The sequence below is a fragment of the Salvelinus fontinalis genome, chromosome 21 (assembly GCF_029448725.1).
Source record: "Salvelinus fontinalis isolate EN_2023a chromosome 21, ASM2944872v1, whole genome shotgun sequence".
In the NCBI taxonomy this organism is placed as follows: domain Eukaryota; kingdom Metazoa; phylum Chordata; class Actinopteri; order Salmoniformes; family Salmonidae; genus Salvelinus; species Salvelinus fontinalis.
In genome coordinates this window covers 39,163,189-39,235,277 of record NC_074685.1, presented here as the reverse complement: position 1 = coordinate 39,235,277, position 72,089 = coordinate 39,163,189, and the positions used below count along the sequence as shown (strand labels likewise).

The window sequence follows — 72,089 nt, the reverse complement described above, 5'->3', positions numbered from 1 at the left end:
CCCACGTTCCAAGACCCTTTATATGGCCTCAGATCTGCCTAGCAACACCATTCCAATTCTCACTGCTTACTGACATCTAGGGGAAATCGTATGCAGTGCATGTCGACTCATAGATTACATGCAAATTAATAAACTGACCCTGGAACAGAGTGCCTGATTTCAGATTTCTCACTTCCTGACAGGAATTTAGCTGCAACTTGAGTTCTTTTTTACTCACAGATATAATTCAAACGGTTTTAGAAACTAGAGAGTGTTTTCTATCCAATAGTAATAATAATATGCATATTGTACGAGCAAGAATTGAGTACGAGGCAGTTTAATTTGGGAACTAATTTTTACAAAGTGAAAACAGCGCCCCAATATTGACAAGAAGTCTCCTGCCACTAGGAGCGCCGCTTCTGGGTGAGCGGTTTCCTGTTTGCTTATTTCCTTATACAGCTGACTGAGTGTGGTCTTAGTGCCAGCATCCGTCTGTGGTGGTAAATAAGCAGCCACGAAAAGTATAGCTGAAAACTCTCTGGGCAAATAGTGTGGTCTGAATTTTATCACAAGATACTCTAGTTCAGGGGAGCAAAATCTAGAGACTTCCTTAGATTTCGTGCACCAGCTGTTGTTTACAAATATGCACAGACCCCCCCCCCCCCCCCCCCCCCTCTCGTCTTACTGGAGTCTGCTGTTCTATCTTGCCAGTGCAGCGTATATCCCGCTAGCTAAATATCCATGTTATCATTCAGCCATGATTCCATGAAACATAGGATATTACAGTTTTTGATGTCCCTTTGGTAGGATATTCGTGATCGTACCTCGTCTAATTTATTGTCCAATGATTGCACGTTGGCGAGTAATATTGACGATAACGGCAGCTTTCCCACTCGCCTTCTGCGAATCCTCACGAGGCACCCCGCTCGGTGTCCTCTGTACCTGCGTCTTTTCCTCTTGCCAATAATTGGGATGTTGGCCTTGTCAGGTTTTCGGAGAATTGTTCGAAGAAAAAATCTTTGTCTAATCCGAGGTGAGTGATTGCTGTCCTGATATCTAGAAGCTCTTTTTTGCCGTAAGATAGGGTTGCAGAAACATTATGTACAAAATAAGTTACAAATAACGCGAAAAAAAACACATAATAGCACAATTGGTTGGATGCCAATAAAACTGCTGCCATTTCTTCTGGTGACATTTTAAGGTCCAACCCAGGGGTTTACTCTATCTTTTTCTCCATATACACATGTGAGTCATTATGGCATATACGAGATGGAAAGACAAGGAAAGGCAAGTACACACAAACAGACTTGGACATCATCCTGTTCACGCCATGTCATCATATCTACGGGAAGTAGGGGTACTGGAGGTGCTGAGCGCACCCCCTGATTAAAAACATTGGTTTCACTAACCGATCACTAAACCTGGTTCCATGAATATCTTTGCAATAGAAAACAATGTGTTTTCATAGGACACAAATCACAACTTCTTGGACTCAGTAGAGGTGTACCTCAAGGCTCAGTATTGGGCCCCCTTCTTTTCTCTATATTCATAAATGAATTGCCTCTAATTTGTCAGAATACACACGTTCACATATACGCTGATGATACAGTGCTCTATATATCAGGTTCAAAAATGTAGCAAGCAAATAATAGAAACATCACCATGTAAAGATAGTTGTACATACAGTATATCACAAAAGTGAGTACACCCCTCACATTTTTGTAAATATTTGAGTATATCTTTTCATGTGACAACACTGAAGAAATGACACTTTGCTACAATGTAAAGTAGTGAGTGTACAGCTTGTATAACAGTGTAAATTTGCTGTCCCCTCAAAATAACTCAACACACAGCCATTAATGTCTAAACTGCTGGCAACAAAAGTGAGTACACCCCTAAGTGAAAATGTCCAAATTGGGCCCAATTAGCCATTTTCCCTCCCCGGTGTCATGTGACTCGTTAGTGTTACAAGGTCTCAGGTGTGAATGGGGAGCAGGTATGTTAAATTGGTTAAAAATGTTAAAAACACGTTTTTTGAATATTTTTTGAATATTTTGCAAATGTATAAAACCCCCCTCCCTCTGGAAATATCACATTTACATAAGTATTCAAACCCTTCACTCAGTACTTTGTTGAAGCACCTTTGGCAGCGATTACAGCCTTGAGTCTTCTTGGGTATGACGCTACGATCTTGGCACACCTGTATTTGGGGAGTTTCTCCCATTATTCTCTGCAAAGCCTCTCAAGCTCTGTCAGGTTGGATGGGGAGCGTTGCTGCACAGCTATTTTCAGGTTGCTCCAGAAATGTTTGATTGGGTTCAAGTCTGGGCTCTGGCTTGGCCACTGAAAGACATTCAGAGACTTGTCTCGAAGCCTCTCCTGCGTTGTCTTGGCTGTGTGCTTAGTGTCGTTGACCTGTTGGAAGGTGAAGCTTCGCCCCAGTCTGAGGTCCTGAGTGCTCTGGAGCAGGTTTTCATCAAGGATCTCTCTGTACTTTGCTCCATTCTTCTTTCCCTTGATCCTGACTAGTCTCCCAGTTCTTGCCACTGAAAAACATCCCTACAGCATGATGCTGCCACTACCATGCTTCACCGAAGGGATGTGCAAGGTTTACTCCAGACGTGACGCTTGGCATTCAGGCCGAAGAATCCAATCTTGGTTTCATCAGATCAGAGCATCTTGCTTCTCATGGTCTGAGAGTTTTTACGTGCTTTTTTGGCAAACTCCAAGCGGGCTGTCATGTGCATTTTACTGAGGAGTGGCTTTTGTCTGGCCACTACCATAAAGGCCTGATTGTTGGAGTGCTGCAGAGATGGGTGTCCTTCTGGAAGGTTCCCCCATCTCCACAGAGGAACTCTGGAGCTCTATCAGAGTGACCATCAGGTTCTTGGTCACCTCCCTGAACAAGGCCCTTCTCCCCCGATTGTTCAGTTTGGCCTGGCGTCCAGCTCTAGGAAGAGTCTTGGGGGTTCCAGATTTCTTCCATTTAAGAATGATTGAGGCCACTGTGTTCTTGGGGACCTTCAATGCTGCAGAAATGTTTTGGTACCCTTCCCCAGATCTTTGCCTCGATACAATCCTGTCTCGGAGCTCTAAGGACAATTCCTTCGACCTTATGGCTTGGTTTTTGCTCTGACATGCACTGTCAACTGTGGGACCTTATATAGACAGGCTTTCCTAATCATGTCCAATCAATTGAATTTACCACAGGTGGACTCCAATCAAGTTGTAGAAACATCTCAAACATGATCAATGGAAACACGATGCACCTGAGCTCAATTTCGAGTCGCATAGCAAAGGTTCTGAGTACCTATATGTAAATAAGGTATTTCTGTTTTTCTTTTTTTAATGAATTTGTAAACATTTCTAAAAAACAGTTTTTGCTTTTCCATTATGGGGTATTTTTTGTAGATTGATGAGGAAAAATTGTATTGAATCTCTTTTAGAATAAGGCTGTACCGTAACAAAATGTGGAAGAAGTCAAAGGGTCTGAATACTTTCCGAATGCACCCTATATTGTTTGCATTCAAGACCAGGTCGTTTTTACTGCTCTCCGTTTGTCACTGTCAGAGTAGCCACTCATTTTGGTCATTTCAGTACTATTAAAAAAATATTATGCTAATGTACTCTGTCATATATCACATGGAATTGCGTGAAATGCATTTATAAAATGCTTCTTTATAAAACCCTGCTTAAAATGTTTTCAGACGTGTAGAAACCTAAAAACTCATATCCCCCCCCCCCCCCATCCTCCCACGGCTATGCATGCCATGACTGTATGGCACCCAGTACCATGCCCAAGAAGTCTAACCTGCAACGTACAACTACGTCAAAATTACAGTGACGCTTGGTAGACAGCTGTTTGTCCTGTTTTGATCACACACACTTTGGCGAAAGGTGCCCTGCTGTACCATCAGCCCTATCACTGGTGATTAATTGCTGGGTTGGTTGTGCTGTCTGACGGTGTTGTCTGGACATGACTTAGAGGCACTGTGTGTTGATGAATCATTACACTGACTAGCTGTCAATCATGCTGATGAGGTATGTGATTTTGGTGTTAACAGGTGCAAAAACAAGGAGAGAACAAGGATCTGAACACCTGATAGACATAAATGACTGGAGTAAACAACGTAATAGCCTAGTTGTGCTTGTGCACACAGGCAGTGTGCTAAAATGAAAGCCACAAAATATTTTGGGCTACACTCTTAGAAAAAAGGGTTCCAAAAGGGTTATTCGGCTATCCCCATAGGAGAACCCTTTTTGGTTCCAGGTGGAACCCTTTTGGGGTTTAATATAGAACAGGGTTTTGCCAAACTCTGACCTGGGCCTCCCCCCTTTGGGTGCATGTTTTGGTTATTGCCCTAGCACTACACAGCTGATTCGAATAATCAATGCTTGATGATGAAGAGTTGGTTATTTGAGTCAGCTGTGTAGTGCTAGGGCAAAAACCAAAGCATGCACCCAGGTGGGCCCCAGGACTGAGTTTGGGAAATCCTAATGTAGAACCCTTTGTGGAAAGGGTTCTACATGGAACGCAAAAGGGTTCTACCTGGAAACAACTAGAAGTTTTCAAAGGGTTCTCAGTAGAGTGGCCTCTAAGTAGAGTGCACAGTATATGAGAACCCTTTGAAAACCCCATTTTCGGTTCCAGGTTGAACCCTTTTGCGTTCCATGTAGAACCCGTATGATTCTTCCTGACTAGAAGACTTTTCTCTGACTCAGAACAAAACCTACCATGGTAGCTGAGATGCTTCGGACAAGCATATTGTGCCCAGGTAAAAGAGACAAGACATACGTAAGAGAGACAATACCTGGAAGTTTCACCAGATCTTTCTGTCAAGACACGTTGCCCTGAGTTTTCCACAGATAACATGTACATCTTTGTCTGGCCTGCAGGGTTGGCTGGTGTACTGTACGATAGGCATAACCTCTCTCTACCTGTCTTCCCTCTCTTTAACATGGGAGATACAACAGAAAACTATGCCCTTCAAGGGAAGAAAACTGCAAAGAGCAGTCTCGTAAAACTGTCATAAATCATTTATAGAAGAGGAAGATAAGGCGAGCAGCTCCTGCCAACCCTAGAGCTGGTGTGTGTGTGTGTGTGTGTGTGTGTGTGTGTGTGTGTGTGTGTGTGTGTGTGTGTGTGTGTGTGTGTGTGTGTGTGTGTGTGTGTGTGTGTGTGTGTGTGTGTGTGTGTGTGTGTGTGTGTGTGTGTGTGTAGGGCAAGCTGGCTTATGATGTTAGATGAGGGGTTACTTGTTTAATTTTGCCAATTTAAGTCAGAAGAGGAAGGTATTTGTCTGGGAGACAGACAGGGGTGAGAGAGTACAGTACAGTCAGCATAGGATTTTTACATTCCAATAGAGACCATGTCTGATAAGTAAAACATAACAAGGACAGCATCCGAATGGCACCCTATTCCCTGTACAGTGCACTACCTTTGACCCTCTACCAATAGGACTCTGGTCAAAAGTAGTGCACTCTATAGGAAATAGGGTGCCATTTGTGATGCAGTGAAAGGGGAAGAAGGAGCTCTGTTCATGCCCAGTCAGGCTTGCCATGGTGGGGTTGTTACGTAACGGACTCAGCCTCAAAGAGAGGAGTACAGGAGAGCGAGAGAGAAGAGGAGTACAGGATGTCTCGCTAGTCTATTGTCAGCTCAGCTGCAGCTCGACCTTTACAGAAAGCTGCTGTGGGAAGGGAACCAAGAACACCTTGTTCTTACACATGAATTGTCAAAATGTGTTAAAGGAGAATTTCTTTTTTAGAACCAAATCTAAATGTGTTATGTAAAATGGCAGAGGTGTGGGCTCTAGTCACATGACTTGGACTCGAGTCTGACTCGAGTCACAAATTTGATGACTTGAGACTCGACTTGATAGAAAATAAAATAACTTGAAGACATGACTTGGACTTGGAGCCTCAAGACTTGAGACTGATGATACTAGCATAGGCCTACTGGTCTTTTGGTATGTCAAAATTGCTTGACATTTTACGTCAAGTGTCCACGTGCAGTGGTGTCATTAGGCCTGTGGCGTTTTTCTTTTCTTTACTTGACTTGTGACTCAGCTCGACTTGACTTGCACTTAGAATGCACAACTTGGACTCGAATCGAGACTCGCCCCGCTCTACTTGGGACTCGACTTGAGACATGGACCTTATGACTTGAGACATGCTTGTGGCTTAAAAAATATGCAACTTGGTCCCACCTCTTGTGGCATGTTAGAGAAGGGTCCAGACACCTTTTGTGTGAATTCACGTTTTTGAAAAACGTACCCCAAACAGCAAATCCCTTCCTCATCCTCATTGTGTAGTACGAGGGCCCAGAAAACATGAACACAGGTTCCAAAAACACCCAAATACGTCCTCTCAGTGGCGTAATTAAGCACAGAGTAATGAGTAGGATTCTGTGTTTTCACATGCAAAAGTGATTGCTTTTGATTTTTTTTTAAAAGGCTTCCCAATGAAAACCAGTTTGAAAATTCTAACAAATATATTATGTTTCTGGACAATGCACCATGTTGACAACATGACAGAGCGGCGCAGATTACTGTTCGATTTGAAAAGAACGCTTCTCCCTCACCGCTTTTGCCCGCTCACGTCACGGGTCATAAACCGGTGCCCAGCGGCTCAACATAATCGAATCCGCCAATTGAAATCATGTGGTGCTTCCACACAACAAGTTTGGGTGTTTTTTGAGTCTTGTTTTGTCTTGGCCCCCATACTACACAAGGATATAACATTCTATATAACATTGAGGGCCATTGAGGACCAGCGCAGTGGAAGTGTTGTTCCCTACCTTCAGCACCTGGGGGCGGCCCGTTAGGAAGTCCAGGACCCAGTTGCACAGGGCGGGGTTCAGACTCAAACCCAGAGCCCCGAGCTTAATGATGAGCTTGGAGGGTATTATGATGTTGAAGGCTAAACATTCAGTGAAATGTTTTCAAAATACTAGATTTTCTTACATACATAAGAAAGGCCTGAGGGCAAAATACAGTATGGTCTCTGAAAAGATGGAATGCACAAATCGCTACAGTATACAGTAGCTGTTAAAACGTATCCTAGTGTCTTTGCCTGAGCCTGGGGCCGCCAGGTGCATAGGACCATAAAGAAACTCCATTCTCTTAACTCGATGGAGAAACTACAATATCTACAAACAAAGGGAAGTTGGAAGTTGAGTAGTTTTAACCTCAGATATTCTCGCCATCTCAAATGGCACCCTATTGCGTTTATAGTTCACTCCTCTTGACCAGAACTCAATACTTTTAACCAGAGCTCGGGTCAAAAGTAGTGCACTAAGGAATAGGGTGCCGTTTGTCGTTAACAGAATCAACTGTTGTGTACTTAGTTAGACTCTGTTCCGATAAGGAAGGAGGTCGGGAAACCCTGAGTTAGCGGACGGAAAGACGCCGGATCAGGATCAGGGCCGGGGGGAAGACGACTCGGATGACTCCCATGGGGGCAATAGAATACTCAAGGCTACATATAAACTGTCATGTTCAGGTAGCCTGGCATGTAGCCTAGCAGGTAGCCTAGCAGGTAGCCTAGCAGGTAGCCTAGCAGGTAGCCTAGCAGTTAGCCTAGCAGGTAGCCTAGCAGGTAGCTTAGCAGTTAGAGCATTAGAGTCTTTGTTCCTGTTTTTTCATTCCTGTTTTCTTCGGGTAGCTGGCTCGAGTAACCGAGCCAACAAGGTTAAAAATCTGTTGATGTGCCCTTGAGCACTTAACCTGAATTTGCTCCAGGGGCAAAGTACCACTATGGCTGATCCTGTAAAACAACACATTTCGCTGCATCTATCCAGTGTATGTGACCATAATATTCAAAAAGGAGAAATGAATGGTAAGGCCTTTAGGCCAACATACTTGGTTTCTAAAAACACACATCGCACTCTATTTAACTCGTACACTTGGAGGGAAATACACTGAATAAAAATATGAACGCAGCATGCAACAATTTCAAAGATTTCACTAAGTTACAGTTCATACAAGGGAATCTGTCAATTGAAATCATTTCAATAGGGCCTAACCTATGGATTTCACATGACTGGGAATACAGATATGCATCTGTTGGTCACAGATACCTTATAAAAAGATAGGGGCGTGGATCAGAAAACCAGTCAGTATCTGGTGTGACCACCATTTGCCTCATGCAGCGCGACACATCTCCTTTGCATAGAGTTGTTGATTGTGGCGCGTGGAATGTTGTCCCACTCCTCTTCAATGGCTGTGCGAAGTTGCTGAATATTGGCGGGAACTGGAACATGCTGTCGTAAATGTCGTTCCAGAGTATCCCAAACATGCGTAATCGGTGACATGTCTGGTGGGTATGAAGGCCAGGGAAGACCTGGGACATTTTCAGCTTCCAAGAATTGTGTACAGATCCTTGCGACATGGGGCTGTGCATTATCATGCTGAAACATGAGGTGATGGCGGCAGAGAAATGGCACAACAATGGGCCTCGGGATCTCGTCACGGTATCTCTGTGCATTCAAATTGCCATCAATGAAGTGGAATTGTGTTTGTTGTCCGTAGCTTATGCCTGCCCATACCATAACCCCACCGCCACCATGGGGCACTTTGTTCACAATGCTGACATCCGCAAACCGCTCGTCCACACGATGTCATACATGCTGTCTGCCATCTGCCTGGTACAATTGAAACCGTGATTCATCTGTGAAGAGCACACTTCACCGCCACACTTCACATTCAATTCTCTGGCAACAGCTCTGGTGGACATCGCTGCAGTCAGCATGCCAATTGCACCCTCCCTCGAAACTTGAGACATCTGTGGCATTGTGTTGTATGACAAAACTGCACATTTTAGAGTGGTCTGTTATTGACCCAAACACAAGCTGCACCTGTGCAACAATCATTGTGTTTAATCAGCTTCTTGATATGCCACACTTGTCAGGTGGATGAAATATGTTGGCAAATGAGAAATGCTCACTAACAGGGATGTAAACATTATTATTTTTTATTTTTTTGAGGAATAAGCTTTTTGTGCGTATGGAGCATTTCTGGTATCTGTTATTTTAGCTAGGGCTGTTGCGGTAACGGTATTACCACCACACTGGTGGTCACAAGTCATGAGGGCAGTCATATTCCACGTGGCCATTTAGTCAAGGTGATTAGGATTCTCCAAGCTCTGATGTAGCTGATGGTCATCAGTAGCCTTCCAAACTTGCTACGTGCCTGGTACTCAGCACTCTATCGTCCCTCTAGTCACTGACATCAACGCAAATGTAATCGGAAATCTAATCTTCATGAGAGCCCATGAGCTCATGTTGTGCAACATTTCTATAGGCTATGCGTGAGAAAACAGAGTGATGGCCTCTATTAAAAAGAAGAGGATCCCATCAGCTTTCTACAGGCTAGACCTACTATATTTATTTCTCAACTTTTCTAACTTTTCTCAACTTTCTTCTTTACGACAGGATTATAGCCTACCTGGCTGGCATGAAAATGAATCACGGGAAAAGAGTCCTCCATTTGCTATTTAAGTGCATAGATTATGTTTTTTTCCCTTCTCTTGTTTCAAGACAGGTGCATGATAATTGTCACATTCGTGCTTATAGCCTACTGCCGTGTGCCCATTGCTGCATTTATAGGTTGGTCAACATTTAAGCTAAATGTTCTGATCTGTTCCATCAGCCACATTGCATTAAAAAAAAATGTCAATGCTAGAGGTTGTATTAATTTGAGATCTATCGCATCCAACAACTGTCCCAGTGTCACGCCTGCTCCCGCTCTTCCCCCCTGGCACTCGGAGGGTGCCAGGCTCCCCAGCAATGCGCACTCCTGCGATCATCATTACGCACAACTGCCTTCCCCCGTCACGCGCATCAGCGATTATTGGACTCACCTGGACTCAATCACCTCTGTCATTACCTTCCCTATATCTGTCTGGTTTCCCGCTCTGTTCCCTGCTTCAGCATTAATTGTCATTTGTCTTTGTTTACTCGTGTGCTGCCGCTGCTCCTGTTCTGTTACCTGTCTGTTCCTGAGTAAATGTTTGACTCCACGTACCTGCTTCTCATCTCCGGCATCGGTCGTTACACCCAGACTATGTTTGGAGTATTTATTTCTCGCACAGAATAGAATAGGTCAACTTTTGTTCTATGGGGGATAATAGATTGACATAGGCTAGTGCTTTTGCTGTTCATTAGGCCTACTCATCTTGTTGGCTGACAAATAGTAAATGTGGACAGTTCTTCCAATATCTTCAATACGCACCTCGGAATTGGATAAGGATGCACGCAGTTACGTCCCCGATGTGTCTGTCTTCACTTGTAGCCTGTGAGAAAGATCTGATCACGTGATGAGAGCCATGTGAGTGAGAGGTGCTTCAGGGCACGCAGCGCTCAGGGAGAAGGGCACAACGCAGCACTCTGGGCCAAGAGCACGATGGCCACTGGCTGCAAAAGACATGGATTTTTTTAGGGTGCCTTACCGCCACATAAAGGGGATGCCGCAGGAAAATTCCAAGCATTATCAAGTGCTTGTCGAAATTGTGAGTGAGAGACTGATGTAGTGTGTACAGCCTGCGCAAAAAAAACAAAGCAGAGCTCATGCCTTCAAGCAATTTTATTCAAATCATCATTAGAGTCGCATCATGCAATGAATTAAAAATCCAAACATATAGCCCAACATTTGAAGAACAACTAAAGTTAAATTAATAATAACTCTAAATTAAGCATATACCATAGGAGTAGCTATCTTTGCTAACCACTCAACACAGAATAGCAGCATGTCCACACTCGCTCAAATCCTTTGGAAAAAATATCCTTTCTATTTAATTCAGTTATGTTCAATTGTATTCTTCATACTTTAAAATAATATAAAGTAATGCCACGGAATTCCAAGGAAATCTTGTCTGCTAAATGAACTAGTGCAGCCCACAGCCATATTGCATAGACAGATCAGAACCTAACTGTAGGACAACTCAGAATATGCTATTCTGTTCTTCTGAAATAGATTACATTTTCTTCATATCACGTTTCTTTAGACCTCTCTAAAATAAATAATAATTTATTGTTCTTTTTGTCAGCTATATTACATGGATTTATTAGACTATTTAAAATGTAGATGTTCCAAAGGTCTGCATCAGTGGCTTGGGGAAGCCAGGAGATGCTAAATGTGTTTATGTAAATGAACGGTCAATTACCGTGAGACGGACAGTTATTTGCTTGACAATCACCGGCTGATGACATTTCGTGACCGCCACAGCCCCAATTTCATCTCATGAAACATGGGACCGACACTTTAGATATTGCGTTCATATTTCTGTTCAATGTAGTTGCATACAAGAAGTAGTGCTACTGCATATCCAGCTTTTCCAACTTACCCTTAAGCCCACAATTGTTCCCCCCTTCCTTACCATACCACCCTGCCCGTGTCTGACGCGAGCCCCATCCGCCTCTCAAGCACTCAAGGATTTAGACAATGGAAATTAAGAGGTGTCATCAGGATATCTCATTTCCTACCAACAGTCAGAGCTAGGCGGAACTGAGAACCGGCCCAGAGTAAAGTAACGTCTCTCGCTTCTAATTGCCCGCAGGAAGGAAGTGGATAAAGGACAGGGAGGGCAGAGCCTGCTGTATGAATGGCAGGAAGGGGAGAAAGAGCCATTTGAGCCGTGTTTTAATGAAGAGGCCCTCAACACTGACCCGTCACTGCTCTCCACGCCCGAGGGTCATCTGCATTAGGCACCAAATGGAAGGAAACAGACTCAAACAGGGACGGACGACCTGAACTTGGCCAATAAGAAATGCTGTTTTTCACGTTCCATTGCAAAACGTTTTTCTACGGTATGCTTTAATGAATATGAACCAGGGCCTTTGTTCCTAACACAGGAACAGGAATATGTGGGTTGCATTTCTCTTAGCAACGCTGATAAACTCAGGTCAGTAAGAGAACCAGCCTTCCCACTGGGCACGAACTGGTTGAATCAACTTTGTTTCAACGCAACTTGTCAACGTACTGTGACGTGGAATCTACATGAAAAATACTCTACTTTCTATTTGAAAAAAAGTTATCAAAATAAGCTGCTTTTGAGGGTGGAATTTCAACCCCAGAATTGTCATCATTGCAACCAATTTTCAATATTGACAAACCTCGTTGGATTTGTGCTTTTAAAACAATGTCGGATCGTCAAAGTTATATCCACTATCAGATTTTTTTTTAAATAGGCTGGGCAGCATCTCTTACTGGATAGTTGTCAATCTACAGCTATTCGGTCTCCCATCCAGGGTTTAAACCAAGCCCAACCCTGCTTAGATGTTATATTTGTCGCTTACTACCAATGTGCTATTGTGAGAAGGATTATTGAGAGATCTCTTAATAACTAAATATATTCACTGTTGCTATCGAAGTCATTCCAAAGAGTAGGTTTAACAGAGCAAATGAAATGGAACCATACGTTATAAATCATATATCATCAATGAGACTATTTAGGCCTGTATAGCGTTTGTGAAGTTAGTAAGAACTAATGTTACAATTCAACCCAGGGTTCAACATAAAATAGACAATACAGTATATATAGGCAGGCTAGGGTTTCAAGCTTTGGTTGATTTCAAATGTAATCTTCAAGTTAAATCATTAATATGTTGGATTCACGTCTCCATCGTAACCAAAAATATAAGTAAAAAAAAATAGGACTAAATCAAATCATTGTTTAAAGTGCATTTAAAGTTTGATGAGATTAGATTTAGTCCTATTCTTTAACAGATGTTTGGTTGCAATAGAGACGTGAATCCAACATGTTAATGATTAACTTGTCACGACTTCCGCCGAAGTCGGTCCCTCTCCTTGTTCGGGCGGTGTTCGGCGGTCGACATCACCGACCTTCTAGCCATCACTGATCCATTTTTCATTTTCCATTGGTTTTGTCTTGTCTTCCTTCACACCTGGTTCCAATCCCATCAATTACATGTTGTGTATTTAACCCTCTGTCTCCCCTCGTGTCCTCATGTCAGTGTTGGTGCGCGACGGGTTTTATACCCACTTTGTTATTTTGTACATTTTGGTTGTTTTGGAGTTTTGCCAGCATTTATTAAAAAACTCTGTTTATACCAAGTTTGTTCTCCTGTGCCTGACTTCCCTGCCACCAACACTTCCCCCTTACATAACTTGAAGATTACATTTGAAAGGGTTGAGACGTGAATCCAACATGTCCATTATTCATTTGTAGATCAACTGGAATTAAAGCCAGAGTCATTCAGTCGCACAAAAGATGCATCTCCTTCAAATGTTAAAAAGTTTTTTTTTTTTAAATAATAAAAGTTCAAGAATTTGATTAAGCCAGTGGCTCAGTTGAAACTATCCAAGCGTTAGATATCCTTTAAATGTTGATATTTGGTTGGGTTGTCAACAAAACACAATTCAATATTACTTTCGTAAGACAGCAAATAGCCTAAAGTTAAGGCTATTTTACAAACTAATGTAACAGTATTTCTTCAACCTTAAAATGAGTCACACATCCATGGCCACATTTGCGTTTATAAATATGTCTTCTTACGTGATCTTAGAAAGGGTGCATGTTCAAGATAGCATGCAAAGGTTTCTGGCCTGTGGAGATCTTCACAACTGTTGTAATAATCTACGCAGAATCTCGAACAGCATCGATCACTCGTACGGTACTGTGAACTTTCAATGCAATCGCAACTGCAATACAGGTCATTTGCTTGTGCTGTTAGACGAAGCACGACGATAACCGCATTCAGTTGTTGTACAAACACTAAAGAGCTGACATTGTGTTCCCATTTGAACTTTGCCGTGCAAACTTCTGACTGTCTTTTTTCTTGAGTGGGTTGGAAAAAGGTTGAAATCGCGTTGATCAACGTCTCAACCAAATATTACCCACATTTCGACGTTGAAATGACACGGTGTGCCCAGTAGGAACAGGCTCTGTGTCATGAACCTCTTGCTGATGCTATTCGGAAATGAATGTTATGACATTACTGACAACTGATGGATATCTAGAAACTAGATCCGAGAAGCAGCCCCTCGAGACGACATGACTCAATGTGCTGCGTTGGGCAGTGACTACCTGGCTGGGGACCTCTGCCATACAGTACAGGAACAGAGCCCCACAGAAACAGTCAGACAGGAACAGGGTCATTTGCTGATTCCATTTCTGTCCCCCTGCTTCCAACAACAGGAAGGGAGCATAATAAGCACATGGTTGCTACACCAACGGTCCCTTCAAATGAGAACAAGGACTGAGTCTAAAATAGCACCGTATTCCCTATTTTAGTGCACTACTTAGAACCGTTTTCCCTATGTAGTCCACTGCTTTGGTCTCGGGTCAGTAGTGCACTATAAAGGGAATGAGGTGCGATTTCAGACGCAGACAAGGACGCCCTGGTCCCAGACAGAAACAGACATCTTTGGAGCACATCTGTTGCTTTACCGTAGTACAGAGATTTGTGAAACAGAATTTATAAACATGAGAATATGCTCTGTTTTGTTTTAAGGAGGACGAAAATGGACACCAAATGCCCCGTTCCCTAATAGATCAACCTTTACCACTTCCTGGTTGTTAGATCTTTTATTCTGTGAGGCTGGAAAGAGCTGGGTTTCCTCCTAAATGTCAGCCTATTCTCTATGGTGCATTACTTTTGACCAAAGCCCTATTTGAGACGAGACCCACTGTGCAAGTTAATGTAACATCTAAGGTTACATACAGCAGTACATCACGTAGGGGGATCTCTCTCTCTCTCTCTCTCTCTCTTCTCTCTCTCTCTCGCTCTCTCTCTCTCGCTCTCTCTCTCTCGCTCTCTCTCTCTCGCTCTCTCTCTCTCGCTCTCTCTCTCTCGCTCTCTCTCTCTCGCTCTCTCTCTCTCGCTCTCTCTCTCTCTCGCTCTCTCTCGCTCTCTCTCGCTCTCGCTCTCTCTCGCTCTCTCTCGCTCTCTCTCGCTCTCTCTCTCTCTCTCGCTCTCTCTCTCTCTCTCAACATCACAGAGGGTGAATCATTCTCAGTTCTGTCTACTTCTGCCTTTCTTCCTGTCCTGGAAGAAACAATTAACAGTGGGGACTCTGAGTCGCATTCCAGTGTCAGCAGTGTTCTGTCTCGAGGTGGATCAGTTGGTGGAAAGACATACAGTTAAGTTAAAAATGGCCTTCACTCACAAACACAGACATGGACACACACATACAGTTGAAGTCGGAAGTTTACATACACCTTAGCCAAATACATTTCAACTCTGTTTTTAACAATTCCTGACATTTAATCCTGGTAAAAATTCCCTGTCTTAGATCAGTTAGGATCACCACTTTATTTTAAGAATGTGAAATGTCAGAATAATAGTAGAGAATGATATATTTCAGCTTTTATTTCTTTCATTGCGTTCCCAGTGGGTCAGAAGTTTACATACACTCACTTAGTATTTGGTAGCATTGCCTTTAAATTGTTTAACTTGTGTCAAACGTTTCGGGTAGCCTTCCACAAGCTTCCCGCAATATGATGGGTGAATTTTGGCCCATTCCTCCTGATAAAGCTGGTGAAACTGAGTCAGGTTTGTAGGCCTCCTTGCTCACACACGTTTTTTCAGTTCTGCCCACAAATTTTCCATAGGATTGAGGTCAGGGCTTTGTGATGGCCACTCCAATACCTTGACTTTGTTGTCCTTATGCCATTTTGCCACAACTTTGGAAGTATGCTTGTGTCATTGTCCATTTGGAAGACACATTTGCGACCAAACTTTAACTTCCTGACTGATGTCTTGAGATGTTGCTTCAATATATCCACATCATTTTCCTCCCTCATGATGCCATCTATTTTGTGAAGTGCACCTGTCCCTCCTGCAGCAAAGCACCCCCACAACATGATGCTGCCACCCACATGCTTCACAGTTGGGATGGTGTTCTTTGGCTTGCAAACCTCCCCCTTTTTCTTCCAAACATAACGATGGTCATTATGGCCAAACAATGATAAATAAGTGAAATCATCTGTCTGTAAACAATTGTTGGAAAAATTACTTGTGTCATGCACAAAGCAGATGCCCTAACCGACTTCCCAAAACTATAGTTTGCTAACAAGAAATGTGTGGAGTGGTTGAAAAACAAGTTTTAATGACTCCAACCTAAGTGTATGTTAACTTCCGACTTCAACTGTATGTTGACACGCATGCTCAAACACACACACACACACACACACACACACACACACACACACACACACACACACACACACACACACAGTCTGCTGCTGACTGATACTCCCTCCCTGTCCCTACCTAGAGGGTCTTAAATGCTCAGTGCATATATTCCTAGAACCAGAGAGGATGGAAGCCAGAAATATAGCCTATAGCTACAAGTTACCATTACCCCCAGTCAGTCCCTCACTGACTCACTCTGCACCGGCTTATATCGCTTAGCTTCCAGTCCCCAGTCACTCACCCTGTCTCTGCATGGTCTTGGACCTCCCGGCGGAGGGCCTTTGAAGTGAAAACATGTGTGTTCAGTCACCTCTACTTCCAGCCGCGCAAATGGAGAGAAAGAAAAAGTGTGTGTGTGTGCGTGTGTGTTACAGTAAGTCCCCTGTCTATCTCTTGTGGTCTTCAGGTCAAGTTGAGTGGGTTGTTTGTTTAGGGCTACAGCAGGTTGAGATGCCATGTTTACAGTTTGAAGAGTGTTTACCCTAGGTCCCAGGACCTGTTGGCACAGGGCTGATCAAGCGACACTGATGGATTTGTGTTTGTGAGGGCGCCGTAGTGTTGCTGCACAGTTAAACAGTTTGGAGACGGTTGTATGAACATGCCCGTTACAGAGAGATAAAAGGTGTGTCGTGAATAGTATACACAATCACACTAAGACATTGTTGGCAGAATAAATGGATGCATTTCAATGCAATGCAAAAAATATTGCTATCAGGTTGTGATTCACATCTGCCCTGGTACATTGTTTGCTGCCTCCGTTCTGAGCCAACCTTACAGAATAACTTTATAGAAGCCTGGGAGGAATGTCTATTATTGTTTGTTGGTGTACGTGTTAGTAGTCATATCTCCATCAACATTAGCTGAATAACATTTTATAGCTGAAGGGAACGTTATTAGAAGTGTCATGTCATAATGTCACACTATAGCTTCATGAGGCCGTTGTAGGGAATATCCCCCGCTTGTTGTTACGGGTGTCTTGAATAACATATCCGTCAACGTTAGGAGAACGTTCCTGTGGTGTTTCCTCAGAACCCCTTCTATTGCTCCCACATTTCTTTTGTGGCAGTATGTTCTAAGAACATTGCTGGAATTGAATGACAAATTAAGGGGGAACATTCTGTGGTGGTTACAGATGTTGTGAACAACCGTTTAGTGCATGTTTGGCGAACATTCCAAGGATATTTCATTTCAAACATTTTCTTCGTAAAAAAAAAATATTTTGGGCGATCCAAAAACATTCTTTGAATGTTTGTGGGACGTTATCATCCTAATGTTTGCTCGAACCCTATGTAGAACGTAATGAGAACGTTTAGCTAATGTTCTTGGAATGTTCCCAGTTTTCTGGGCTGTTTGTTGTTATCGACACACATCATTGGTTGTTAGGCCTATACAGGACCTTTCTTTGACCACCCTGTCGCAGAAAACTTGTAGTGTGGTCGAGGTTTAAAAAAGCTTCTAAAGTTTTTTATTTTCCACTTGAAAATGTCAGACTTGATTTGCCCTAACGGAAAATGTATCAACCCATACAAAAAAGTCCATTGATTATAATCCACATAGTAATTCACATTTCCTGTTGCTGCAGGATTGCTTTCCAGCTGTGAGAAACTGGACCAATTAAACTGGTCAGTTAAGCTCCTATACCTGGGTAAGTGTCTCGGAAGACATCTCCATTAATGTTAGCAGAACGTTCCGGTAACGTTTTCTCAGAAACAATGGAATTGAATACAGACGTTATTGCTGAAGAACGTTCAGGGAACGCTTTTGGAACAACCATGTCATGACCTCACACTATAACTTTCCGAGAGCATTGTGGGAATATTCCCTGCCTGTTGTTTTTGATGTCTTCAACAACCACTCCATCAACATTAACAGAACATTCCCGTAATGTTTTCTCCGAAATATTTCTGTTGCGCTCACGTTTTTGTTGCGGTAGTATGCTCTCAACACGTTACCGGTACATTGTGTCATTACATAACCCGGGAAACCGAATGAGAACGTTTGTGGAATGTTCTGCGGGGGTTGTGAGGGATGTTTGTGCGCAACCTTCTATTGAACGTTAGGAGAACATTTTTCTTTTTTTAAATCTGAAAAATAATGAAACAGTTTGTTATCAAAAACATTCTTTGATTGTTTTTGGGGGTGTTATCCTCCTAACTTTAGATACTGTAAAACCCTCAATAGAACTTCATGGGAATCTTAGCTAATGTTCTGGGAATGTTCCCGGTTTCCTTTGATGGCTGTAGACCAAAACACAACCATCACAAAGACATGCATTGAGCCTCCATGCATGTGATCCAAATGGCATCCTGCTCCCTATGTAGTGCACTACTCTTGACCAGAGCCCTGGTCGAAAGCAGTGCACTACATAGGGAATAGGGTGCCACTTGGAACGCTGGCAATATCTCAAACAGATCATGGCCAATTAAGGGAACTTACCAGCAGCGCTGGTGTTACTGGAAGCAGATGAAAAGGCCTATTGTACAATGGTTATGTCCGTGAACAGTCCAGACACATACCATATGAATGTTACTGTATATGAATGGATTACAATGAACCATTCACAGTCAATTATCTACAGACTACAGCCAACCATGTCTGGGCTTGTTGGGAGGGTGCAAAACCCAGGAGAAATATGTCATGTAGAAACTATCTTCTATAACAATTGTGTCAGGGAAATGAGGTTTGATGAAACACGAATGTCGAGATCTGTCAGGTTCCTCTCTATTTGAAGAAGTGATATTCTATAAAAATCCCACACCATTAAAGGTGTCTTCCCATTCTAAAATGTCTGAATAGAAACCTCAGAGAGATAGAGAGAAAGAGGAGAGATAACTGTGAATGTGACTCATTCTCCCACTAAGGAGAAGCACGGGGGACGAGAGCTGTAATGCATGTATGGGAGTGAGGGAGGAAGAGAAGGAGAGAGAGAGGGAGAGAGAGATAGAGACAGAGAGAGAGATAGAAGTAGTAGTAGCAGAGCCCACAGGCACCATGTCCCCACTCCCCCACAGCGCTGAATCCATTCTCTACCTTAAAGAGGCCAAAAATGACACAACGAGGAAAGCTTTTAAACAGAAACTACTAAAGGGGAGGCCAGCAACCCTTTTTGCAGACCTCTACAAAAATGGTGACGTGAGTAATCTCATCTTCCTCACTCAGCAGTGTGCTCTCCCTACCCATACATAAAGAAAGAGTGAATCTGTAATGGGTGGAAGCTGAAAATCAAAGAGACAGATGACCCTGACAGCACCATGATAACAATCAACCTCTACAAGACTGGGACTGTCATGGTGCAAGGTAACATTAGGCTGTTTGAAACAGACTTTCAGACCATTAAGGAGAGAGCGGAGAGAGAGAAGGACACCACCAGTGACATGCCCTCCCACAAGACAAACTCCACCAGCACCACCCTCACCCCTACTCTCCCCACCCAAAAAGGCACATCCAGCACCTCTCTTCCCACCATAGTGGAGGACACGCCCCAGGAGGAGAGCGACCCCCTCAGTGCAGAGCAGGCTCAGGCCCTCCTCACCACCATGGCTGCCATGAGGGATGAGTTCACCAAACTGGAGGGGGAGGTGGTCCTGCTCAGGGAGAGCGTGAGCAAACAGCAACCAGACAACCACACCTTAGAGGAGCTCCTAACCAAGGTGCGCACAGAGCAGGACAGCAGCCTTGCAACACAGCTGAAAGAGGTTCAGCAAGAGAGAGACGGACTCAAGAGAGAGCTGGCTGATCTAACAAAGGAGGTGAGAGAGCTCCAAAAAGACAGGCAGAACAGTAATAACGATCTGACCACACTAAGAGAGGAGCTGCAGGAGAGAAAGAGAACAGAGGACAGGCTGCAGGAGCAGATAGATCACCACCCTATGACCTGCCCTCACACAGCAGAGGAGCCCAGCTCAACCAGCCAGACTTCCCCAGCCCTGCCTGCTGCACCCCTCCTCCCCAACCCACAGAACAGCCTCCCACTGACAGTGGCACCGACACAGGCCAGCCACACCCCAGCTCCAACACCCATCAGCCCCCCCTCTGCCCCCTCCAGTCCAGAAGAAACACTGGCTGACATCGTCCTGTTGATGGACTCAAATGGGAAGTTTGTTCAGGAGAAGAAACTTTTCCCTAGACACAAAACGAGAAAGGTGTGGTGCCCAACAACGCAGAGTGCCATGGAGCTGCTTGATAAGGCCCATCTCGGGTCGCCAAGCCACATAATCATACATACCGGAAGCAACGACCTGCGTGCTCAGCAGGAGAGGGTGGCGACTTCACTACGGGGAGTGATCGAGAAGGCCTCCGCAATCTTCCCCAACTCAAGAATCGTGGTGTCAACCCTTCTACAGAGGAAGGACTTCCACCCTGCCACAATCCAAAGAATAAACGCCAGCCTATCCCGGGACTGTGCCCTGCGACCCAATGTACACCTGGCCCACCATCCCACCCTCGATCTGGACTGTCTCTATGACCATGTTCACCTGTACAGGGAGACAGTCCCCATCCCTGCCAAGACTCTCAAGGATGTCGCTTTAAACCGCAGGCCGACCTCTCCACCCAGGAACAGCGGAGCAATCTCCACCCCGCCGAGATCACCGAGACAACACCCCGGACCAGCACCCTGGACCCCCCAGCCACGACCACAGCACCACCAACCTCAATGCCCACCACAGCCAGCGCAGCACAGACCACCCCAGCCCAGCTTCAGAGCCACCCAGACGAGGCCTCCCACCCCCCTGCCCCCCACCGCAGACCCACACTTGGAGGAGCCACAGCCCAGCAGACAGAGCTACGCACAGGCTGTGAGAGGAGCAACTGGCCCAGCCCCCACCAACCAAATGAGTGACATTAAACAAATGCTGAGTCTACTATGCTCACATGTGATAGGCCGAGGGTCATGGTAAGATGAGCACAAGAACTCCACCATTCTCACACTACATCCACCCAAGTGGCATGACACAAATTCTATCTTAAATGATAAACGAATCACATTTGCATAAGAGTTTACTTTAATTGAAAAAATCCTATTTTAATAGTTCTTGTTGGATTGTGAATGTTTGTCTCATTTTAAAGGTAAAGAAAAAATATATATTTTTACGTTGCATGTTGTAATTTACAAGGATTGAAGTCCTCTGCTTTTGGACTAAAGAGCAGAAACCCAGACTTCCTGAAAGAAATTGATGATGTTGATATTGTAGTACTACAGGAAACATGGTGCAGAGGGGATGTTTCCACTGGCTGTCCACTAGGTTATAGGGAGATAATCCTACCATCCACTAAATTAAAAGGAATCAAACAGGGCAGAGACTCAGGGGGAATGCTAATATGGTATAAATCTGAACTAATTAATTCAATCGAATTGATCAAAACAGGAGAATTCTTTATCTGGTTAAAAATCAACAAGGAGGCTATCTTGACAGATAAAAACGTCTTCCTCTGTGCCACATACATTCCCCCCTCAGAATCACCCTACTTCAATGAAGAGAGTTTCTCCATTCTAGAGGTGGAAATTAGTCACTTTCAAGCCCAAGGCAACATACTGGTCTGTGGAGACCTGAATGCTAGAACAGCAGAAGAACAAGACACTATTAACAGTCATAAACACCTACCAGGAAGCAACAACCTTTCCCTCCCCACATACCCCCACAGAAACAACTATGACAAAGTGAAAAACAAAAACGGAGTACAGCTCGTGAAGCTCTGTCGAACACTGGGTCTGTACATAATCAACGGTAGGCTGAGAGGGGACTCTTTTGGTAGGTACACCTAAAGCTCATCCCTTGGCAGCAGCACTGTAGACTACTTCCTCACCGACCTAAACCCAGAGTCTCTCAAAGCCTTCACAGTCAGCCCACTAACACCTCTCTCAGACCACAGTAAAATCACAGTGTATCTGAGAAGAGCAGAACAAACCATGAAGCATCAAGGCCCAATAAATTGGTACTAAACAGGCCTATAGATGGAGTGCAAACAGTACAGACATCTACCAAAAAGCAATTAGTAGCCAAAAAATACAATCTCTCCTGGACAACGTTTTAGCCTTAACATTCTCCTTCAGCAATGAAGGTGTAAATTTGGCCGTTTGGAACATAAACTTTATATTTGACAAATTAGCCTCCTTGGCTAATCTAAAGAAGCATAAGAGCAAACCAGAAATAACAGATAATGAAAAATGGTTTGATAATGATTGCAAAAATCTAAGAGAGTCATTGAGAAATATATCTAATCAAAAACACAAAGAACCAGACAACAAAAATATATGCCTTCAATATGGGGAAACACTGAAGCAATACAAACGCACCCTAAGAACAAAAAAGGAACAGCACATTAGAAATCAGCTGGAAGGAATTGAGGAATCCATAGAATCAAACCACTTATGGGAGAATTAGAATAAATTAAACAAACCTCATCATGAGGAATTGGCTATCCAAAATGAGGATATGTGGAGAAATCACTTTGCAAACCTCTACAGCAATATAACAAAGAGCCCAGAACAAAAAGATATACAAGAAAAAATAACAAATCCTTGAATCAGCAGTCAAAGACTATCAGAATCCTGTGGATACCCCAATTACAGAAGAAGAATTATTGCAAAAACTATGCACTCTCCAACCCAAAAAGGCCTGTGATGCTGATGGTATTTTAAATTAAATGATCAAATATACAGACCACAAATTCAAATTGGTTATACTCAAACTCTTCAACATTATCCTCACTGCAGGTATTTTCCCCAAGATTTGGAACCAGGGATTGATCACACCAATCTATAAAAATGGAGACAAATTTGACCCAAATAATTACAGAGGAATTTGCGTTAACAGCAACTTGGGGAAAATTCTCGGCAGTATTATAAATAGCAGACTACATCATTTCCTTGACGATGTCCTGAGCAGAAGCCAGATTGGATTTCTAAATAATGATCGTACAACAGACCACATTTACACCCTCCACTCTCTAATTGATAAACAAGTAAATCAAAACAAAGGCAAAATCTACTCGTGTTTTGTAGATTTCAAGAAAGCATTTGATTCAATTTGGCACGAAGGTCTTTTTTATAAACTAATAGAAAGTGATATTGGAGGGAAAACATATGATTTTATTAAATCATGGAACACTAAAAACAACTGTGCGGTTAAAATTGGCAACAAGCAAACAGACTTCTTCTCTCAGGGACGGGGAGTGAAACAGGGCTGTCCAATAAGTCCAACACTATTTAACATCTACATTCATGAATTGGCAAAAACAGTAGAAGAATCGGCAGCACCTGGTATCACCCTACACAACACTGAAATCAAGTGTCTGCTGTACGCAGATGACCTGGTGCTGCTGTCTCCCACTAAAGAGGGGTTACAGCAGCACCTAGATCGTCTTCACAGTTTCTGTCAGACCTGGGCTCTGACTGTTAACCTAAAAAAAACTAATATAATGATATTCCAAAAAAGGTCCGGAAATAAGGATGACAAATATAAATTCTATTTGGACACAGTTCTATTAGAACACACTAAAAACTACACATATCTAGGACTAAATATCAGCAACACAGGTAGCTTTCACATGGCTGTGAATGAGCTGAGAGACAAAGCAAGAGGAGCATTCTATGCCATTAAAAGGAACATCAAAATCGAAATTCCAATTAGAATCGGGCTCAAAATGTTTCAATCAGTTATAGAACCAATTGCTCTATATGGCAGTGAAGTATGGGGTCCAATCTCTAAAAATGAATTTACCAAATGGGACAAACATCCAATCGAAATAGTGCATGCAGAGTTTTGCAAGACTGTATTGCAAGTGCAAAGAAAAACTCCAAATAACACATGTAGAGCAGAATTGGGCCAATACCCCCTCCCCATTCGAATAGAAAAAAAGAGCCATCAAATTTTACAACCATCTAAAAACAAGTGACCCCAAAACATTCCATCACACAGCTACAATGTCAAGAGATGAAACAAGAGAAGAGTCCCCTCAGCCAGCTGGTTCTGAGGTTCAGTTCACCAACCCAAACCAACCCCATAGAGCCTCAGGACAGCACTCAGAAAATCTGGCCCAACCAAATCATCACAAAACAAAAAGAAAATATATCACCTATTGGAAAGACACCACAAAAAATCTAAGTAAACTTCAAAGCTATTTGGCTCTAAACAGACAGTACATGGTGGCAGACTATCTGACCACTGTGACTGAGGAAAACATTGACTAGGTACAGACTCAGTGAGCACAGTCTGGCTATAGAGACCGGTCGTCACAGACAAACCTGGCTGCCCAGAGAGGACAGGCTCTGCTCACTCTGCTCCAGGGGAGAGGTAGGGACAGAGCTGCATTTCCTATTACACTTTGACAAATACTCAGACCTAAAATATTATTTATTTCCCAAAATTATAATTCTATACAAAGAATTTGAAACTATAAAAGATGAAGAAAAAATCTAATATTTATTGGGTGAAAAGCCAAAATGTGCATTTTTGGCAGCCAAATATGTGTCCTCCTGCCACTGAAAAGTGCAAAGTAATGTCGATAACATTTCCGATCTTGTTTTGTTTTGTCTTTCATACCATGTCATGTGTCTTCTCAGTCATGTTGACACTGGTCTACTACCATTGCTTTAATGTATTGTTGTTCTGATTAATATTGTTGTTGTAGTTGTTGTTAATGGTAATCCCATGTCCACTACTACTATTATTATTGCTGTTGGTCCCACCATTTATTTATTTATAAATATATATATATATAAATATATATATATATATATATATAATATAATATATTATATATATATAAATATACAGTGGGGAGAACAAGTATTTGATACACTGCCGATTTTGCAGGTTTTCCTACTTACAAAGTGCGTAGAGGTCTGTAATTTTTATCATAGGTACACTTCAACTGTGAGAGACGGAATCTAAAACAGAAATCCAGAAAATCACATTGTATGATTTTTAAGTAATTAATTTGCCTTTTATTGCATGACATAAGTATTTGATACATCAGAAAAGCAGAACTTAATATTTGGTACAGAAACCTTTGTTTGCAATTACAGAGATCATACGTTTCCTGTAGTTCTTGACCAGGTTTGCACACACTGCAGCAGGGATTTTGGCCCACTCCTCCATACAGACCTTCTCCAGATCCTTCAAGTTTCGGGGCTGTCGCTGGGCAATACGGACTTTCAGCTCCCTCCAAATATTTTCTATTGGGTTCAGGTCTGGAGACTGGCTAGGCCACTCCAGTACCTTGAGATGCTTCTTACGGAGCCACTCCTTAGTTGCCCTGGCTGTGTGTTTCGGGTCGTTGTCATGCTGGAAGACCCAGCCACGACCCATCTTCATTGCTCTTACTGAGGGAAGGAGGTTGTTGGCCAAGATCTCGCGATACATGGCCCCATCCATCCTCCCCTCAATACGGTGCAGTCGGCAGTGTATCAAATACTTGTTCTCCCCACTGTATATATATATATATTTTTTTTTTCTTCGATATGTATACTTTGACAATGTAAGTAATAATGAACTTGCCATGTCAATAAAGTAAATTGAATTGACAGAGACAGAGAGCTAGAGACAGAGAGAGATTGAATTGAATTGAGAGACAGAGAATAGAGTATGTGTATGTGTAATGTTTACTGTTAATCTTTTTTGTTTATTTCACTTTTGTATATTATCTACCTCACTTGCTTTGGCAATGTTAACACATGTTTCCCATGCCAATAAAGCCCCTTGAATTGAATTGAATTGAGAGAGAGACAGACAGAGAGATAGAGAGAGAGACAGACAGAGAGACAGAGACAGAGAGAGACAGAAAGATAGACAGATATACGCTTGCTTTATCAACTTCCAAAAAGCATTTGATTCTATTTGGCATACAGGACTGTTGTACAAAGTTATTGAAAGTGGTGTAGGGGGTAAAACATATAACATAATTAAATCAATATACTGTATACTGGCAATACGTGCAGCATTAAAATTGGTAAGAAAATAACAGAATTCTTTAAACAGGGGCGGGGCCTTCGCCAGGGTTGCAATCTGAGCCCTGCACAGAGACAGAGAGATAGACAGAGAGATAGACAAAGAGATACACAGAGACAGAGAGAAAGAGAGAGACGGAGACAGAGACAGAGACAGAGACAGAGACAGAGAGATAGAGAGACAGAGAGACAGATATAGACAGAGAGATAGACAGAGAGATAGACAAAGAGATACACAGAGACAGAGAGAGAGACAGAGACAGAGACAGAGATATAGACAGAGACAAAGAGAGAGCAATAGACAGAGAGATAGACAGGGTGAGAGAGACAGAGAGATAGACAGGGTGAGAGAGAGAGAGAGAGAGAGAGAGAGAGAGAGAGGGAGGGAGAGAGAGAGAGAGAGAGAGAGAGAGAGAGAGAGAGAGAGAGACTAGACTAATTCAAATTGAAATACCTATTAAAATTTGGCTAAAACTAATTGAATGTGTCATTAAACCAATTGCACTTTATGGCAGCGAGGTGTGGGGTCCACTTGCAAAACAAGATTTCATCAAATTGGACAAACACCCCATTGAAACCCTGCATGCAGAGTTCTGTAAGATTCTCCTACATGTCCAGAAGAAAACTACAAACAATGCATGCAGGGCAGAATTATGCCAATATCCACTAATAATAAAAACTCAAGAAAGAGCAATTAAGTTTTGGAAACATCTAAAATACAGTGACCCCCTCTCATATCACTACCAAGCCCTGCAATGCCAAGAGCTGAGCAAAGAAAAGAGTCCCAGCTGGTCCAGGGGCTGAGTTCACAAACTCAGCTTGTTCTACTAACACACTGAAGCCTCATAACGAGAACATCCAATCAATCAGAATAAACCAAATTACAACACAGTCAAAACAAAACTACATTGCTTATTGGGAAACACAAGCACAAACACAAAGCAAAATGCAGTGCTATCTGGCCTTAATCGACAGAACACCGTGGCTAACTATTTGACCATGGTTACTGATCAAAACCTTAGAAAAACCTTGACAAAGTACAGGCTCAGATAGATAGGTAGATAGATAGATAGATAGATAGATAGGTAGGTAGGGAGGTAGGGAGGGAGGGAGGGAGGGAGGGAGGGAGGGAGGGAGGGAGGGAGGGAGGGAGGGAGGGAGGGAGGGAGGGAGGGAGGGAGGGAGGGAGAAACATATTTTCCGCAGATACATAATAGGCCCCCGTTTCATTAATTACCTTATTAAACTGCAGAGAGAGAGAGAGAGAGATAGCTATCCCATTGGGCAAAAACTGGTTGAATCAAATTTTTAACAAAAAAATGTAAAGTTGAATCAACGTGGAAAACTGATTGGATTCGCAAAAAGTAATCAGCTTCATTGAACCTAAATCCAATAAGAGGGTGACATTTTTGGTTGATTTCATGTTAGTTGATAACTCAACCAAATGTAAATCAAAACTAGACGTTGAACAGACCTCTGTGGACACTGGGATGACAGTATTGTCAAAGGAAATGGGAAGCAAGCGCCCCAGCTCTGTAAAAGCCTGCACAGTCCGTACATTGTCAACGGCAGGACGAAGGGTGACTCTTTGGGCAGGTTGGCTTATTGCTCTGCAGTAAGAAACAGTGTGATTGACTGTGGTATAACAGATATGGAGCAGGCTCAAATCAATGCCTTTATGGTCATGCCACAACACCCATTGTCAGACCAATGATCAGATAAACCACCCCTAAATGTAAAAATAGAACCCAAACTCCACCCCCTTCCGCCCACACAAAGTGGACAAACATTTGCCATGTTGAACATGAGGCAGCATTAAATAGCGTTGATATTGAAAACTTGATTTGCAGTTTTTACCAAAATTAAAGAAGACAAATATGGCATAAATTTAGCCACCGATAAATTGATTGACAAATGACCAACAGAACCAGCTGGACAATCCTATTACATTGTCTGAACTGAATGATAAAATAAAGGCCCTAAAGACCTATAGGCCAGACAGCATTCGAACAGAGATGCTGAAACACTAGCCCAAGCTGTTTAAACTAGTGATAAGGGTAGGGTACTTTCCTAGGATTTGGAGCCAAGGCTTTATCACAGCTAAATAAAATAAAAATTTGTGACAAGTTTTACCCTAATAACAGTCGAGACATCGCTGGTAGTAGTAACTTAGAAAATGTTTTCCGTAGCACAATGAATGCCGGAATTCAGAATCTTTCCTACGTGAACACAACATTTTAAGAAAAAGTCCAATTGGATTCCTCCCTAAACTCTGCACAACAGAGTTTGTTCGTTTTTTCCATGATCATGTCTAAAATCAGATTACAATTCATTTATTGAAAGTATTCACACCCCTTGACTTTTCCCACAACGTTACAAAGTGGCATTAAAATGGATTTCATTGTCATTTTTTGGTCAATAACCTGTAAGAAATACTCTGTAATGTCAAAGTGGAAGAAAGAATCTAACATTTTTAAGCCTTGCCATAGATTTTCAAGCAGATTTAAGTCAAAACTGAAAGTAGGCCACTGAATCAAGTTTTCTTCTAGGATTTTGCATGTGCTTAGCTCTATTCTGTTTCTTTTCATCCTAAAAACACTCCCTATTCCTTGCCGATGACAAGCATACCCATAACATGATGCAGCGACGACCATGCTTGAAAATATGAAAAGTGGTACTCAGTGAAGCTCATTTCTTTGCCACATATCTTGCAGTATTACTTTACTGCCCTGTTGCAAACAGGATGCATGTTTTGGAATATTTGTATTCTGTACAGGCTTCCTTCTTTTCACTCTGTCATTTATGTTAGTATTGTGGAGTAACTACAATGTTGTTGATCCATCCTCAGTTTTCTCCTATCACAGCCATTAAACTCTGTAACCATTTTAAAGTCACCATTGGCCCCATGTTGACCATGGAAACCTCTCTGGTCTTTGTGGTTGGAGCTGTGTTTGAAATTCACTGCTCGACTGAGGGGCCTTACAGATAATTTTATGTGTGGGGTACAGAGATGGGGTAGTCCATGCAACTTATTATGTAACTTGTTAAGCACATACTCCTGAACGTATTTAGGCTTGCCATAATAAAGGGGTTGAATACTTATTGACTCAAGACGTTTCAGCTTTTCATTTTTTTAAATGAATTTGTAAACATTTTGAAAAAACATAATTCCTCTTTGACATGATGGGGTATTGTGTGTAGGCCAGTGACAAAAAAAACCTAAATTTAATCCATTTTAAATTCAGGCGGTAACACAACAAAATGTGGAAAAAGTCAAGGGGTGTGAATAGTTCCTGAAGGCGCAGTACATTGGGAGTATTTACAGTGTGATCGATATATTGATCTATGAGTCTGGTTGTATGATGAAGAGAGAGGACCTCCATTACATGAGAAGGGCTATGAGAAATCTTCGAAGTTCTCTACTACCAGCCCTTTCAATTCACCGTCTGTGTGAATCACAATGCTGCACCGCTCCTGCGACCCTTTGGTACGCTCCCTCTCTCATTTTCCTCGGTGTTCGGTATTCCTCTTGTTCGCTATTCCTCCTCTGCTCGATACTTTCACATGTCCTTGAAAGAGAAGGCCCATTACTTTTTGATGAACACTTCAGAGAAGGCAGTCTTCAAAAGATGGAGGAGAGAGAGAGAACTTGGCACCACTAAGGACATATAAGACAGAGAGCACAGTCTCTCCACACTAGCTTCACTTTACTCTGAGCATTGTCCTCCCTCCTCTCCAAAGCTCTTACTGTAATTAGCATGTGGGGGTCCATTGAATAATCACCAATATTCCTGGCATCTCCAGGCCTGTTGACACAGTGGAAACAGTGGAGCAGAGGCCCCAGAGAGTGGGCCAGGGATGTTAGCAGTAGGCCCGTGGCCCAGTGTCCTGCCCTGGCAGTCACCCCCCCAGAAGCCTCCCTCAAAGCCAGGCTTTCATCCAGCTCCAGACACCATCCGCCAAACCACTTATTCCCCAGCAGGGCTATGGGCTCTGCTGCTAACCAAACCTCTACCACCCGTTCCCCTGCTGGCCCAGTCTCCAGTGGTCATCGCTATGCGGCCATGCTGCAAAGTCGGAAACAGCTATTTCTCTGAAACAAAATCCGATTTTAACCACTAAACCTAATTTAAACCCGAACCTCACCGCTAACTTTATGTCTAACCCTAACTGAGACCAAAAAGCTCATGTATGTGTCATACATTTTGATGCCATAAACCATTTCGACTTTGTTAGCATGAAACCATTTCCAGCCAGTCCCACGGAGACCCCAGAGTCCCCCCCTCAGAGCTAGCCTTTCATCCAGCCATCAGCCCCAGCCAGAAGCCCTAGCTCCAGCCCCCCCCCCCCCCCCCCCCCCCGCCTCAAATCAAGCTAGCAGCCGGCGAAACAGCAACTGCTGATTCACCATAATCGCACAGCTCACACGGAGACGTGAGATGAGAGTTTCCGACATCCCGCTGTCTAGAATGTATCTTTCTATCAACATTCTCTCCCTCTCTGCTCCGCTTGTCTCCTCTCCCTCAGGCGAGGTATTCGATTTTTTTTTCATTTCGCCGTTGACTTCATAAGATCACAGACTCTAAATATGATCTTCTTGCTAGTCAGACAAGTATTGATGATTTTAATGCCCTTAAAAGACTTTCAACTGGCACTAATCTAATGATGTCGAAAGAGTTTATATCTATAGGCCTACTGTTGCTCCCGTGGCTCCTTTATCTCTAGCCATGCCAGATACTCCAGTTTTAAAATGTTGCCATTCTCTCAATATTCGGAGTCGAGAAATAGTTTGTATACCGATCGAAAGCTGTAATCTTCTTCTTTTCAACAAGAAGCCATCAAAACTGTGTTTTTCGACTGTGTTTTCCACTGTGATTGTGTTCAGAAATGTTGTTTGATGACTCCATGGGCTTATCAGAACTGTTTCTCTCCACATGCAACCTGTTGTAGATTCCAACTCCTGTTGTCCGACAGTTCATATTCAGTTCAAACTAGGCTACAGTATGTTTGAGCATGTGAACTAACAGCTTCGGGAATTCATCTGGTTTATAATCAATTTTATTTAAAAAAAAGTATTATTACAATATTTTATGAGTGGCCCAAGCGGGCCATTGGCATGGATGATTGATTGTACAGGACGGTTTACAGAAGGTCCCCGGGCCAGCGGACATAAACGTTGAGCCTATTTGGTCTGTGTCACAGACCCAATGTTTTTATTTGTAACTATATAACCTACCGTAGCAGGCGTAAAAGAAACACCTGAAACTAAACTCAGCAACAAAAAAAGAAACGTCCCTTTTTCAGGGCGCTGTCTTTCAAAGATAATTCGTAAAAATCCAAATAACTTCACAGATCTTCATTGTAAAGGGTTTAAACACTGTTTCCCACGCTTGTTCAATGAACTATAAACAATTAATGAACATGCACCTGTGGAACGGTCATTAAGACACTAACAGCTTACAGGCGGTAGGCAATTAAGGTCACAGATATGAAAACTTAGGACACTAAAGAGGCCTTTCTACTGACTCTGAAAAACACCAAATCAAAGATGCCAGGGTCCCTGCTCATCTTCGTGAACGTTCCATAGGCATGTTGCAAGGAGGCATGAGGACTGCAGATGTGGCCAGGGCAATAAATTGCAATGTCCGTACTGTGAGACGCCTAAGACAGCACTACAGGGAGAGAGGATGGACAGCTGATCATCCTCGCAGTGGCAGACCATGTGTAACAACACCTGCACAGGATCGGTATATCCGAACATCACACCTGCGGGACAGGTACAGGATGGCAACAACAACTGCCCCGAGTTACACCAGGAACGCACAGTCCCTCCATCTGTGCTCAGACTGTCCGCAATAGGCTGAGAGAGGCTGGGCTGAGGGCTTATAGACCTGTTGTAAGGCAGGTCCTCACCAGACATCACCGGCAACAACGTCGCCTATGGGCACAAACCCACCGTCGCTGGACAGGACTGGCAGTCCAGACAGGACTGGCTCTTCGCTGACGAGTCGCGGTTGTGTTTCACCAGGGGTGATGATCGGATTCGCGTTTATCGTCGAAGGAATGAGCGTTACACCGAGGCCTGTACTCTGGAGCGGAATCGATTTGGAGGTGGAGGGTCCGTCACGGTCTGGGGCGGTATGTCACAGCATCATCGGACTGAGCTTGTTGTCTTTGCAGGCGATCTCAACGCTGGTACCCTTCCTGCAGGCTCATCCTGACATGACCCTCCAGCATCACAATGCCACCAGCCATACTGCTCGTTCTGTGCATGATTTCCTGCAAGACAGGAATGTCAGTGTTGTGCTATGGTCAGCGAAAAGCCCGGATCTCAATCCCATTGAGCAGATCTAGGACCTGTTGGATCGGAGTGTGGGCCATTCCCCCCAGAAATGTCTGGGAACTTGCAGGTGCCTTGGTGTAAGAGTGGGGTAACATCTCACAGCAAGAACTGGCAAATATGGTGCAGTCCACGAGGAGGAGATGCACTGCAGTACTCAATGCAGCTGGTGGCCACACCAGACACTGACTCTTACTTTTGATTTTGCCCCCCCCCCCCCCCCCTTTGTTCAGGGACACATTTTTCAATTTCCGTTAGTCACATGTCTGTGGAACTTGTTCAGTTTACGTCTCCGTTGTTGAATCTTGTTATGTTCACACAAACATTTACACATGTTAAGTTTGCTGAAAATAAACAGAGTTGACAGTGAGAGGACGTTTCTATTTTTGCTGAGTTCACACGCCCCACATTCTAGTCACGAGGAGAAATAAAACCGCTCAACCAATCCAGTAAATGTAGAAGAGGAGTTAGAACGGAATGTCCCCGTGTTAATATTTCCAGATGGAAACAACATCCTGGAGCTAACTAGCAATCATTGAGGCATAAAGAACTAGAGACTGTGTCCAAGATGTCTGACCATTGCTTTCAACGTAATCTACTCACGTTCCCATACGTCGATTCATGTACCGTCTATATCCGGGTTGCATCCGGTTTATTGGCCCAACTTCACCTGCGCACTAGCACTCAGTGGGCACACGGATCAGCGCTAGCAGTGACCAAGTCGACACGTCATCCAAAAACATGGCAGATATTGGACGAATATAAAATGTTAATATCTTCGGGCTGTGAGTGATGGAATCCCTCCGATTTTTGACAACCCTGCTGATGGTGGTAATTATACAATGTGTGGGTCGAATCCTGGAAGTTCATTGGTTAAAAACGTGTTACAGACTTTCCATCTACTGCAATTAAGGGCTCATCTGTAAAAAGCCACCTTGGTCTCAGTATGACTCCCTGACTCACTGCCGTCTAGAAGGCATGGAATCTGAAGAGATTGGGCGCCTTCGAGCAGATCCCTTTTGTCAAGTCTTTCAAAGTCTGTTGCATTATGGGGATAAACATTTTCCGACTTGTGCCTACACGTCAAACTGCATGAACGTTACAACAATCATGTGATCAAAGGTCATGAAGTTTCAACTTCAGACAACTTCAATTTCCTGTAGTTGCTCCTCACCAGCTGCGACTTGCAGCCATCGCCTGCATTATGGGAGGCACTATTTGTCAGCCAATCATTAACCCACGGAAACGGGACCAAAGACGTGACTGAAACAGTTGGCAACTTTGCCGCGATTCATATGTATATACAGTGGATGTGATTATGTACACATAAATGTGATATGTGAGGTTTCTCTCTCCAATTGACAGTACAATGTACACAAATACATTTAGTGTACAAAACATTAGGAACACCTTCCTAATATTGAGTTGCAACCCCTTTTGCCCGCAGAACAGCCTCAATTCGTCGGGGCGTGAACTCTATAAGGTGTCGAAAGCAGGGAGCCCACAGTTGTGTCAAGTTGGCTGGATTTCTTTGGGTGGTAGACCATTCTTGATACACACGGGAAACTATTGAGCATGACAAAAACAGCAGCGTTGCAGTTCTTGACACAAATTGGTGCACCTGGCACCTACTACCATGCCCTGTTCAAAGGCACTATTTTGTCTTGCCCATTCACAGAATGGCACACATACACAATGTACGTCTCAATTGTTCTCATCCTTCTTTAACATGTCTCCTCCCCTTCATATTGTAAGGCCTGGATGTCGGAGTGTGAAGGAAAAAGCGCAGGAGCAGCAATTGCAAAACAAATGCTCTTTAATGGAACACGGACAAACTAGGCCACCCTACTAACACACCCGGTGTACACTAATAAACTACCCCAGACACGTGGGGAATGAATAATGTCCAGAAACATGAAGCACAAAACCGACACCAACTTACATACAAACAATCCCGCACAAAGAAACGTAAATGCCGGCTGATTAAATAAACCCAACTAATTAACCCTCATACAAAACAGGTGCGCCCAATAAACACATAGGGAGGGGGAGAAAAGGATCAGTGGCAGCTAATAGGCCGGTGATGACGACCGCCGAACGCCACCCGAACGGGAAAGAGAGCCTGCCTCGGTCGAAGTCGTGACACATATACGCAAATTGACGTGGATTTAACAAGTGACATCAATAAGGGATCATAGCGTTCACCTGGATTCACCTGTTCGGTTCTATGTCATGGAAAGAGCAGGTGTTCCTAATGTTTTGTACATTCAGTGTATATTTACAGTTTGCTAGTGCGTGATATGGGGGTTGTAGACATGTTTATCATGACATTACAAAGAAAGATTTTTATAAATAATGGCAACGCTGCAATGTTGCACTGAGCCTAGCTGTTGGAAAAACCACGTCAGTGTCCGACTTTCGTCTGTAGCAGATGCTCTTCCCACGACTTCACACTTCGACTTTCACCTGCTGTCGACTGCTTCAGGCGTACCACTCAAACATGCCCATTACTTGCTAGCAGGTGGCCTAGGGGCATGGGGTTACCATGTTGATGGACATAAACAAACAGCCCTGTCAAACAGAGATGCTAGCTTGCTAGTTTCAGTGTCTGCTACAACTCATAAATACAATATCTGCAATAGCCAGGGTTGCTGGAGAAACACTGTTTGGGCCCTTTGCTCCACTAATAAGACAACAGGAATGTCCAGTAAGTCAAGTAACTCAATTAAAGTGCTGATGGTCCCAGAACGAGAACAAAATAAGATCCAGTGCTTTATCTGTCTGGATGTTTTCAATGAACCAGTCACCGCCAGATGTGAACACAACTTTTGCATGGCTTGTATCAATGAATAGCGTGATAGCGCATGACCGTATCGATATCCAACATGTCAGGATAAATACCTATTAGAAGATCAACGCTAGTTGTTAACACAGCAATAAGATAGAGATGGTGTTTGCGTATTTAAAGCAGGAGGAAGTGTTTGGACGCGGCTAACAGCCCCGGTCTTGGTCCTGGTCTTGGTCCTGGTCTTGGTCCTGGTGAGCGTGGCAGACCTGGGAGATTACAGGGGTGGCGGGTAACCTAGTGGTTGAGAGTGTTGGGTCAGTAACCAAAAGGTCGCTGGTTTTAGTCCCCAAGCCAGCAATTTGGGAAAATCTGCCGTTCTGCCCCTGAGCATGGCAGTTAACCCCCCCGAGAACACCTGGGCGCCGACAACATGGAGGTTGATTAACGCAGCCCCCCCCCCCCGCACCTCTCTGATTCAGTGGAAGACACATTCCGTTTGAATGCATTCAGTTGTGCAACTGACTAGGTGTCCCCTTCCCCTTAAAATACTTGAAATATTCAAGCAAACAAGAACAACTCATACTTTTTCAAATATGTACTGTATTTGGATTGTTACTGGTGTGTCACTTTCTAGCGGAGCCTGATCTTAGTCGGACGTGTTCACTGAAAGACGTGTGGGAGAGTTGGCAGAGAAGAGGGTAGGTATGGGGAGGAATATTTGTGTGATACACAGAGCTGAGTAGGAAGCAGCAGTATGCAGGTAAAGGGATGCAGCTGTGTCCGGCATTACTAAGGACATTTGTAGCTATATGATTTCGAGCACCTATCCAATGTCAGATTTTAAAATATGTCTATAATTTTTCTTAAAAGTGTTTTGTACTTGTCTAATGACTATATATTTTACAGGTGTTCCTCAGCAGTTTGTCATTTGTTACAGTGTTTGTATCAGGAATTATACAAATTTCTCAACAACAACAACAACATAAATTCTGCTCTAATACAGTTGAATGGCAGAGGCCTTCTGTCCAGTTTCTGAAGGCCTAGCCAATGGCTGGCTGAGCTAGCTAGATTTTTCTACGCAGAGACTACCAAACCAAATCCTGATTGGATCATTTTTTCTATTCAGTATTAACCCTTCTCTTTCCAACACAAAGAGAAGAGATGAAATCCGAAAACCGTTACAATTATTGTAAAGATTATATAGTAATTCAAATGAAATGTGTTTTTTTTATAAATCCGTAGGCCTTCTCTGACAGCCTAGAAGGCTACCCATTAACTATTAATATGAAAATGTCATTTTAAAGTATACTAAATAAAAGCCTAGTACTAAATGACCTGTAAACAAAAGTGAGTTATCACAAAATATAAAATGCACAACCAAATGTACGTTCATCAGACATTTGGAATGGGATTCAGGGATGGCCACAATTGCTCTTGACGAGCCACAGGGTTAAGCAGACATTTTTGTTCAAGGCCAGTGCTACAATACCTGATTCTACTACTCGGCTGTTCATCAAGACCTCATCTGTTAACCAAACGCTTGAGTAGTACTAGAATCAGGTGTGGTAGAACTAATAATGCACATCCATCCTACAACTTTTTTGGTTTGCGACCTCTCTCGTTTTCCTCAGTGCTTGGTATTCCTCCTCTGCTCCTTGAAAGGGAAGATCCATTACTTTTTAAAGAACACTTCAGAGAAAGCACCCTTCCATAGATGGAGGGCTGAGAGAGCGAGAGAGAGGGAGAAATGTAAGGCAGAGAGAGAGCAAAGTCTCTCTCCATTCCTCACTTTCTTTACCTCACATACCTCTGAGTGTTCCCTTGTTAAAAAAATGCATTGTCCTCCCTTCTCTAAAGCTCTTACTGTAATTAGTATGTAAGGAGTATATTGTTTTATTAGGCGCATGCACAGATAGAGGTCTACCTGTGCCTGTGCACCTGCCCCTTTGCCCTCCCACTCGCCAAGTGCTCTTTTGGGTGGTGGTATAATATATTTTTTTGTGTACAGTTTTTTTCGTTGTTGTTCTGAACCCACTGCCCGAAAGTCGTCTTCATGTCATCACGAATGGTCGGTTGCGCCCGTTTTCCCGGTCTGCCCACTGAGATTGCGAGCGCACGTTACCCAAACGTGCATGTCTTGAGATGCACGAGTGTGTGTAGCAAGCTACCTATTTTAAATATCAACAGTGTTGCCACAGTAGCTGCAGCATCACATTTGATTAACACTTGATAACACTTGATTTATATCATCATCAACGTTCGGTCTGGTTGGCTGATAAGCGCAACAGAGAGAGGCAGAAAGGCACAGAGAGGAACGGCCGCATCTGTGATCCTCCGACCCAACTCCATCCTTTCTTCAGTCGGGAGTTGAACATGTATCATTAGCAGCAACAGTGGTAGTCGACTCCAGCTAACCAGGCCGACTAAAATATCTACACAGGTCACTAGCCAACCAGCCATATCATGAGTTAGACAATTATGAATATTATATTATGAAATTATTTCGGGGGCATTGACGATAAATCACAATCAGTAGAACAAATAATTGAGCTAGCTAACTAGCAGGTTTACATCAACCATCAATGATCAGCTGACAGCCCATCCTCTTCTCCCGATGTCAATCATGTCTTTAGGAGGCAACTAGATTCCTTACAATTTTTGATGAGTGAGTGTGTTGTTGCAGAAATAAATAAGCCTATGCAAATAAAAGCTGTTGGTATGTTATGAATAAAAAAAAATCATTTTGTGCACCTGCCCCCTGAAACGTCTGTGGAGGGCCCTGATTTGAATAATCCCTAAAATGCTTGGCATCTCCAGGCCTGTTGACACAGTTGAAAGAGTGGGGCAGAGGCCCCAGAGAGTGGGCCAGGGATGTTAGCAGTAGGCCCATAACCCAGTGTCCTGCCCTGCCAGTCAGCCCCACAAAAGCCCCCCAGAGGCCTCCCTCAAAGCCAGGCTTTCATCCAGCTCCAGATGCCATTTGCCAAGCCGCTCAATCACCAGCAGGGCTCTGAGGATGGGGCTGCTGCTGCTAACCAAACCTCTACCACCTATTCTCCAGCTGGCCGAGTCTCCAGTGGTCATCACTATCCAGCCATGTTATAGAACTCAAATTACTATTTATCTCCCCCAAAAATTATAGTTTTAACCACCTAACCCTAACTTCAAACCTACTCTGAAGATGGTGCCGGAGGGGATGGTTGCTGTTTTATGGGCTCTTAACCAACCCTGCTATAATTATTTATTATTTTGCATTGTTTGTAACTTATTTTGTACATAATGTTGCTGCTACCGTCTCTTATGATCGAAAAGAGCTTCTGGACATCAGGACAGCGATTATTCACCTTGAACTGGATGAAAAAATGTTCTTTAATGAGTCGGACGAGAGGGATTTACTCCAGACACCTGACAAGGCCCTCATCCCCGTCATTTGCAGGAGAAAGAGACGGAGATATTGCGGAAGGAGATCGGGATGCCTTGTAAGGATCCGGCGATGAGTAGCTATTCCGCCTTTGCCATCGGTACTATTGGCAAACATACAATTGTTGGATAATAAAGTGGACGAACAACAAGCATGTATATTCTACCAACGGGACATTAAAAACTGTAATATCTTGTGTTTCACCGAGTCGTGGCTGTAAACAACAGCTGGTGCACGATATCTAAGGAAGTCTCAAGGTTTTGCTTGCCTAAGGTAGAGTATCTCATGATAAGATGTAGACCACACTATCTACCTAGAGAGTTTTCATCTATATTCTTCATAGCTTTCTATTTACCACCACAAACCGATGCTGGCACTAAGACCGCACTCAATGAGCTGTATACGGCCATAAGCAAATAGGAAAAGTGTCTGGGGACTTTAATGCAGGGAAACTTAAATCCTTCTTACCTCATTTCTACCAGCATGTTAAATGGGCAACCAGAGGGATAAAAAAAAAAAACTCTAGACCACCTTTACTCCACACACAGAGATGCGTACAAAGCTCTCCCTCGCCCTCCACTTGGCAAATTTGACCATAATTCTATCCTCCTGATTACAAGCAAAAACTAAAGCAGGAAGCACCAATGACTCGATCATTAAAAAACTGGTGAGATGAAGCAGATGCTAAGCTACAGGACTGTTTTGCTAGCACAGACTGGAATATGTTCAGGATTCTTACGATGGCATTGAGGAGTACACCACATCAGTCACTGGCTTCATCAATAAGCGCATCGATGACGTCGTCCCCACAGTGACTGTACGTACATACCCCAACCAGAAGCCATGGATTACAGGCAACATCCGCACTGAGCTAAAGGGTAGAGCTGCTGCTTTCAAGGAGCGGGAATCTAACCCGGAAGCTTATAATAAATCCCACTATGCCCTCCGACGTTCCATCACACAGGCAAAGCATCAATACAGGACTAAGATCAAATCGTACTACACCGGCTACGACGCCTGTCGGATGTGGCAGGGCTTGCAAACTATTACAGACTACAAAGGGAAGCACAGCCGCGAGCCTACCAGACAAACTAAATTACTTCTATGCTCGCTTCGAGGCAAGTAACTCTGAAACATGCATGAGAGCATCAGCTGTTCTGGACAATCACACTCTCCGTAGCCGATGTGAGTAAGACTTTAAACAGTTTAACATTTACAAGGGCGCAGGGCCAGACAGATTACCAGGACATGTACTCTGAGCATGCGCTGACCAACTGGCAAGTGTCTTCACTGACATTTTCAGTCTCTCCCTGTCTGAGTCTGTAATACCAACATGTTTCAAGCAAACCACCATAATCCCTGTGCTCAAGAACACTAAGGTAACCTGCCTAAATGACTGCCGACCCATGGCACTCACGTCTGCAGCCATGAAGTGATTTGAAAGGCTGGTCATGGCTCACATCAACACCATTATCCCAGAAACCCTAGACACACTCCATTTTGCATACCGCCCCAACAGATCCACAGATGATGCAATCTGTATCGCACTCCACACTGCCCTTTCCCACCTGGACAAAAGGAACACCTATATGAGAATGCTATTCATTGACTACAACTCAGTGTTCAACACCATAGTGCCCTCAAAGCTCATCACTAAGCTAAGAACCCTGGGACTAAACACCTCCCTCTGCGACTGGATCCTAGACTTCCTGACAGACCACCCTCAGGTGGTAAGGGGAGGTAACAACACATCTGTCACGCTGATCCTCAACACGGAGACCTGGCCGTGTGGTGCCAGGACAACAACCTCTCCCTCAACGTGATCAAGACAAAAGAGATGATTGTGGACTACAGGACAAGGAGGATCAAGCACACCCTAATTCTTATCAATGGGGCTGTAGTGGAGCAGGTTGAGAGCTTCAAGCTCCTTGGTGTCCACATCCCCAACAAACTAACATGGTCCAAGCACACCAAGACAGTCGTGAAGAGGGCACGACAAAACCTATTCCCCTTCAGGAGACTAAAAATATTTGGCATGGGTCCTCAGATCCTCAAAAGGTTCTACAGCTGCAACATCGAGAGCATACTGACTGATTACATCACTGCCTGTAGCAGCAGCGTACATTTACGCTGCTCTCTATTTATTATCTATGCATAGTCACTTTAATAACTCTACCTACATGTACATATTACCTCAATTACCTCGAACAACCGGTGCCCCCGCACATTGACTCTGTACCGGTATCCCCCTGTATATAGCCTCGCTATTGTTATTTTACTGCTGCTCTTAATTATTTATTACTTTTATTTTTTAAATGTATTTTTCTTATAACTGCATTGTTGGTTAAGGGCTTGTAAGTAAGCATTTGACTGTAAGGTCTACTACACCTGTTGTCTTCAGCGCATGTGACAAATACATTTTGATTTGATTTGACCTTACCCCTAACTTTATGCTTAACCCTAACTGAGACCAACAATGCATGTATGTGTTCATACTTTATAATGATATTGAAAATGTTGACTTTGCAGCATGAAACCATCGCCAGTCAACCCCACAGAGACCCCGGAGACCCTGAAAGAGAGACCCCGGAGACCCTGAAAGCCTTTCGTCCAGGCTGCCAGCCCCAGCTTCAACTCCAGCCTCCCTCCACAGCCGCCAGCCCCAACCTCAACTCCAGCCAGGCAGCCATAAGCCTCCCCACCACCCAGCCCCTCATTCGCCATAGTTGCACAGAATTGACGTTAGATGAGAGTTTCTGATATAACGTTGTGTTGAACGTCTCTTTCTCTTAACATCTATTCAATCTCTCTATTCTCATCTCACTAGGATGAAAGGGGAGGTATTGGAATTCATTTCAGTTTATGAGCTACTTTCTTTCTTTTTTACTTCACCTCTGTGTGATTGTTAAATGGAAAAAAGGCATGTCAATGGATCCCCAAGGGTCTGTGCTTCTGCTTGTTATTCATGTCTATAATATCTTTAGGAGATGTAGCCTAAAGACGAGATAGTAAACAACAGCAAGGTGAAAGGTGAACGAATGACAGAGTGAGATGTCATGCTGCAGGACTGGGGGATCTCCCCGATCCTATCCTCACACAAAGAGGGGGTCAAATGTCAAATGCCCCCAGCCCCAACCGTGGTGCCCTCCCAGCTCACCCTCCTTTTATCTCCCAGACAAGTGGTGACCCCAAATGTTGTTGTCTGGCGGTCAATACCTCTCATCCCGCTCTTACAAAAGACAACAGAATGACACTGGTTACACAGACACAGCTTCAGCAGTCTCCACTGGCTGCATTCCTCTTGTTGTTGCGCATGCTTTCGTGTGAGCTGTTTGGAGAGTCTCTCGCTCTCTCGCTCGTGCATGCAAGTGGAGTCACACGAATAGTTTCCCAAAAATTCCAGGAAATACAACGAGGTGTATAACGTCACATATGAGGAGCTCATGGCGGATCTGCTGTCCCTCTAGAACGGAACTCTCACCACGATGACCATGTCAGAACGGAAAGCAGAGTCATTCATCACCTCAAATATTCTGCACAAACTAGTTATACAACTTTCCTTTTTTGAAAGACCTTCCACATTGAAGTAAAATCAATTTCCTTGTGGAGTAATTCCCCACACCCGAGTTTTATACCAAGTTTTGATACGTGTCATAATTGCTGTTTCACGCTTGCCAGAGAAATATAACTTTTAACTGAAGAGGGGTTCAAATAATTCAGTTCTATGCTCAGCATGTCAGATCAGCTTTTTGAAAGGTGCTCCTCTTCCAAACTGACAGGAGCGCAGAGCGTTTTACTGTACGTGCACACCACGCACACCACTGCCTGCCTGTCTTGAGTAACCCATGTGTCTCATACCCTCCTTCATTGACTGCTTAAACATTTATGAGCTGGTGAGAGTCTACTGTGAGTCCATCAATTTAGGTACCTGAGTATTGAGCTTAATGCCCATATCTGATGAAGGCGGATGCGCATGTGGATATAATAAACCACAGTTGTCGACTGCTGCTGCTATCTTGAACAGGTCGATCTTAAAAAAAAGAAATGACATCTCACTGAGACTAACCTGTATCAACAAAGGTTAGATTAAACAAAACATTGAGATATTGTATTTCTCTGATAAAAACACACACCAGCGTATACAACATACCCCATATGAAAACAATACCAAAAGCCTGTTACATACAGTACATGACTATACTACCTGCCTGTTATTCCAAGGTCATATGTGTACTCTAAAACCCCAGGTAGAACCAGATAAACATCTAGACAACTTCCTTATATATAACCACCACATAGGTGTACAGTGCCTACTGTCATGTATAGAACTTTGTGTTATTCCATGGTCATACAGTGTGTATTCCAGAGCCCCATGCAGAGCCAGATGGAGATGGGATGATTCGGGGGTTCTCAGAGCGAGGCCGAAGCACAGCCCCCTGGGATAACAGCATGTAGCTGCTCCACAGGCTACGACACGAACACGGCTAATTAACAGCTAACAAAGATGAGTTTGCATAATATTAGAATTGTGAAATAATATACAGTACACCTTTTAATGAACGGCATCATTATCAATGGAAATGTAGTTGTTGTTCTGTTGATGGCTGAGCGGGGCTGCATCTGTTCTGGACCTTGTGAGGCGTGTTATTTCACGCTTCTCTGAACAGCTTTATCATGGAGCCTTTAAAGGCGCTGACAGAGAATAACAGACAGTGAACAAACGTTAACTGTTGTCTCGAAGACAAGAGAGGCTTTCTCAGGGGACCATATAGGTAGTTTGGGAATTCACCGGTGTGTTATAAATGTATAGATCTGACCATCTAAAAGTATGTATGCATTAGTGACAAGCTTTGTTGGGCTTGTTTAGAAAGACGTTTAGTTGAACCTTCACAGGACCATAAAACCGAATTCAATTGTTCATATAAGGAGAGAGTCAAAGCTATTCGTGCATCATAGGGCTTGGTTTGTCAGCTGGACATTAATCTGATTAATATCATGGAATAAGAATGCTATTTCTGAATTCCTTTTGTCCAATGTGCCTTCAAAAGGGAATAGATATTTCAGATTAAATAAATCAAATAAATAATCAAATAAATGATAAAGGCCAGGTTGTTTTGACACTCCCATTATCGAAGGTGTGTTCTTTAGTGCCAGAACTGTAATAAAAATGTGTCCTTATTAAGGCCCAACTTTCTGTAACCCAGCAATAGGGTTGCATTTGTGGGTGCACACCGTAGCATAAAGTTTTGCAACGGAAAACCAATCTAGGTTTCATCAGACCAGTGTATCTTGTTTCTCATGGTCTGAGAGTCTTTATGTGCCTTTTGGCAAACTCCAAGCGGGCTGTCATGTGCCTTTTACTGAGGAGTGGCTTCCGTCTGGTCACCTACCATAAAGGCCTGATTGGTGGAGTGCTGCAGAGATGGTTGTCCTTCTGAAAGGTTCTCCCATCTCCACAGAGGAGTGACCATCAGGTTCTTGGTCACCTCCCTGACCAAGGCCCTTCTCCCCGATTGTTCAGTTTGGCCAGATGGCCAGCTCAAGGAAGAGTTTTGGTGGTTACAAACTCCTTCCATTTTAAAGTGATGGAGGCCACTGTGTTCTTGGGGACCTTCAATTTTTTGGTAACCTTCCCCAGATCTGTGCCTTGACATAATCCTGTCTCGGAGCTCTACAGACAATTCCTTCAACCTCATGGCTTGGTTTTGCTCTGACATACACTGTCAACTGTGGAGCCTTATATAGACAGGTGTCTGCCTTTCCAAATCATGTCCAATCAATTGAATTTACCACAGGTGGACAACAGTCAAGTTGTAGAAACATCTCAAGGATGATCAATGGAAACAGGTCGCACCTGAGCTCAATTTTGTGTCTAATAGCAAAGAGTCTGAATACTTATGTAAATTAGGTATTTATGGGGGGGTTTTCTTCTAAAACCCTGTTTTCGCTTTAACGGTATGGGGTATTGTGTGTAGATTGATGAGGGAAGAAAGTAATTTAATCTGTTTTAGAATAAAGCTATAACGTAAAAAAATGTGGAAAAAGTCAAGGGGCCTGAACACTTTCCGAATGCACTGTATGTGAAGATTCGTTTAACTGAGTTTTTTTTTTTAACAATACATTTATATCTGCTATCCAATCGCAAGCCTGAACAAATACAGACGGGACAATCCAAACAAATCTTTTCCATCTCCCTATTTCATACTCTGTGGCTTTTGTGGAGCGATGGGTAACGATGCTTCATGGGTGTCAGTTGTTGATGTGTGCAGAGGGTCCCTGGTTCGAGCCCGGGTCGGGGCGAGGGGACGGACGAAAGTTAAACTGTTACACTATTTCATACTCTGTGGAAACCCAACACCAGGTTTATGCTACTTCATACTCTGTGGAAACCCAACACCAGGTTTATGCTACTTCATACTCTGTGGAGAACACAACACCAGGTTTATGCTACTTCATCCTCTGTGGAGAACCCAACACCAGGTTTATGCTACTTCATTCTCTGTGAAAACTCAACACCAGGTTTATGCTACTTCATTCTCTGTGGAAACCTAACACCAGGTTTATGCTACTTCATACTCTGTGGAAACCCAACACCAGGTTTATGCTACTTCATACTCTGTGGAAACCCAACACCAGGTTCATGCTACTTCATACTCTGTGGAAACCCAACACCAGGTTCATGCTACTTCATACTCTGTGGAAACCCAACACCAGGTTTATGCTACTTCATACTCTGTGGAAACCCAACACCAGGTTCATGCTACTTCATACTCTGTGGAAACCCAACACCAGGTTTATGCTACTTCATACTCTGTGGAAACCCAACACCAGGTTTATGCTACTTCATACTCTGTGGAAACCCAACACCAGGTTCATGCTACTTCATACTCTGTGGAAACCCAACACCAGGTTCATGCTACTTCATTCTCTGTGAAAACCCAACACCAGGTATATGCTACTTCATCCTCTACGGACAAATAAGGAAGTCAAACGCTGACAGGATATCAGATTGTTGAGATGAGCCTCAAGAATTGTTCCAATCAACCAAATTCATATCCTGTGTAAAGAATGTGCCGATTGTGATTGTTGTAAACCACCGTAGGACAGGGTGGCTGTTGAGCAAACACACAACTCTCCTGTGCATAAAAATTTTGATTCATGCATCCAAGATCATAAACAGAACACAGCCAACCCCTCTCAATGTTCTGGAGTGTAGAATCCAAATGGCAGTAATGATTTACCCCTGGAATTAGAGCTATGGTTCTAGCTTCCATAAGTGCTGGCTGCGTCTCAAATGGCACCCTACTCTCTTCATAGAGCTCGCCTAAAAGACTGAAATGAGTTGCCTCTTCTCCGTTCACCAAAAGTGACGTTAGACATTTATCCAGAGCAACTAGTGATACACCTTGTCCGACAGCACATTTCTCACCTAGTCAGCTTGGGGATTTGAACCAGCGACCTTTTGATTACTGGTCCTACCTGCTACCCTAGGTTATACTAGGCTACCTGCCGTTAGCTGATGAAGACTATCTGATAGAACAAAATGTGTTCTCTCCCTCTCTCTCGCTCTCCCTCTCTCTATGGGAAAGGAAGAGGTAATTGCTCAGCCGACCCAGATCTGAGTCAGAGATGTATTATGCCGTGTAAACAGTCAGGGGAACGTGCCCATGCCCCCAACTCTCCCTCTCCCAGGCATAAGCAGATCTACAAGGGCAATTAAGGAAGGCTCTGGGAGTTGTAAGTTGAGAGATAGATACACACTGAACGTTTCCATATATCATACGCCTACTTGCAAACAAAGGGTTCCTCTATAAACTCTGTCAACTCTGATCCTGGTCCTCTTATAAGCTTTTAAACGTTTTAGAGCAGCTCTTCTACAGTGGCTATACTGTGTTGAGGATTCCCAGCACTGCTAAGGATGATAAACAGAAACCATTGTCCTTTGGCTTGGACAGGTCTAACCAGGTTCCTCCCAGCTAACAACAAACGTTCCCACAACTTTACAGAACGTTCCCTTAAGAGTTTCATTGGGTCATTAACTAACATTTTCATAGGAATGTTCCCGTGATGTGCAAGGAATGTTTCAAAGAGACCATCCCCTTAATGTCAGATAGAACTTTCACAGAACGTGGTTACCATGTTCTCAGAATTTTTAAGATCTTCATGTTCTAGACATGTTTCATGGGAACATGTCTGTGTATCAGTTGTCAGGATGTCGCCTGATGGTCCCAAATAAACGTTCTCCAAAAAAATGTAACGTTCCATTACAAATCACGCGTTGTTACTGTTGCCAAACCACTGATCATTTCATAGCGCTTTGTCTGTTGGCAAGGTTAGGGATACTGTAACACACACAAACCAAGCTTTTAACTTCGTGTTTTGAACATACAGTACATGATTACAGTGTGCATGTTCATTTATACAGTAAATGTTATTCAACAAATCCTGGGATTTGAACTCACAACCTCTTCACGATACTCCAACCGTCCTGCTACGTCACCGTGTCCGTGTACGGAATTAGTTTACTCTGACTATTCTCTCATCGTTGATTAAGTTAAGAACAAATTATTTTATTAACTAGGCAAGTCAGTTAAGAACAAATTCTTATTTACAATGACAGCCTAGGAACAGTGGATTAACTGCCTTGTTCAAGGGCAGAATGACAGATTTGTACGGGGATTCGATCTAGATCCTTTCGGTTACTGGCCCAACGCTCTACCTGCCACCCCTAACTATACCCTGAACAAACTTTATTTGACTATGTAAACTGTAAACCACATATCCTGAGGCTGCATTCATTGTAGCTGGGGATTTTAACAAGGCTAATCTGAAAACAAGACTCCCTAAATTCTATCAGCATATCGATTGCTCAACCAGGGCTGGTAAAACCCTGGATCATTGTTATTCTAACTTCCGCGACGCATATAAGGCCCTCCCCCACCCTCCTTTTGGAAAAGCTGACCACGACTCCATTTTGTTGCTTCCAGCCTACAGACAGAAACTAAAACAAGAAGCTCCCGCGCTCAGGTCTGTTCAACGCTGGTCCGACCAATCTGATTCCACGCTTCAAGACTGCTTCGATCACGTGGATTGGGATATGTTCCGCATTGTGTCCAACAACAACATTGACGAATACGCTGATTCGGTGAGCGAGTTCATTAGGAAGTGCATCGGCAATGTCGTACCCACAGCAACTATTGAAACATTCCCAAACCAGAAACCGTGGATTGATGGCAGCATTCGCGCGAAACTGAAAGCGCAAACCACTGCTTTTAACCAGGGCAATGTGACCGGAAACATGACCGAATACAAACAGTGTAGCTATTCCCTCCGCAAGGCAATCAAACAAGCTAAGCGCCAGTATAGAGACAAAGTAGAGTTGCAATTCAACGGCTCAGACACAAGAGGTATGTGGCATGGTCTACAGTCAATCACGGACTACAAAAAGAAAACCAGCCCCGTCGCGGACCAGGATGTCTTGCTCCCAGACAGACTAAATAACTTCTTTGCTCACCAACTCAATCATCAAGTTTGCGGACGACAATACAGTGGTAGACTTGATTACCAACAACGACGAGATGGCCTACAGGGAGGAGGTGAGGGCCCTCGGAGTGTGGTGTCAGGAAAATAACCTCACACTCAACGTCAACAAAACAAAGGAGATGATTGTGGACTTCAGGAAACAGCAGCGGGAGCACCCCCCTATCCACATCGACGGGACAGTAGTGGAGAGGGTAGTAAGTTTTAAGTTCCTCGGCGTACACATCACGGACAAACTGAATTGGTCCACTCACACAGACAGCGCTGTGAAGAAGGCGCAGAAGCGCCTCTTCAACCTCAGGAGGCTGAAGAAATTCGGCTTGTCACCAAAAGCACTCACAAACTTCTACAGATGCACAATCGAGAGCATTGTGTCGGGCTGTATCACCGCCTGGTACGGCAACTGCTCCGCCCACAACCGTAAGGCTCTCCAGAGGGTAGTGAGGTCTGCACAACGCATCACTGGGGGCAAACTACCTGCCCTCCAGGACACCTACACCACCCGATGTCACAGGAAGGCCATAAAGATCATCAAGGACAACAACCACCCGAGCCACTGCCTGTTCACCCCGCTATCATCCAGAAGGCGAGGTCAGTACAGGTGCATCAAAGCAGGGACCGAGAGACTGAATAACAGCTTCCATCTCAAGGCCATCAGACTATTGAACAGCCACCACTAACATTGAGTGGCTGCTGCCAACATACTGACTCAGCTCCAGCCCACTTTAATAAGGGAAATTGATGGAAATTGATCAAAAATGTATCACTAGCACTTTAAACAATGCCACTTAATATAATGTTTACATACCCTACATTACTCATCTCATATGTATACACTGTACTCTATATCATCTACTGCATCTTGCCATCTTTATGTAATACATGTATCACTAGCCACTTTAAACTATGCCACTTTTATGTTTACATACCCTACATTACTCATCTCATATGTATATACTGTACTCGATACCATCTACTGCATCTTGCCTATGCCGTTCTGTACCATCACTCATTCATATATCTTTATGTACATATTCTTTATCTCTTTACACTTGTGTGTATAAGGTAGTAGTTGTGGAATTGATAGGTCAGATTACTCGTTGGTTATTACTGCATTGTCGGAACTAGAAGCACAAGCATTTCGCTACACTCACATTAACATCTGCTAACCATGTGTATGTGACAAATAAAATTTGATTTGATTTGATTTGATACCGGCCCAGTAAACACATGCCCTAGAGATATCTCTTATTGGGACAGTGATTAGGGCATTTGTTATTGCTGCTCGTGGCCTGGATTCAAGACCCGCTAGAGGAGTCATCTTTATCTACTGTCACATTCTTAGCAATATACACTACATGACCAAAAGTATGTGGACACCTGCTTGTCGAACGTCACATTCCAAAATCCTGGGCATTAATATGGAGTTGGTCCCCCCTTTGCTGCTATAACAGCCTCCACTCTCCTGGGAATGCTTTCCACTAGATGTTGGAACATTGCTGCAGGGACTTGCCTCCATTCAGTCACAAGAGCATTAGTGAAGTTGGGCACTGATGTCGGGCGATTAGGCCTTAAAATAGTTTAATATGCACCACCAACATTAGATAACAATACAGAAAGCCCTTAAATTGTTGGAATAAGTCAATCAAATCAAGAATGAGAGAACAGTCAGATTAACTGATAACTGATACAGATATGGTAGCATTGTAGAAAGATTGGAATTAGTGAACCAAGAGGTTGTGAGTTCAAATCCCAGGTGAGGACATGTTGAATAATAATTGTATAAATTAACATGAACAATGTCGTCAAAATATGTACATTGAAAACACTACGTTAAAAGCATTGTGTGTGAGTATCCAGTACACTCTGGACCCACTCCAATACGTATACCGCTCCAACAAATCCACAGATATCAAAATCTCTATTGCACTCCACACTGCCCTTTCCCACATCGACAAAAGGAACACCTACGCGAGAATGCTTTTCATTGACTACAGCTCAGCGTTCAACACCATAGTGCCCTCCAAGCTCATCCCTAAACTAAGGGCCCTGGGATTAAATACATCCCTCTGCAATTGGATACTGGACTTTCTGACGGGCCGCCTCCAGGTTGTGAGGGTAGGCAATAACACATCAACACGCTGACCCTCAACACAGGGGCCCCTCAGGGGTGCGTGCTTAGCCCCCTCCTGTGCTCCCTGCTCACCCACGTCTTCGTGGCAGCACACACCTCCAACACCATCAATAAGTTTGCTGACAACACAATGGCAGTAGGCCCGATCACCGACAACAATGAGACAGGAAACGGAGGGCCGAGCACGCCCCCATTCACATCGACAGGGCTGTAGTGGATCCTCAAAAAGTTCTACAGCTGCTCCATTGAGAGCATCTTCACTGGCTGCATCACCGCTTGGTGAAGCAATTCCTCAGCATCCAACCGCATGGCGCTACAGAGGGTAGTGCGTACTAACCAGTACATCACTGGGGCCAAGCTCCCTGTCATCAAGGACCTCTATACCAGTCGTGTCAGAGGAAGGCCCTAAAAATTGTTGAAGACTCCAGCCACACAAGTCACAGCCTTTTCTCTCTGCTACCGCACAGCTAGCGGTACCAGAGCGTCCGGGACCAAAAGGCTCCTGAACAGCGTCTACCCCATAGCCATAAGACTGCAGAACAGTTAATGAAATGGCTACCCGGACTTTCGGCTTGTCACCCACTATCTACATGTACATAGTATTTCAGTCAATCAACTAACCAAACTTACATGTACATAGAGTATTGCCTCAATCAATCAACCTAACTACCTCGTACCACAGTACACTGACTCGGTACCGGTACCTGTATATAGCCTCGTTACTGTTCTTTTGTGTTATTTTATTGTGTTACTACTTTCTTTTGATCTGTTTGTTAATTTTCTCATTTTTTTAACTGCATTGTTGGGAAAGAGCTCGTTAGTAAGAATTTCACGGTAAAGTCTACAATTGTTGTATTCGGCGCTTGTGACAAATATTTTTGGATTGTTTGATTGGCTCTTGCGACGTCCCATGAAATGTGTCTGCAACATTAGTATCTTATATTCTGAGAACATGACAACCGTGTTCTGTGTATGTTTGGCGGGGCGTTGATGGAATATTCTCCTAAAGGGAATGTTCTCCTAACTTTAACACCAAAACATGCTAAAAGGGTTCCCAGAAGGGATTTGCTAACATAGATAGAACGTTCCCCTAACTAAAGAAAAACTGGACACTCAAACATTATGGGAACATTGCGGGTAACAATTACAAAAACGTTCTCTCTCTCTCTCCCTAGAATTGTTAGCAGGGCTCCTCTCTGCTCCTGTCCTTCCCCTCTGATTCACCTTCCGTTTCCGTGACAACGTGTGTGTGCCTGTAGCTGTGACCTTGCAGACAGCACGAGGCCAGCGGATTATACAGCAGCAGACAGACTTAGATGTACTGAGTACACTTGAGTGCCTTACCAAGAGGAATTACCCATATAAATATAATTCTAAAACAGACATTCCCATTCAACTTTCCATGGTCTACAATGCTTTTTCCCTTTTTGTAATTCTATTTCTATGGACAGACAGTCCCTAGTGCACTTTACTAATATAATTTATTTATTTGTTATCACAGTGTGTTTCTATTTCCGTACTCTATTTCTGTAACACTCAATCTTCACAGATGTCTTGGAATAGCAGTTGGGACCCTATCTTCTGCAGAACAAAACAGCATATTCTGTTGATGTCTCTCCTAATTTCCCCCGTCTGTCTCTAAGTGAGTTTAAAGTGCTTATAGTGTGTACTGTTGATAGTCCATTATGCACGGGCCTGTCCCTGGACAGCTAAATCCTAATGTTGTCTATGTTCAAATGTACCCATGAGGCATTTAAAGTATTTTTATTTATTACTTAAAAAAAAATCTTGTTACTATTTCTCACTTTTGTTTCACTTAGTTTTGGGTGCTTTTGAGGCTCTTTGTCACACTAGTAGCTGAAAGGAATACGTTAAGTAAATCTGTGCTTTTGGAACCAGCAATGGTGCAGACAGTAAACAATGAAATGCTTGTTTTCCCTTTTTTCCCCATTCCCAAGTCACATTTGGACCTGCCCATTTTCAGGCTACCCCATACTGTTCACTATTATGTCAGCCAATGTCCGGTTGGTTCAAGGCAGAGAGAGGGTTCAGGGCAGAGGAAAGGTTTTCTGAAGAGAATCTTCCCCAGGGGGGGGAACTAAGACTGTGTCCCAAACTGCACCCTATAATAATGCAGTACTTTTGGCCCGGGCTTCTGGTCAAAAGTAGTGCACTTTGAAGGGAATAGTGTACCATTTGGAATGCGGACTTCTGGTCAAAAGGAGTGCACTGTGAAGGGAATAGGGTACAATTTAGAATGCATACCATTAATATACAGAGTCTACTGTACCAACTCTTGCTTTTGAATGGGGCTGAAACTCTGAAACGCAACACTGAGCACGCTCATTGAAAAGCAGGCAGGACAAGACAGACTCAGTCAGCCCCAATGAGCAGCACCTGTGGCCCCAAGTGACAAGCAATCAGAGATCTCTGGTGCAATCCCTCGCTTCTTTCAACCACCCAGACAGACAGGAATTTCTTGTCTTCCCTCCAGACAGGTGCTCATTAAAGGGACGCATCCTAAAATGCCCCCTATTGTCTGTAATGCACTACCAGGGCCTATAGGGCTCTGGTCAAAGGTAGTGCACTATGTAAGGAATAGGGTGTCATTTAGGACGCAAACAAGAAGCACAAATCTGTTCTGTTGGCAACGTTCATGTCCTCCTGCCTAACATTGGGGTCAGAAAGTCGATCGCTTCCTTTCCTCTGGGCAGCTTCAATGTCGGGTATGCCGAATGGCAACCTATACACACTACTTTTGACCAGAACCCTAAGGGCCCTACATAAGAAATAGGGTGTGATTTGGGACTCAGTCAATATCTGACAGACAGTGATGAACACTGAATACTGAACAGGGATGTGGGGATATCTCCTCCTGATGCCTCTGACTGGACCACCCAGGGCTGGGAAATCAAGCACAAGGCCTGGCCAAAAGTAGTAACCTTCCAACGAATTAGGAATAAGAATACTAGAGTGGACTTGAGCCATCTTATGAGGGGATAAAGATCAGCCATTTTGGTCAGGGAGTTGTCCCACCATGGTCTGCCAGTGTTGTGATAAGATCATACATTTGAAGAATGTATAGTGTATATGTATATTTAAAAAGTTTGTGACTTTAAGTGATTCATTTATGCCTGTCCCTCATTTTAAGGTGAACCCTGTTGCGTGAACTGAACATTTTTTTTATTTTTTATATGGTGAATCTATTCCTTTTAAAATATTTTTGCCAAAGAAACATTGAACATCTAATAGTCAAATCAGAGTGTAAAAGCAGGTGCGCTGGTTCTACTGTTTTTGGCCATTTTCTGTTGTTTTGTGGTGGGAAACTATTTGGGTCGGGCATAACACGTCAACCATGTTAAAAACCTCTTAAATGTAACTAAATGTAATCTACGTAATCCCCAAAAGTAATTATCTATCATGAGAGGACCATAAACAATAACTAGTAATTCTGCATACTCCAAGAGAGGTTCAAATCTCACCTTTCTAGTAAAAAATAGTTCGAAATTGCTGAGGTGTAGTTACTTTTGAGGACACAAGCGCAATACACAGTACAAATATGATGAAAATACGACATTTCTCTATATGATGTGTTTCCTATTCAACAAAACCATGAATAAGGCTTGAAATGACTAAATAAACGACTACCTATAAGATTTCACCTTTCTTATAACTGTAAAATACATATTTGTATATTTAGTGTTAGAGACAATTTGCATAGTTTCTAAAGGTCTATCTTGATCAGCATCGCTGTGATTGTGAATGTCTCACAGAGCTCTGGCTTGGCTTCCTCAACTCGTTATGAAGTCACCTTTCATCTCTGTCTATGACTAACAGAAAGTATTTTTTGTTTAAAATCTATGAATTATTTTTAGATTACTGGTAGTAAATCGATCCCTGAATGTGCTACCGTGACAAAACTACCCTCTCCTGCCACGTTAACATGTAAGAATTCTAGGCATGTGCGTTCTTAGTGGCTTTGATGTAGGGTTCAGCCAAGAGTTGATGGACAGTCAGAGAAGCCAATGAAATGGTAGGAGAGACATCCCAGCTTTGAGTGCTGTCAGATTTCACATCCTGCTTCACACAGGCAGACTATACATACTCCTGTGTCCATGAGATTCAGGGCTACCACTTAATGCAAGCCATTTAGATCTATGTTGTCCACATAGATTTATAAGCCAAAATGTTGGTCGGAACCAGTACCAGAACCACGCAGGTCCCCAAAAACACGGGACTTTACATCTAAGACATCGGGGCTCCCGCGTGGCGCAGCGGTCTAAGGCACTGCATCTCAGTGCTAGAGGCGTCACTACAGACCCTGGATTGATTCCAGGCTGTATTACAACCGGCTGTGATTGGGAATCCCATACGGCGGCGCACAACTGGCCCAGCATCGTCCGGGTTAGGGTTTGGCCGGGGTAGGCCGTCATTGTAAAGCATTTGTTCTTTACTGACTTGTCTAGTTAAATAAAGGTTAAATAAATAACTAAATAATACTAGATAGACAGGCTAGAAATGTTTTAGCAATTTTTTATTTAATTGCCACGCCTTGTTGCACACAACAAGCTTCTATTCCCCGTGTCATGAGGGGATTTTTGGCTGATTTAAGATGAAATCATGTGACGGTCAACTCTGTTACTTTATTTTGCACTTAATAGGCGCTTAGTATAGTATTTTTTGTCATTTAACCTCTTGAGATGGTAAAATGGGTTTTTATGAATTTGAACAAGGGCTCTTTATGACAGAAATTCGTTTTTTTTGCCTTTTGCCTTTTGAGAAGTTACACTTCTCAAAAGGCACCGAATTGGTGGAACGACCCGTTTATGAAAGAGGGTGCCATTTCAGATGCAGGATAGGGTTTCCTTAACCTTCTCCACTGAGATAGGAAGAGAGAGAGTGTATGGTTGTCTGACCAGGTCAGGTCTACAGGACATTGGAGAGAGACACGAAAATCACAAATGTACCCTCTAAGCCTCTCTAATTGTCTTATTTAAAAAGTACTAATACATTATATTTATTCTCCTGGGTAAACTAGAATGTGTCTGTTTAGGAGTGTATTTCCTTGGTAAATGAAAAATGATGGGTCTCCATTTCCAAACTGGAATGGAGGCACCAAGAACAACAATCCTAACAGAATCATTGGTCAAGTCTCAAAGACACCTTCAAATGTTGCATTAAACATTTCTAAAAAAGATAAATATAAATTCCACAATTCCATGAAAGCTCAAATAAGTACTCTGGGCTCCAAAAAAGGCAAACGACTGTCTCTCAGTCTCCTCTCGTAGTTGCAACGTTTGCATTTCTATTGTCCTCCCTCAGCCCTTTCTCTCACCGTATTCACACACAAAGCGAATTATCAAATGTGCTCCAGTCCATTCAGAAAGATAATGAGTTTAGGTTATCCTCAGTTGTGCTGTACACAGCATTTTTTGGGGAAAAGAAAATGACAAATAATAAGGTCCGTCCCTCAACATTCTTCTCTTAATATAACTGCTATTCTTGTAGCTTTTTATGTAAGATTTTAAACTTTTAAACACGAGAATTAGGGAAGCTAGCTATGGTTGCATCTTAAATGGCACCATATTTACTTTATAGTGCACTACTTTTGACCAAGGCCCATAGCCCTGAATAGGGAATAGGGTACTGTTTCAGACAGCCCCAGTCTTCCTCTGTGGGCGGATAGGATTGTCATCTCTCCTCAGCGTTTTGTGGTCCGATCTTGTTTTCCATTTATTGAGGAGCAAAAAAACGGTTTGTGGAAAGAAAAAAGTGTTTGACATAAGAAGCTGCTAAAAACAATGACGTGCGAGTCATTGGGGTATGTTTGGGAGTGAGACACGGGAGCTTGATTGGTGTTTGTGTGTACTAGGGCTGAAGGGCTCAGTGGCTTGGCTCTGTGAAGGGGAAACTATGTGACACTGTGTCTTTAGGGTATCCTCTCTCTCTCTCTCCCCCTCTCTGTGTCTGTCTCGCTCCCCCTCGCTTTCTTTCGATGTATCTCTCTCTGTGTCTCTACCTACCTCCCTCCCTCTCTATTTTATCTCTCGCTCTCTCTCTCTGAATCACTCTCTCCCTCTCTATCTTTCCCTCCTCTTCCTATTGACGAATACACTGTTTCTCAGTCCATTATTCTCTGTTCTACCTTTTGAGCGATTTCACAGCACCCTGAATTATTGAAGTTGCAGATACAAAAAGAAAAAAAGTGAACAACCCCCACCCACACACACCCACACCCACACCCACACCCACACACACACACACACACACACACACACTCTTCTTGAGAGCCACACGGTCTGCCTGAGTAGCAGCGTATGTTTGGTAAGAGAATAAACAGGCATTTCATAATCCCAATGTACAGTAGGTAAGCTGATTTGTGAGAGACTGAGCCTGCATTCCCAAATGGCACCCTATTTCCTATTATAGTACACAGGGCCCTGATCTAATGAAGTGCACTATAAAGGGAACGCTCTTAACCGCTAGGCTACCTGCTAACACGCACCGCAGAGTGTATAAAACCCAAGGGGAAGACGTGTGACATCGTAACACGCACAAATGATCAAAAGCCTTATGCTCTAAATCTTTCATCGGTAGTTCTTCATGTCAGGCTTTAGTGAAACTGTAATGGGCTTCCTCCTTCTCTTCATCCGAAGAGGAGTAGCAAGGATTCGACCAAAATGCAGCGTTGGAGTTATACATATTATTTATTACAAGGAACAGACGAAGACGGAAAAACTCTTGAACAACAATACAAAACAACAAACGAAGTAGACAGACCTGGACTACGAACTTACACGTAACGAAGAACGAACGAACCAGTACTGACTACAAACAAAGCGAACGAACGATACAGTCCCGTATGGTGCAACAAACACAGATACAGGAAACAACCACCCACAACAAACAATGTGAAAACACCTACCTTAATATGGCCCTCAATCAGAGGAAATGAAAACCACCTGCCTCTAATTGAGAACCATATCAGGTCACCCATTAACCAACATAGAAACACATAACATAGACTGCCCACCCAAACTCACGCCCTGACCGACTAACACATACAAAATAACAGAAAACAGGTCAGGAACGTGACAGAAACATCATGCACCTGTCTAATCCTGTTTAATACATCTTCAGGTCTTTAGTCTTCATTCGCCTTTCAGTCTAAAGTTAACGTGGCCAAAAAAGAAGATCTGCTGATCTGTCCAAAAAGAGACATGCAAATATCAAATCTATGAGCCTGGTGAAAGATCATTATCCCAAGTCTTATAACCCGTTATGACTGCCTCGTGTAATGCAATATATTGTACATGTATCTGAAAGTGTTACCAGTGTATGTACTGTAAAAGCAAATCACCTGTGTCTCCTATACCTCACCTCTATTTCTCTCCCTATTTGCTCACGTATATTCGCCTCAGATCCTCCAGAGGTGGTCAGGTGACCATAGAGCTAGACAACTGTGCTGAGACTAAGCTCATGAACCATTTGATCATCGCACAGGGTCAGCTCAGCACCAACACCAGGTACAGAAGATGTTGTTCTGTGGCAGCAGCGCTTGATGCTTTAACTGCTGCTTTTTTCGCCCCTTGTCGGTTCTTGGTGGTTCGGATGAGTCCTGGGTGAGGGGGGCAGCCCAGGGTGTGTCTGAGGAGGCGAAGAGGGACGAAGGGTGTTGGTGCCCTTGCCAGACGTGTTGATTAGTTGGAAGATGCCTGGTTGGAGGGGCAAAGGGGCACCCCTGCCAAGGCAGAGAATGAATCATCAGCCAGGCGTCCAGACCAGCCCAGACGTGCCCCTCCTAAATAATACACGGGGTGCATTGGAGTCCCACCTCCCTGCCACACACACACACCCTGTCTCGCTGAGATCCTGAAACGCCCTATTTTATATGGCCATTTAGCAGACCAAAACCACATATCCAAAGTGACAGAAGTGTAAAATTGACAGTGACATACTGTATATTCAGTTGGCCCGTATGGGAATCAAACCCACAACCCTGCACCATTCTCTTACTAACCCACTGAGCCATTGAAGCTACTCATTAGCTCGGGCCTGCCCCATGCTTCCTGTCGTGTAGTCACTGGGCTAACCAACGCGGCTGACCGTCTCTCTGCAGGATCCAGGGTACGTCAGGGAAATGTTTGGTCAGCTGCAGCCAGGTCTGTTATCCTCCACTCTTCTCCTCCCTCTCTCAGTCTGAGATGATAGAGCAGGTGTTGGGAGCAGAGCTTAACGGGCTCTCTATACCATCTCTCTCTCTCTACCATCTCTCTCTCTCTCTACCATCTCTCTCTCTCTCTACCATCTCTCTCTCTCATCTCCTCTGAAGATTCCCTCTCTTCTCTCCACAACATTAAAAACTAATTTAAAAGTGATTAAGCCCTCACCACACCAACATACTGAAATAACCTTTTGACATTAATTTGTTTGAATTTGGGAGGTTGGGAGATATTGCTTTCTGTTGTGATTGATGTGTCTTGTGCCCGAGGCAAACAACAAATACACACACAGACAACATTCTTTATCCAAGTGTACTTTAAACGGGTTTTGGTTTTGCTTTGTGTTGCAATATACCGTAGCTTGAGAGGATTAGCAAACATTCGTGCTGCAACTTTTCCTTAAAAGGGAAAAAATGGTGTTGTTACTAAACGTTGAGTCTTGCTGCCAAATTCTTGTCCGGTATAATACAGTGAGATCAACACTGGAACATTTTAACAGCATGCACTTCATGTGTTTATTTCATCTGTGAGTGAGCTGCTACTGGGGGCAAGAGTGTGTGTATGTGTGTGTGTGTGTGTGTGTGTGTGTGTGTGTGTGTGTGTGTGTGTGTGTGTGTGTGTGTGTGTGTGTGTGTGTGTGTGTGTGTGTGTGTGGTGGGGGAGGGCTGGGGCGGTGTCTCTTATATCGGGTTGCATTTGAGTATCCTTCCTCATATCACATCGCCTTCCATACAGTATGTTTAGTTCTATCGTGTGATTGGCCAATATTCTATGACACATCATATCGTTCTCAGATTGATTTACATTTCCAGTCGTGTTGCTTTCTAGGGATTTTCAGACAAATCTTTAATTTAACTAGGCCACTTTTCCATTCTGGCAAAGCTAGGTAATGGTTATGGGAGTTAAATAAATAAAAACATTTGCCCCACAAGAAGTTACAGCTAAACATAGAAAACCACTCTGTAGCTAGACAGGCTAAGAGGCAGGTAGACCATTTCTATATAAACAGCTCAGCAGATCACAGGACCTAAATATAATAGGCCTGAAGCAGCTCTAGCCTTTACCTCAGTCACTGGTTTCATCCCAAATGACACCCTATTACCTATATAGTGCACTACTTTTGACCAGTGTCCATAGGGTGCCATGTAGGGAATAGGGTGCCATTTGGGACACAATCTACAGTCATATCAGTTCCTCTTAAAAATAGACCCTGTGAATTTCTGCTTTTTTCTCCTCTGCCCCCAGGGAGACTGGGTTATTTCTGAAGCTTAAACATGACTATTTTTACTTGGAAACTGTCATGACAAGGTCTCCTGATTTAAAATGACTCTCAGTCTCGTCTCCAACACCTCTCCTTCTCTTTCTTTCTAACCCCTCTCTTCATCTCTCTCTCACACGCCCAGTCGTCTCTCTCTCTCCCAAACACCACCTCGCTCTTCTTTTCCTTTCTCTCTTCGCCCTCTCTCCTTCCCTTTTCCTCTCCCTCTCCCGTGATGTGCAGTCGTTCAGCTCAGGGTTAGAGGGTAGGGAAGGATAATTACACCTGAGATCTGGCATTGATCCGTCATCATAATTCCAAAGCAGTCCACAGCATTACTCCACAGCAGTCATCGCCACAGCTGGCTCATGTGGTGGGGGGTGGGGAGATCAGCTCCACAATCCTGCTATCATATGCACATTATAAACCACACTCACATTTGACATATTTCAGCAGTTTTTCAATATCTATTATATACACTGTATAAACTTAGTCCACGCATATGTTCTGAAAAGATTTTTTCTTCACCCGCCATCTCCAACATAAAAGAATACCATAGTATACTATGGTATAAATACTATAGTATTCACTGTAGTGTTTTTTCTGACTTTACTGTAGTATTCACTGTATTATACTGTAGTATTTACTGTAGTGTTTTTGCGGACTGTATTATACTGTAGTATTTACTGTAGTGTTTTTGCGGACTGTAATATACTGTAGTATTTACTGTAGTGTTTTTGCGGACTGTAGTATACTGTAGTATTTACTGTAGTGTTTTTGCGGACTGTAGTATACTGTAGTATTTACTGTAGTGTTTTTGTTGTTTTATCTTTGACATAGAAGTGGAGGCTTTCTCCTTCAGAAAACCTACGAGAGAAATACTGAAAGAGCACATTTTCCATAACCTGTATGTAGGTAGGACTGGGGTCTGAACGGATAGTTCAGACATTCTGCTCTTTTCTATAACCTGTAGGTAACACAATATTTGATCTATACTTAGCACGTAGGTTTCTCCCTTATGGGTGGCACAAATTGGGATATGGGGTAGGGGAATGGTCAGGGTACATGCAAATGTAATATTGTAGTATATACCAGTTAAAAAAGTGCAGTATTTTTGCGGACTGTATTGTTTTGTGGACATTACTGTAATATTTACTACAGTGTTTTTTTGCAGATAATACCGTAGTATTTAGTACTAAAGTATACTACAACATTCCATCGTAAGTACTACACATTATCAAGGGATACTACAGTGTATAGTATAGTATTATACAGTATACTACAGTTTACTATAGAATTCTATAGTAAGTATTGTAGTATTCTATAGTAAACTGTAATTGTTCATGTGGGCGTCTTTAGTCAATTCCCAGTTACACAGATGAACATACAGGGGGATGGGAAGGTAAACTCCACAATCCTGATACCATATTCACATTAGCAGAACAGACCATGCTCACATTTTAAGCATTTCAGGAGTTTATTCTATCTCCACTACATCTATGGTTTCATTTTGGTCCACAAGTTCCAAGCGCCGAGGTTTTTCGACAACTGTTTTTTGAAAGGAGTTCTCTACACCCACCGCCACTCAGTGCCATCTTCTTTAGTCTATCCATCCACTTTACACATACACATTTGATTTCTATGGACAAACGCATAGTCATCATGGAACCCGAAACCCCTTCAGATCCTTCAGTGTTTAAGAGGATCCGTACTGAGAATGCTGACTGACTGGGAATGCTGCACCACACGTGACCCCAGTAACTATAACTCTGGTCATGAACTGTACGGAACTCTTTGGTGTAGGAACATGATTTAGGAACACGTTGACCCCTAGGAGGTCATAAAAGGGGAGGTGAAGTCTGGAGCACAACATTCCTACTGCGTCCCAAATAGCACCCTATTCCCTATTTAGTGTACTACTTTTGACCAGAGCCCAGAGGTGCACTAAAAAAAATGGAATAGGGTGCCATTTGGGACACACCCTACGCTAGATGATGCACACGCTCATTCCCCTCATAGAGCTCTCTTATAAATGCCTAGTTGTTATGGGCTCCTTTGGTTCTTCACTGAGACCATGAGAAGGGTCTTTGTCTAACTTTATCTAATATCTGTGAGACAAACTTCCCTGGGGGGAATCACAAGAGATATATTTCATTAATCCTCCTTACTCATCAAGTCTCTTCTTTATTTCCTTTTCTTTTCTCGCTGCAGTGATGAAAGTCTCGAAAATAGCCAGGAGCAACAGCTCAGGTAGCTTGTCTACAGGAAACCCAAACCTGTTTTAAAGCAGTCAGACACTTAAATCATAGACAGAGCTAAGGTGAGCTACTAGTCACAATCACCCTGCAAAATGTACTGAACCTCTCCAAAACACTCAAAAGCAAGAGCTCAGTCATGACCTGTTTTGAAGCAGTCAGACACTTAAATCATTCCCCTGGTTACCGGAGTCAAAGCTGAGGTGGGAGAGGAGCGCTTAGGTGAAGTGAGGTGAGTTACAGTACAAGTAACACATCACAACCAACCAGCATCGTATGTGTCTGAGAGGCAGATGTTGAAAACAAACCAAGTCTAATTTTGTTCTCAATGACAACCACCAACATGGTTCTGTAGCCTACTACAAAATACTGTTTACTCATAGAATATGCCAGAAGAGTTTTAATACTCCCTCGAAATCCAGACTGAATTATGTTATGGTTTACTGTTGTTTGAAACAAATTTGAAACGGAGGTGAATTCAGGTATGATTTCCAAGCGAGGAGAAATATAGAGAAATGTGTGCTCATTTTGTAGGCTATTACAACAGTGTTCCACATATGGCCATGTTTCCCTGTTCTAGCACTCTGTCTGCTAAAGCCATCCACTCTCCCATTATCCATCCACCGGGCACTGTTTAGTGTTAAGGGTGACAGGGAGTGGGGGACACCCCATAAACACCACCCTCTAGAATTTAATGAAATTAAACCTTTGTGTTTGTTTCGCTCGGCCTCGTATTGCTGCATTCATCGCAGTGTGTCAATCAAAGTTGGTTGGAACATACTGGTCTTTAACAGTGTCATGAAATCTGAAAATAGCATTTTAATTTGGGGTATAAAAACAATATGTTAAAGACCGACACAAATAAAAGAGTGTGAGACGCTACTGACTGACAAGCCTGCTGTTCCATGTCACACTCACATGTGCATTGACTGTTCACTGACAAATTAGAGTGATTGCCGCTAAAATGCAACTAATCCCTTTGAAAAACAGCCTATGTGGCATCGATATGAGTCAAAAACATACATTCTACGGTCAAAATTGACTACAAAGTGTAAATAGGATAATTTTGGTCATAATGTCAGTATCCTCTAAAACTGAGTTTGGAACCTCAGTGTGTCACACCAAATAAATTAAGATTGTGTTTGGACTTCAATTATGTCAACAAATCCTGCCCCCTTTTGCCAAGCTCCACGTGCAAATCGCCCCTCCACCCACTTCGCTTCCCTTCATTGAATGGGGCTCTTGAATGGGGCTCTTCTTGTTTCATCGCCCCCAACGCGTTCAAAAGATCACAGGCCCTATGCGGATTGACCGTGCCTCCACAGCCAACGTTCTATGGTTTCCATGCCCTGCCGAAGAACCTAAGTATGCGGTCGGCAGGGTTGGGGAGTAACGGAATACAGGTAGAACAAAAAAAAACGGTAACTGTAATCAAACCAAATGTGTTTGATGGATCGCGGGAAAAGAGCAGGAATAGACTTTTTTAGGCTGCAGTCCAAGTTATGTCTTCCAATGGTGCGACTGCTGTCGGCATCCAAAGATTATCTAACTTTAATAAACGCTTGGAGGTAAGGATGACAGCAGTGGTGTAGACTACTGCGATACGGATATAACTTATTATTGATATCTACATTGATGTGAATCACACTGCTGCTCTCTCATTTAGCTATTTGCGCCGTACGGATTGTGGCTGTTGTGGATGGCTGTTCACAAATCTAAATGTGGATTTGAACCCAATAATGATTCAATTCAAGAAGTTGAAGCTGCCAATCAATCATTGTTTTTGAAACCAGTGGACAGCCAGAGAAAAATGTGCTCTTGCAACAGCTGCATGGTGCGGATCCAAGCCTATGGAATAAAAGTGGGGCTTTTATTGCTCAATCTAATTCATGCTGATAAAATGGACACACAAAACTTGCACACTTTTGATAGACTTAAAGGGGCAATCTGTAGTTGCTACATACATTTTTTTACTAATAAAAATAAAGAAAAACCCTGAAATTAATATATATATATATACAGTTGAAGTCGGAAGTTTACATATATACTTAGGTTGGAGTAATTAAAACTCGTTTTTCAACCACTCCACAAATTTCTTGTGCACAAACTATAGTTTTGGCAAGTCGGTTAGGACATCTACTTTGTGCATGACACACGTCATTTTTCCAACAATTGTTTACAGACAGATTATTTCACATATAATTCACTGTATCACACTTCCAGTGGGTCAAAAGTTTACATGCACTAAGTTCACTGTGCCTTTAAACAGCTTGGAAAATTCCAGAAAATGAAGTCATGACTTTAGAAGCTTCTGATAGGTTTTTTGACATCATTTGAGTCAATTGGAGGTGTACCTGTGGATGTATTTCAAGGCCTACCTTCAAACTCTGTGCCTCTTTCCATCAAGGGAAAATCAAAAGAAATCAGCCAAAACCTCAGAAAGAAAATTGCAGACCTCCACAAGTCTGGTTTATCCTTGGGAGCAATTTCCAAACGCCTGAAGGTACCATGTTCATCTGTACTAACAATAGTATGCAAGTATAAACACCATGGGACCACGCAGCCATCATACTGCTCAGGAAGGAGACGTGTTCTGTCTCCTAGAGATGAACGTACTTTGGTACGAAAAGTGAAAATCAATCACAGAAAAACAGCAAAGGACCTTGTGAAGATGCTGGAAGAAACAAGTACAAAAGCAGAACTGAAAAAGCGTGTGCGAGCAAGGAGGCCTACAAACCTGACTAATTACACCAGCTCTGTCAGGAGGAATGGGCCAAAATGCACCCAACTTATTGTGGGAATCTAGTGGAAGGCTACCCGAAACGTTTGACCCAAGTTAAACAATTTATAGGCAATGCTACCAAATACTAATTGATTTTATGTAAACGTCTGACCCACTGGGAATGTGATGAAAGAAATAAAAGCTGAAATAAATCATTCTCTCTACTATTATTCTGACATTTCACATTCTTAAAATAAAGTGGTGATCCTAACTGACCTAAGACAGGTAATTTTTACTCGGATTAAATGTCAGGAATTGTGAAAAACTGAGTTTAAATGTATTTGGCTAAGGTGTATGTAAACTTCCGACTTCAACTGTACATGTTATTCAATCACTGCAACCACAGTGCTCGCCCTCCTCACCGAGCGTCTGCGTGGCCAGGCATTGTGATGCTCAACACGCTGCAAGTCTGGCCTCTCCCATCTCCTCATTGGTGTTCAGGAGCATATACCCACGTTGGTGATTGAAAGATGAACTGACGTCCTCACTCCAGTCGGTTGTAGAAATGCTGTTAGCCACCAGCATTTCTTGAGGAGCAAGCTACAAAATGGTGGCTAAATCAGCAGGTGTAGTTCCCCTTTAAAGAAGCTGAAGTGACAAAATATTTCTCAAATATAATGAATCAAGCCGCCAAAGAAAATGTATGTAGAACATGTTTCTTTATTTAATAATATCATGAAATGTGTAAGTCTGAATTTTTTAAAATATAGCCTAAACCAGCCAGGGAACCAATAAGCTCTCAACAGAAGAACTCGTGTGATTATGATTGCATCCACTTCGTGACTAGAATCTGCATACTTGAGTGGCAGATAAGTGGATACACAGACTAGACTGCCTTCTCTCTCCCCCTCTACTGTCCTCTTGTCTCCTCTCTTCACCGCCCCTCTCCACTCCCTTTCATTTCCTCTCTCCCTCTTCTCTTCTCTCCTGATTGTCTGTCTGTGATTAAGTGGCAATAGTAGCAGGAGGCTAAAGGATGTCATTAAACACTGAGGAGCCACTGAGGAGCCACTGAGGAGCCATTCTGGTTCAAACAACACAGTGCCCTACTGCATGGTAATGACAGCTTTGGCCAATCAGGATAAAGACAATTAGACTTGAATAGAAATGTCTGCTCTAGTCAGTCTCTTTCTTTAGTACCTCACAGTAAAGCAGGCGACAGACTACTGTAATAGAGACCCAAGACAATTAGCGTATTCGTATTGTATTTCATTTTCCCAAGCTCTCTCATTATTCCACAACCTGCCAGACAACCACCCGTGTCTTTTCTTTCCAATCAAACATCCCTGTGGTGATGAACTATTTAAGACCGCCTGACAGATATCCACTCTTGGTTTTCTATCTAAGATGTACAGCGGAGTCCAGCCCAGTCTGCCCGACAGGGAACAGTGAGATTGACACAGGGATTGTCTGTCAATTTGTGTAATTACAGTGACGGGGCTGTGCGTCATGTATCTGATGAGGCAGCTGTACAGTGAGACAGAGTGGAGAAGACAGGTTTAATGATAGGTTAAAGGCCTGTGGGTGAATATTCTCGCTCTCTCGCCGGGGTGTCAAACATAGAGCCTCAATATACTTTAAAAGGACAAAAATCAAATCCAAAACGGTGTAGAAATGATAATGGGCCTATATTTATACCGTTTCTTTACTGTGTCCAGCTCACTAATAATCACGAAAATGAAAGCTAGACAGTCAGGGATCATGGGAAATTCCCTAAACGCTGTATAGAGGACTATTTTGGGCTAATTTTGACAGTGAGGAAATAATTTTAAAATTCAGTGCGGCCTTCGGGACCTCGTTGAAGACCAAAATTGGTTTGACACCCCTGCTTTAGGGGGTTGGCTGCATCTGCAATCATTGATTTTCCGTCTCATGTCTTTATGTAATTGAGAGGAATTTCCATTTTATAAATGTAAAGCCCCAATCAGTTCAATTCCGTGTAACACTGAAATAATAGGCTTTGTAAGGATAGCCTATCGTCGTTTTTATTGATTCTTGATTATGAATAATTGGTTGTAATCTATAAAATACCATAGCTATCTACATCATCAGTGAAATAATAAAGGTATTTCTCATGCAGTAGAACACAGTCAGTCACAGGATTAATAAATCGTGTTTAAAATAACAAAATTGGTTATCTTTATTTCATCAACCGATTAGTCTATCCTGTCACTAGGGAGGAGAGCTCATAGGTATGAATGAACTAGCACAAATCAATGTACAATTCCTCCAAAAATGGAACATGCAGTTCTGCTTTCCTGGACAGATAAACCTAGTCCTGGACTAAAAAGCCATTTCAATGGAGACTCTCCATTGAGCAAGCTTTTTAGTCCAGGACTAAAATCAAATCTCACCCCACGCCTTTTCCTGGGACATAACCCTCTCTTGTACATTTTCAGATTCCCAAGAACTCCTTATGACCAGTCTACAGGGACAGAGGTCAGGGGAAGGTCAGACGTCATATTCTCTCACAGCCTTTCTTCAGATGCCCACAGCCCTCTAAAACCACTTAGCACAGAGAGAGATCATTACTGATTTAGAAGGGGCACACTTCAAAATGTTGGCTACATGTAAAGCTAAGCCCGTGGAGGCAAAGCAAGATAAGGTCAGTGGTAGCTAGTGGCGAGTTAAGGAAGTGTTTACCCCACAGTGAAATAGACCCTGGGGAGAAACCATTACAGATTTAGAAGGAGAAACACACTATGTCAAAATGTATTCCAGCTAAGACGGTGGAGGTAAAGCCAGACTAGCGCAGGGTGGGGCAGTGGTAGCTAGATAGGAGTTGAGGAAGTGTTTTGTACAGCACGATGAGATGGCCCCTGAGGGAAGAGACCATTACTGATTTAAATGTTGGCCAGCTACATGTCAAAATGGATTCTAACTAAGCCCATGCTGGTAGAACAGGGTGGGGCAGTGGTAGCCAGGGGGAATTGAAGAAGTTTTAAACCCACAATGAAGCAGGCCCTGAGGAAGAAGCTGGGTGTGTGAGAGGCCCCCTCCTGGGTGAGAGGACTGACTCTCTGGCTACCTACCATGCAGAAGCCATTAACACGCCTCATGAAACATCAAACTCATGACTCCACTACAGACCTGGGTTCAAATAGCATCTATTGTCTTTCAATGACTTGATCTGCACTTCATTGAGCTTACTTTCGGCAAAGGAATCAAAACCCTGCCCATATGTGAACCCAGGCAGTCTCAATAAAACACTCAAAGAATTTGAAAGATAACAAATACTATTTGAACCCAGGTGCGGTCCCTCGTAGCCTGAAGCCTGGGCAGCTAATGCCTCTGGCAGATGGCCCTGTGTGGCTTAAGTGCAAGAGCAGAGATACATTGCAAACATAAGGAAGAGGCCGAGTGTGGAAGAGACATTCGTTTGGTTAGAGAGAGAGGACAAGTCACTCATTTACATTTACATTTAAGTCATTTAGCAGACGCTCTTATCCAGAGCGACTTACAAATTGGTGCATTCACCTAATGACATCCAGTGGAACAGCCACTTTACAATAGTGCATCTAAATCTTTTAAGGGGGGGCAGAAGGATTGCTTTATCCTATCCTAGGTATTCCTTGAAGAGGTGGGGTTTCAGGTGTCTCCGGAAGGTGGTGATTGACTCCGCTGTCCTGGCGTCGTGAGGGAGTTTGTTCCACCATTGGGGTGCCAGAGCAGCGAACAGTTTTGACTGGGCTGAGCGGGAACTGTACTTCCTCAGTGGTAGGGAGGCGAGCAGGCCAGAGGTGGATGAACGCAGTGCCCTTGTTTGGGTGTAGGGCCTGATCAGAGCCTGAAGGTACTGAGGTGCCGTTCCCCTCACAGCTCCGTAGGCAAGCACCATGGTCTTGTAGCGGATGCGAGCTTCAACTGGAAGCCAGTGGAGAGAGCGGAGGAGCGGGGTGACGTGAGAGAACTTGGGAAGGTTGAACACCAGACGGGCTGCGGCGTTCTGGATGAGTTGTAGGGGTTTAATGGCACAGGCAGGGAGCCCAGCCAACAGCGAGTTGCAGTAATCCAGACGGGAGATGACAAGTGCCTGGATTAGGACCTGCGCCGCTTCCTGTGTGAGGCAGGGTCGTACTCTGCGGATGTTGTAGAGCATGAACCTACAGGAACGGGCCACCGCCTTGATGTTGGTGGAGAACGACAGGGTGTTGTCCAGGATCACGCCGAGGTTCTTAGCGCTCTGGGAGGAGGACACAATGGAGTTGTCAACCGTGATGGCGAGATCATGGAACGGACAGTCCTTCCCCGGGAGGAAGAGCAGCTCCGTCTTGCCGAGGTTCAGCTTGAGGTGGTGATCCGTCATCCACACTGATATGTCTGCCAGACATGCAGAGATGCGATTCGCCACCTGGTCATCAGAAGGGGGAAAGGAGAAGATTAATTGTGTGTCGTCTGCATAGCAATGATAGGAGAGACCATGTGAGGTTATGACAGAGCCAAGTGACTTGGTGTACAGCGAGAATAGGAGAGGGCCTAGAACAGAGCCCTGGGGGACACCAGTGGTGAGAGCGCGTGGTGAGGAGACAGATTCTCGCCACGCCACCTGGTAGGAGCGACCTGTCAGGTAGGACGCAATCCAAGCGTGGGCCGCGCCGGAGATGCCCAACTCGGAGAGGGTGGAGAGGAGGATCTGATGGTTCACAGTATCGAAGGCAGCCGATAGGTCTAGAAGGATGAGAGCAGAGGAGAGAGAGTTAGCTTTAGCAGTGCGGAGCGCCTCCGTGATACAGAGAAGAGCAGTCTCAGTTGAGTGACTAGTCTTGAAACCTGACTGATTTGGATCAAGAAGGTCATTCTGAGAGAGATAGCAGGAGAGCTGGCCAAGGACGGCACGTTCAAGAGTTTTGGAGAGAAAAGAAAGAAGGGATACTGGTCTGTAGTTGTTGACATCGGAGGGATCGAGTGTAGGTTTTTTCAGAAGGGGTGCAACTCTCGCTCTCTTGAAGACGGAAGGGACGTAGCCAGCGGTCAAGGATGAGTTGATGAGCGAGGTGAGGTAAGGTAGAAGGTCTCCGGAAATGGTCTGGAGAAGAGAGGAGGGGATAGGGTCAAGCGGGCAGGTTGTTGGGCGGCCGGCCGTCACAAGACGCGAGATTTCATCTGGGGAGAGAGGGGAGAAAGAGGTCAGAGCACAGGGTAGGGCAGTGTGAGCAGAACCAGCGGTGTCGTTTGACTTAGCAAACGAGGATCGGATGTCGTCGACCTTCTTTTCAAAATGGTTGACGAAGTCGTCTGCAGAGAGGGAGGAGGGGGGGGGAGGGGGAGGAGGATTCAGGAGGGAGGAGAAGGTGGCAAAGAGCTTCCTAGGGTTAGAGGCAGATGCTTGGAATTTAGAGTGGTAGAAAGTGGCTTTAGCAGCAGAGACAGAAGAGGAAAATGTAGAGAGAAGGGAGTGAAAGGATGCCAGGTCCGCAGGGAGGCGAGTTTTCCTCCATTTCCGCTCGGCTGCCCGGAGCCCTGTTCTGTGAGCTCGCAATGAGTCGTCGAGCCACGGAGCGGGATGGGAGGACCGAGCCGGCCTGGAGGATAGGGGACATAGAGAGTCAAAGGATGCAGAAAGGGAGGAGAGGAGGGTTGAGGAGGCAGAATCAGGAGATAGGTTGGAGAAGGTTTGGGCAGAGGGAAGAGATGATAGGATGGAGGAGGAGAGAGTAGCGGGGGAGAGAGAGCGGAGGTTGGGACGGCGCGATACCATCCGAGTAGGGGCAGTGTGGGAAGTGTTGGATGAGAGCGAGAGGGAAAAGGATACAAGGTAGTGGTCGGAGACTTGGAGGGGAGTTGCAATGAGGTTAGTGGAAGAACAGCATCTAGTAAAGATGAGGTCAAGCGTATTGCCTGCCTTGTGAGTAGGGGGGGAGGGTGAGAGGGTGAGGTCAAAAGAGGAGAGGAGTGGAAAGAAGGAGGCAGAGAGGAATGAGTCAAAGGTAGACATGGGGAGGTTAAAGTCACCCAGAACTGTGAGAGGTGAGCCGTCCTCAGGAAAGGAGCTTATCAAGGCATCAAGCTCATTGATGAACTCTCCAAGGGAACCTGGAGGGCGATAAATGATAAGGATGTTAAGCTTGAAAGGGCTGGTAACTGTGACAGCATGGAATTCAAAGGAGGCGATAGACAGATGGGTAAGGGGAGAAAGAGAGAATGACCACTTGGGAGAGATGAGGATCCCGGTGCCACCACCCCGCTGACCAGAAGGTCTCGGGGTGTGCGAGAACACGTGGGCAGACGAAGAGAGAGCAGTGGGAGTAGCAGTGTTATCTGTGGTGAGCCATGTTTCCGTCAGTGCCAGGAAGTCGAGGGACTGGAGGGACGCATAGGCTGAGATGAGCTCTGCCTTGTTGGCCGCAGATCGGCAGTTCCAGAGGCTACCGGAGACCTGGAACTCCACGTGGGTCGTGCGGGCTGGGACCACCAGGTTAGGGTGGGCGCGGCCACGCGGTGTGAAGCGTTTGTATGGTCTGTGCAGAGAGGAGAGAACAGGGATAGACAGACACATGGTTGACAGGCTACAGAAGAGGCTACGCTAATGCAAAGGAGATTAGAATGACAAGTGGGCTACACGTCTCGAATGTTCAGAAAGTTAAGCTTACGTTGCAAAAAATAAAATACAAGATCTTATTGACCAAAATGATATAGTACTGCTGGCTGGTGAAGTAGCCTGGCTAGCAGTGGCTACGTTGTTGAAAGTGAAGCTGGCTAGGTAACCTCGACAATTTCACTAAATTTCTCTAAGCTACACAATTATCATGGATACAAGGACAGCAAAGACAACTAGCTAACACTACGCTAATCAAGTCGTTCCGTTGTAATGTAAGTTACTACAGTGCTGCTATTCGGTAGAAGTTGGCTAGCTAGCAGTGTTGGCTAGGTAGGAGGACGGCAGCGCGGCAGGCGAAAAATAGCTGGCTAGCTAACCGATAATTACTCAAAGCTACACAATTATCTTAGATACAAAGATAGCAAAGAAAACTATGTAGCTAGCTAACACTACACAAGTCAAGTCGTTCCGTTGTAATGTAATCGTTTCTACAGTGCTGCTAATCTGTGGCTAGCTGGCTAGCTAGCAGGGTTGACTACGTTACGTTGCGTTACGTTAGGGCGAGAATACCTGGCTAGCGAACCTCAGCGAACCTTGATAACTACACAATTATCACCGATACAAAGACGGCTATGTAGCTAGCTAAGATCAAACAAATCAAACCGTTGTACTGTAATGAAAATGAAAATCAGACCGTTGTACTATAATGAAATGTAATGAAAAGTTA

The 72,089-nt window shown here is 43.7% G+C and overlaps 1 non-coding gene across 1 annotated transcript; it reads right to left on the bottom strand.

Annotated features, from left to right (window-relative positions):
* Positions 1–60,631: 60,631 nt before the first annotated feature.
* Positions 60,632–60,684, bottom strand: LOC129819244 (U7 small nuclear RNA). The gene has a single exon (XR_008754075.1). It is a non-coding gene; the product is annotated as a U7 small nuclear RNA (small nuclear RNA).
* Positions 60,685–72,089: the final 11,405 nt, after the last annotated feature.